The following is a 72,089-nucleotide window of genomic DNA, read 5'->3' as shown; positions in this document are numbered from 1 at the left end:
GCCTATGTTTGTAGACAACCAATTCTAGTAATGTACCAATGTTGGACCGTCAACACGTAAAAAGTTAGATAAACTTTTTTTCGTTCAATCTCAGTTCTTTCTAGTTCAATCTCAGTTCTCTCAACAAGTTTTCGTTAGTGATCTTTGACGCTCCTTGAACCATATTTTCATTTTTTCTTTTTTTCGTTTGCAGCAAAGTAGAGCAATTATCACGACAGCAGAGTCTATCGTGCAACACTGCTAACAACAATATTATTGTGCTATTGTGAAAACTTTCAAGACCAAGTACACTAGAAACTCCGCAACCACCTCTTACTATAGCAACGGTGAACCATCCATTTCCATGTGAGAAAGTATCGTTTATATCCAAGCTAAAATTAAGAGAACATCCAAGAAACACACAAGGTCCATCGACGAGGGCATGGGCTGCAACACTCTTCACTGGAATGCGATTTTTCTTGTCTCCTGATGTTGTTGTAAGTTCAATGTTTTCTATGGTTTTGTAGACTTGTGCAGGTACGGCGATACCTCCTGTAGGGCATGCTGGCGGCGTTCAATGCAGTTGCCTGTGCAGCAGCAAGAGACAGACTGAGCGTAGCGCGAGAGAGCAGTCTCGTGAGAAGTGACCGTCCAGCGGACACTTTATATTTTTCTGGTTATGCATCACCCCGGTTCCCCCAACTCCTGAAGATAGACGTTGACTGTGGATATTGTATCACAGACACAGTCCCTTTGACTGTTCAGAGATGTCACTAAACCCGCCTGAAGATGTAAACAACCATACATGAGCAGCGCCTATTAGACGGAGGGAGTCCGACAGCCGATCAGTTCCTGACATCCCACCAGGAAGGAGGTACACAGCTTGTGTTGTCGGTAGTTCAACCATGCCTAGACGGTCAATACTGCGGCTCTATCGCGTCTACGTTGGTATTTTGTGCCAGGAAGGTCTCTCAACAAAGGGAGTGTCGAAGCGTCTCGGAGTGAACCAAAGCGATGTTATTCGAACATGGAGGAGATACAGAGACAGGAACTGTCGATGTCATGCCTCGCTCTGGCCGCCCAAGGGCTACTACTGCAGTGGATGACCGCTACCTACGGATTATGGCTCGGAGGAACCCTGACAGCAACGACACCATGTTCAGTAATGCATTTCGTGCAGCCACAGGACGTCGTGTTACTACTCAAACGGTGCGCAATAGGCTGCATGATGCGCAAATTCGTTCCCGACGTCCATGGCGAGGTCAATCTTTGCAACCATGACACCATGCAGCGCGGTACAGATGGGCCCAACAACATGCCGAATGGACCGCTCAGGATTGGCATCACATTCTCTTCGCCGAAGAGTGTCGCATATGCCTTCAACCAGACAATCGTCGGAGACGTGTTGGGAGGCAACCCGGTCAGGCTGAACGCCTTCGACACACTGTCTAGCGAGTGCAGCAAGGTGGAAGTTCCCTGCTGTTTTGGGGTGTCATTAGGTGGGGCCGACGTGCGCCGCTGGTGGTCATGGAAGGCACCGTAACGGCTGTACGATACGTGAATGCTATCCTCCGACCGATAGTACAACCATATCGGCAGCATATTGGCGAGGCATTCGTCTTCATGGACGACAATTCGCGCCCCCATCCTGCACATCTTGTAAATGACTTCCTTCAGGATAACGACATCGCTCGACTAGAGTGTCAGCAAGTTCTCCAGACATGAACCCTATCGAACATGGCTGGGTAGATTGAAAAGGGCTGTTTATAGAATACGTGACCCACCAACCACTCTGAGGGATCTACGGCGAATCATCATTGAGGAGTGGTACAACCTGGACCAACAGTGCCTTGATGAACTTATGGATAGTATGTGGATAGTATGCCACGACGAATACAGGCATGCATCAATGCAAGAGGACGTGCTATTGGGTATTAGAGGTACCGGTGTGTACAGCAATCTGGACCACTGCCTCTGAAGGTCTCGCTGTATGGTGGTACAACGCGCTATGTGTGGTTTTCATGAGCAATGAAAATGGCGGTAATGATGTTTATGTTGATCTCTAATCCAATTTTCTGTACATGTTCCGGAACTCTTGGAACCGAGGTGATGCAAAACATTTTTTGATGTGTGTATTAAGAATCTTTCCATACTTGGGTCACTACGCCAGTATATTAATTATTGTTAAGTGGTGCTACTTATGATTCAGTTACTGCGTTAACATGCAACACGTCTTCCGGAAGATGAAAACCGAATATCGGAAACGTTTACGTGCTAAAGTCTGAAGCGGATTTGCTAGCCCAGTTAAATATGGCGCCTGGCAAACAGTTGCTCCTGTTTCTGATTTAATCAGCAGAATCGCTATTTCTCTTCACTTAATATTAGGTAGACAGCTTAACGTTCAATTTAATAACACAGGATTGGTCTATATGATTGACCCATTTTCAGAACTTCGTATTTATTCATGAACAAATCCCAAATGAACAAGCTTTATACCAATGAAAAGAGAAAGTTTCAAAGTTTTTGCTCATATATCAAGTTAATAATTTGTAATTAATTAGATTTTAATAATTATTTAGTTCCTTTGCGCACACTCCTAGTCTGTTTAAATTGCTTAAACCAACGGCTAATGCTTGGTGGTTGAATACCGAATTTGGTACGAAATGCCCGCTGCACTGCAATTAGCGACTCACTTTTCGCAAACTCAAGAACGCAGAAAACCTTATGCTCCACAGTCGCCAACCCACTCACAATTGTCAGTGAAACGGAATGACGGCCCTATTGCTGCTCGAACTCTACCGGCCGCTTCAGAAACCACCACCACCCACCCACCGCCGCCTGCCAAAAACTTTGAAACTTCATCTTTTCATTGTTATAAGGCTTGTTCATTTTGGATTTGTACTTCAATACATACGGATTTTTGGAAATGGGTCCATCATTTCGAATAACCCTGTATTTCTGCTTCTCCTTCTCTCAACAATAAGTCAGTCCGTCCATATTAGCAGAATATTTTGAAAACAAAAAGTGACCTGAGAACCCAAGAGCATTTAGAAAACGGTTGAGCGTTTACTTTGGAGCAAAAATCGGTTTGGAAGTCGAAAACCGACAGCTAGAAACGGATTTCCAGAATCGATTTTGGAGTGTTTACATGACCAACCAGAAACGGTATTGTGAAATTGGTTTATAAAATCCGGTTTTGGGAGCCGCATGTAAACATAGTGATTAATAAAAAAGGAAAAAAAATCTTATCGCCTGCAATTTGTGATTACCATTTCCTTAAAGTCGTCCATGATTTACTCAAAAAAAAAAAAAAAAGAAAAGAACACGGCTTGCTGTTTCAGCCACATTCGTGAGCATCCCTAGATAAAATAACGTTATGCACTTCTGCAGTTCACCGCATTTTTCAGGCGTGGGACTTCGGTGTAGCCATTCCTTAGTTCACTTCTTCTTTAGAACGATAGTTATATGTTCATCAACTGCTCCGATTTTGTCCTTAGAAATACAGTTTACAGTCGCTCCAGAAGTGAAGTTTAGAACACATACCGCTTGCATTCTCTGGCCGATCTATGTGAAGCAAACATATGTTGCAGATCGACCGGAAATCATTTATTATAAGGTAAGTGTACAGATGAATTACAACGAGGGTTAAAAAACTATTTTTAATGTACTTTCCTCACACGAATCAGAAACGTGATTCAAAATTGTTAAGGCTTTCGTGGCCACTTGTTGACAAACTGCCTATTGGCTTCTGTCTCAAAGCTTCACCCTCCATTGCCGGCGGTGAACTGGAGGCGAGCTCGCGGCCGCAGACTATATGTACCTGGCGCGCCAACGTCCGAGGGCTTCTCCGCGGTCATTTCCGGTGCGGTTCTCCTCTTGCTACCTGCGACGGTCGTTCGCTGCAGTACGGGAAGCCAGGATCCGTTTACCTTAAGGTTTTCCTTTTTCTTGTTGAAACCGTTCGCGTGTTTTTGGATTTCTACAGCTTCTCTAAACAAGCGCGTGTGATAGTGCTTCTCTACAGCCAGAACTTCCGTGTCGGCGAATTTTATTACGTGGTCGGTCTCATTCAGTGCGTGCACTGCCACGGCCGATTTCTCCACCTGCCCCAACCTGCAATGTCGCTTATGCTCTTTGATCCTGGTGTTAACTGATCGTCCAGTCATTCCGACATAAACTTTTCCGCATGTGCATGGTATACGGTATATTCCCGACATTGCAAGTGGGTCAGTTTTGATGTTGTTTCGTTATTTACGAAAGTGCCACTCGGTGACGCTCTGGAGCACATCGGTTCCATGTTCCCGCAAGACATCAAAAAGCTCTTCCATGCATGTCTCACCACGAGCTATTTCACGTGGAATGGCGATTTCTACGAACAGCTGGAAGGCGTCGCCATGGGTAGTCCTCTCAGTCCAGTGGTGGCCTACTTCTTCATGGAACAATTCGAAGCACAGGCACTGGACTCGGCGACTTGCAAACCTAAGGTGTGGTACAGGTACGTCGATGATACTTTCGTGGTGTGGAGCCATGGTGAAGAACAGCTCGGTGAATTCCTGAGGCGCTTGAACAGCCTCCATGCCAACATAACATTTACCATGGAAGTGGAAAAGGACAAGAAACTGCCATTTCTAGATGTGCTGGTCACAAGGGACGGCGAAAACCTGGGACACAGCGTGTATCGAAAACCGACACACACGGACCGATACCTGCACAAACTGTCAAACCACCACCCGAGCCAGGAAAGAGGCATGATTAGTACGCTCGCAACGAGAGCAGGACGAATATGTGAGCCTCAACACCTCAAACGAGAAATGCAACACCTGGAAACTGTTCTGAGGAGCAATGGGTACTCCACAAATTACATTAGAAGTGTAACAGAGCCAAACACTCGGCGAAGTAAGGAACCAGAAAAAGAAATGTCGGGTACGGCCTTCCTGCCATACATTCCCAGAGTGACGGACAGAATCGGCGTATATTGTGCAAACACGGCGTAAAGACGATTTTCAAACCGACAAGGATGATCAAAGAGTGTCTTAGATCGGCGAAGGAGAAAAGAGACCCACTTGCAATGTCGGGAATATACCGTATACCATGCACATGCGGAAAAGTTTATGTCGGAATGACTGGACGATCAATTAACACCAGGATCAAAGAGCATAAGCGACATTGCAGGTTGGGGCAGGCGGAGAAATCGGCCGTGGCAGAGCACGCACTGAATGAGACCGACCACGTAATAAAATTCGCCGACACGGAAGTTCTGGCTGTAGAGAAGCACTATCACACGCGCTTGTTCAGAGAAGCTGTAGAAATCCAAAAACACGCGAACAGTTTCAACAAGAAAGAGGAAAACCTTAAGGTAAACGGATCCTGGCTTCCTGTACTGCAGCGAACGACCGTCGCAGGTAGCAAGAGGAGAACCGCACCGGAAATGACCGCGGAGAAGCCCTCGGACGTTGGCGCGCCAGGTACATATAGTCTGCGGCCGCAAACTCCCGGCAAGGACGCCCAGCAACGACGTATACGAAATAGTTAACGTGGAACCACTCCAGACACGACTGACAAAACTGCGCGCGAACTACGGACAACGAATACTAACACAAAGACCTGACATGGAAAACCTAATTACAAGAAGACCTCGTACTCAACGACTCCCCAAACACAAGTATATCTGCCCAGCGCGTACGGTAGCACAAAACACATCACACCACTTCCCAGACCTAGCCCCAACTATGGAACCGCTGACAACCCATACCACTACCCCTCCCCACCTAGACGTCAGACAATAAAACACAGACAGACATACACCCTCTCTCCCTCGTTCTCTCTCTCTCTATCTCCCTCTCCCTCACTCTCTCTCTCCCTCTCTCTCTCTCTCTCTCACACACACACACGCACACACAAACACACACACACAATCAACAAAACGACAACACTCGCACAATTAAGCAAGCCGGCACACTCTTCAACTACTCAATCCTGTTCTGCCACTGAAAAGAAAAAATATGTAAATAGAAAATAGCAATAATTGTACAATGCAAGTAGCAATAGTAACATCATTATACACTACTCACAGACTAACATCCAAAACCTCTAATCATATGCTCTCTTCACCTCTGCTCCACAACCGAACACAGACGTAATTTCGGAAATATTACACACAAATCACACACAGAAACACTACACACTCCAAAGTAAATAACCACAATTATATATCACCATATGTCAATGTTTATACCTCAAACCTCAACAAATAACAATGCTTAAATCTCTCTCTCTTACTGTCACAACCCCAAATCACTCCCTTAACCTTTCCCCTTCCATATTCTATTATTATAAACATGTTAATTCTAGTACTATATACATTAAGAACTAAAACATAAACTTGCAAATCATATCTTGTTGTTAAAGCCTTCTACTATACTCCTTGTTAAACCAAAATATAACCTGTTAATTTTATTATAACCTTGTTAATTATATAAACTTGTTAATCATGTAATAGTAAATGTTAATTGTTAATGATCACGACAAAGTGCAAAAAATTGTAAAGCACCTTTCTGCAAGCACTTTAAATTGTACAAAAAAAAGAAAACAAAATTGTAAACCTCGCCTAAGGCTAAAAAGTGCAATGCAAGCACTAGAATAGCCCGCCCTCCCCCCTAAGGGAAGGGAATGAAATGTGCTAAAAAAAAAAAAAAAAAAAAAAAAAAGAGCTCGCCTCCAGTTCACCGCCGGCAATGGAGGGTGAAGCTTTGACAATGCCAGCCACTCGTGCTGGCGAAACGTCAGAAAAATCATTAGATGAACGTCGGCCGAAGAACCCGAGACAGAAGCCAATAGGCAGTTTGTCAGAAACGTGATTAATCAGAAAGTAATTTACTATACATTACATTTCTCCTCTTCCAGCTTATATGGTCCAGGGATTAACTAGGACTAATGACATATCTGAAAAAAATATGTGGCCTGACTGACTGTGAGCTGCATTTCAAAGATATCATTTTCTCTGAAAAGGAGAAAGTAACCCGAAGCGTAAAAATGTGAAGTTAATCTAACAAGGAAGTTTTATGAGTGTGATACCGTATCTTATTGTAAATAATTGATGGTTTCATTAATATATAAACAGCCGACGACAGAATTAATTCATAAAATATACTTCTTCCTTGTTAGAATTACTGTCGCTGATGATTTCTTATGACGAGGCTCAGTAAGCTTTCGTGTTAAACTGTCTCTGGCCCGGAAGCGTAAGCAACTGATCTAATTTATTTAGGTAGCATAATAATCCTTGACAGGGCAGTGATGTGCAGCGATTAATGATAACTTTCCTTGAAAGTATCTTTGTACTTTTAACGGAGAAGGGAATGCCGCATTTGCGTCGATATGCTACGAGTTGGTCTCTGGCAGTAAGTAGTAGTTTGTAGACACTAAAACGGATTCAATAGGCCCTTGTTTCGACTTTTCACGTACTACTTATGTCCCTTAGTTCAGAGATAGACACTTTCAAAAACGTAAAAATGAAATAAAAGATGGATCAAGGATATACAACAATGCTTCTGGAGCAGGTTTAAACTTCTACAAAAAATAAAGCACTATTACGGTGCTGGTGTGCTGTCAATGCAATTCATTCTGTTATAGTAACGTAAACATAATCTCTGTTTAATTTTAGTTACTTTTAGCCAACCAGTACCTCTTTCAAGATTCAAGATTCGAATATTTTGCAGGAAAAGCGTTGTTTGGGTAATGTGTAAATGCTTAGCTTTGATGGAAGTAGAAAGTGCAGGACTGTTAAAGGTACGTCACATTGATAAGTTCTCTTTTGGATAGTCAGCATATTACATGATTACGACTGCAACAACGTGTCTGGATCAAAATTATTACTTTATGATAAGAAATCTTATTGTGCATTGTAACAGTTCTATATTACAATGTTTCTTTGTTCCGTTCAGACGTAATGAGTTACAGATTGTCTCGAAAACATTTTTCCCTTGTGTTTAGACCGACATAGAAAATGTTTTTGACAGAACCGATGTTCGGTGGCGTTCTCTGGCAAATGAAAAAAAAAATCAAATGTTTCAGTATCATGCTTCTACTGTTTCATTAAAGGCGCTATAAACGCATCAATTTATCGGCCGATCAACCGAACGATCAATTTCGTGGCAGCTTAGTCACTGACAGATGAACTGCACTCAGCGGCTATAGTGCTGCCGTATACCCATCACTGGTCGCTAATAGTTTCCCCTACGATCGTCGGGTTATGTTCTACGACATGCCACTTAGTACTTGGTATTACACTGATACAAAAATTGTGATTTGCCAAAGCCGTTTAAGAACTAACAAGGCCAATAAAAAAAGAGATATCTGTAGACAAAAAATGGCTAATGTAAAGGAAGGAATTCACTTACGCTCTGTTACTTAAAGAGCTGGGAGCCGATGATTTTTATTAATATTTAATAATAGATCAGTCATGCTTTTCTGGAGCTGCTAACGTGAGCAAACCATACTTGACGAAAAGCAATACACCCGCGAGAGAAGCTGTAAGTTTCAAGGAGAGACTGTTAACTACATGTCTAGCCACTGGCAGAAAAGTACCTCGAATTCAGTCAGTTGTATCCCCATAATTATTATCTCAAATGATCCTTGAAACCTGCAATGTGATTTATTGCCTTAAGAAATACGTCATGGTAAAGCAGAACAAATAAAAGGCATGAAGTTCGTGAAAACTTTATGAATTTGTTCATTTAAGTAGCATTAAAGATGTCCCCTATAAGTTTAAGAAACTAATTTCAGATTAGAAGAAGAAAAACCATAAATGGTGGTGATGCACATCAGTATATATTATAGAAGTGGAAATATGGCCCACATCTCCTTCTAAACCACTGGATCGATTTCAACCAAACTTGGTACAAATATTACTTACTGTCTGGAAAAACCACTGTGGGGATGAGGCTGAAAAAGAAGCGAAGCTCACAACGCGCAAACAGCTAGACTATATTCATCCAGTATTTAAGAACCTAGTAACTTACAACAAACTTTACACATAATTTTAAGTCTTTATGGGACTTTTTCTCGCTGACAGTCCTGACCTCCCTCCCCCCCCCCCCCCCACACACACACGCACAAAAAATTATGAAAGGAAAAAAGTTTATCGCTTACCACATTTTTGCATTCACGCAGTAAAACTGCCTCTTCAGGTATGACCTTTTAATGTATTACTTTATTACTACTAACTCTATTTGCAACACATTATGCAGCCAGTATTCGCACATACCATTAAATATACTTGCAAAAATATACCATTGTGTGACGCATATTTAAGGAGGTACGACGTCACAAACAATGAAATACGTGAAAATTTGCCACATCAGCAATGACTTCTTTACTACTAACTCTGTTCACAACGCACTTTGCAGACAGTAACCACAGATACCATTGGATGTCTCCGCAAAATATTGACGTTGTACGATACATAGTTCCGTTGATATGACGTGATAAACATTGAGGTGTTTGAAAACGAAACTGCAACGCGAGATTCGTTAGAGATGTAGGTGAAATATGTGTATAAATACGTGAGAAATATTTTAAATCTATGTGACATGTGCGTGCGTGGGCAAAGCCGAGTGTAAAAAGCTCCTCCTAACCCCCTGAATAGATTTCAACCAAACGAAAGAGATACTGTGCGGGTAAGAACCTTTCACCTCGTTGATCACTGGTTCACAACCTTTCTTGGACCATTACCCCTGAGTGCAATCAAACATTAGCTAGTACCCCAGCCCTCTCCCCCCCCCCCCCTGCCCTCCCCCATATTATCACCAACTTTCCCACCTGACTAAGCTGTGGGAAGAAAGACTTTTCTTGGAATACTTTTATTTTTAAAATGATGAATGATATTTTGTGTGTCCGTCCGTTTCTCTCTCTCTCTCTCTCTCTCTCTCTCTCTCTCTCTCTGTGTGTGTGTGTGTGTGTGTGTGTGTGTGTGTGTGTGTGTGTGTGTGCTAGAATGAATGATGAAGGAATTCGTAGTGCATCGTAAGTACAACTCCTTCTCAGGTAAGGAAGCTAACTATCCACAGTGAGGGTAGACAATTGTTACAAAATCGTTGCTCCTCTCCATTGCGGCATTTGCTTGACCTGAACACTGCAACACCATTTAAAGTCAAACAGGTACAGATGAGTGTACTATGCTTACTGTCTGTAAATCACTTGATTGCTGGACTCCTTATTTCTGAACTGGCAGAAATTGGATGATTTCGCCGGCCGCGGTGGCCGAGCGGTTCTAGGCGCTTCTGTCCAGAACCGCGCGACTGCTACGGTCGCAGGTTCGAATCCTGCCTCGTGCATGGATGTGTGTGATGTCCTTGGGTTAGTTACTTGTAAGTAGTTCTAAGTTCTAGGGGACTGATGACCTCAGATGTTAAGTCCCATAGTGCTCATAGCCATTTGAACCATTTTGTTGGATGATTTCAGTGTGTTAATGCTTTGTGTCTAACGATCCTAACAATAATAATGGTAATAGTATAGTATAGTATAGTAATAGTATAGTAGCTCTTACGTAGTTACTGCTGTGTCGTGCTGTCAATTAATTCATTTATCTGTCTCGATGCAAGTAATGAAGCAATTTCTAGACTACTGCAGTTACTATCTGCAACTTCAAGAAGAAATTCTCTTGAGATATTTAGCATATGTTACGTATATGTCTCACTTTCGTCATCAGTGATGCATGGGACAAAGCACAGCATATGTATGTTGGGGTGTGGACTCTGTGAGGAACCTGTAACTTTCACCGCATTAATGCTGCTAACTGAGAAAAGTAATTATTGACGATTTGTATAATCAGTGTTAGAGTCTTACAAAATTGTGATAATAGTAACGATCATTTGAAAATAATTTAGTTTCGTAACTGAAACAGAATCGAATCGCTTAGTTTTTACCCCTCAGAAAATTTCATTTTATCCCTCAGTGGGTAATTACGCCCAGGTTCGGAACCATTGTATTAGATTAAAGAGTGAATGAAGAAGAGACGAATATTTAACGCTCTCCCCACTTACTGCAACCCCCTCACAGTGCGCCAAGTTACTGTTCGTGAGTAGTAACCTCACTGCACAGGGGTGATAATGTGGAGAGGAAAGGTGGGAGGAGGGGATCGACGGACAGAAAGGCAGGAGGAGGAGACGGATAGGGGAGAAGGAGATGGACAGAGAAAGGAGGAGGAGACAGACAGAGAAAAACAGGAAGAGTAGATGGACAGAGATATGGGGAATGATGGACAGGCAGAGGGGGGAGCAGGAGATGGACACACAGAGGGGGAGAAGGAGATGGAGAGAGAGAGGGAGGAGGAGGAGATGAACAAACAGTGAGGAGGAGATAGAGGCGAGAGTCTGAAATTGACATAGAACGTGGTGGACGAAATGGACACAGGGGGAAAGAACGTATGGACGGAGGGGGAAGGAGCAGATAAACGAAAAGAGGGGGAAGAGCAGATGGACGGAGAGAGTGGCATTAGGAGATGGACAGAGAGTCGGGGACGGAGATGGTGGACAGAGAAACGGGGTCGAGGAGATGGACAGAGCGAGGAAGGAGCATATGGACTAACAGAATTGTAATAATATATACCCCGGCCCCGCCGAGTACTCAGCTACTCATGTAATAAATACAGCACTGAAGAAGTGATGTGTACAGTTTGTCGGGCGGTCGGACGTTAAATTGGTGCGTGTGTAGGATCCTTTAGTCCTCACCTCTTTACTGTTAAAGAGGTCCTACGCTTTGCTCTTCAAAGTAATAGCCGTGGTAATAGGCTGCATTTGTGTAACACTTCTAACAATGAAGCAAATACACTGTATGATCAAAAGTGTCTGGACACCTGACTGAAAATGGCTTACAACTTCGTGGCGCCCTCCATCGGTAATGCTGGAATTCAAAAAGGAGTTGGCCCACCCTTAGCCTTGATGACAGCTTCCACTCTCGAAAGGCAGGTTCTGGAAGGTTTCTTGGAGAATAGCGTCCCATTCTACATGGAGTGTTGTACTGAGGAAAGGTATTGATGTCGGTCAGTGACGTCTGGCACGAAGTCGGCGTTCCAAAACTTCCCAAAGGTGTTTTATAGGATTCAGGTTAGGAGTTTGTGCAGGCCAGTCCACTACAGGGATTTTATTGTCGTGTAACCACTCCGCCACAGGCCGTGCATTATGAACAGGTGCTCGATCGTGGTGAAAGATGCAATCGCCATCCCCGAAATGCTCTTCAACATTGGGAAGCAGGAAGGTGCTTAAAACATTAATGTAGGCCTGTGCTGTGATAGAGCCACGGAAAACAACAAGAGGGTGCAATCCCCCTCCACGAAAAACTCTACCACACCATAACACCACCGCCTCCGAATTTTACTGTTGGCACTACACACGCTGGCAGATGATGTTCACCGGGCATTCGCCATACCCACACCCTGCCATCGGATCGCCACATTGTGCACCGTGATTAGTCACTCACACAACGTTTTTCCACTGTTCAATCGTCCAATGTTTACGCTCCTTACACCAAGCGAGGCGTCGTTTCGTATTTACCGGCGTGATGTGTGGCTTATGAGCAGCCGCTCGACCATGAAATCCAAGTTCTCTCACCTCCCGTCTAATTGTCATAATACTTGCAGGGGATCCTGATGCAGTCTGGAATTCCTGTGTGATGGTCTGGATAGATGTCTGCCTATTACATATTACGACCCTCTCCAACTGTCGGCGGTCTCTGTCAGTCAACAGACGAGGTGGGCCTGTGCGCTTTTCTGCTGTACGTGTCCCTTCAGATTTCCACTACACTATCACATCGGAAACAGTGGACGTGGGGATATTATTTAGGAGTGCGGAAATCTCGCGTACAGACGTATGACACAAGTGACTCCCAATCACCTGACCACGTTCGAAGTCCGTGAGTTCCTCGGAGCGGCCCATTCTGCTCTCTCACAATGTCTAATGACGACTGAGATCGCTGATATGGAATACCTGGCAGTAGGTGGCAACACAATGCACCTAATATGAAAAACGTATGTTTTTGGGGGTGTCCAGATACTTTTGATCACATAGTGTATATTTTATGAATAAAAGTTCGACGACTGTCATTATTTCTGTTTTTATGTTTTATTTTCGACACGTGTCAGAAATGAAACCTAAACATCTAATCTGGCGGTATTTCGGATTTGGCTTTTATTTCCTATGCTTATCAGAAATTAAATCTAAAAACCGATATAGAGACAGATTAGATTTCAGATTTATTGGAAATGAAACCTAAAGACCGAAGTCGACGGACTTTTATTCGTGAAAATACATAAATCTTTTAATGTCTCTGTGTGCCACGCGAAACGATTATGTATTCGTTAAAAATGAAACAAGTGCTTCGTTTCTTGTGTCTGTATTGTTATATTCCTCGCACGACGTGTCCCACAAACATCTGCAGTCTTTATTCTTCTCCAAAGATCCTGCATCCAAATTTTGTCTGCATCGCATTCTGTCATGTTAGCCATATTTGATCAGCGTTTAATCCAGTGCGCAGTGACAGAAGAGGACTTTTGTTGGGCGGTTGGCACGGCAGCTTTACACACGGCAAAATTTCTTGGGTGAAATGGTGAGGGGTGTCCGCGACAAGAAAAATCGGTCGGTCGGCCAGTCAACAAGCGTACACACGTACAATTTGTCAGTCGGTCGGCAGATAAATTGGTGCATGTGTAGGGCCCATTAGTTCTCACACACCTGTACCTGGTTATGAAGTAAAACCATAAAATAGGAATATCTAAGGAGTGAGCATAGTGAGTGCACTGCACATGTCGCCAACATCAAAACGCATTTGTCACACGACCTCAGTATAAAGCTGATTGTTTACTTGTTGCGCTAAGAACGGAACTTGGATATTACACTGACCTGCCCTTTTTTATACACATTTATTTATTAGTAACAGCAACAGTGAATATTTGTGGCAGCCACAAATTCAGATCGAAATATAATGAGGGAGAAAAATTACTTTTCGCAAAAAATGGCTTTGAGCACTATGGGACTTAACTTCTGAGGTCATCAGTCCCCTAGAACTTAGAACTACTTAAACCTAACTAACCTAAGGACATCACACACATCCATGCCCGAGGCAGGATTCGAACCTGCGACCGTAGCGGTCGCGCGGTTCCAGACTGTAGCGCCTAGAACCGCTTGGCCACTCCGGCCGGCTTACTTCTCACAGATAAGTACCAAAAGATGTAAGTAAACTAATCATACTAGCAATAGGCGCTTTATGTGTTGGAAAATATCGAGACACACTGTAATGAATAGTTATATCTTATTTCTCATTTATGTGACTGTCCGGCTACATACGTATTCATAAGACAGTTGCTAGTTTTACAGTTTTTAAAGTTTTACCGTTTTGTAAGTGGTGGGCGTGAAATGACGTTTTGCGAAACATAACTAAATGCATTCTCTGAGTACTACCTCGAACAGATTGTTCAGAATGGGGATATATTGTACCATATAGTAATAAATAGACCTGACCTATCTGAGGAAGTCCACAGAGAAACTTGAATAAGTGTCCATAAGGCAGTTATATGATCAAAAACGTACAAAGAGGTTGAAGGATTTATATTTTCAGCAAATTTGATAAAAATGTGGTACTGTCGTATCTCGATATGGAACTCAAAACATCAGTTGTGGAGAGGGGGTAGTACAACTGCAGCTGAGATTTAGAAGAATAGTTGATCATGAACTTGATAGATAATGTACGAACAGTTTGTCAAGGAAGGGACCTCCACCGTATACAGTCACTGTAAAGAAACTTGTAAAGAAATACAGACTACTGCATAATAGGTATAAAACAAAGCAGAGGGCTAAAGCTATGAAGAAGCTGAATGATTTTAAAAAAATGGTTCAAATGGCTCTGAGCACTATGGGACTTAACATCTGTGGTCATCAGTCCCCTAGAACTTTGAACTATTTAAACCTAACTAACCTAAGGACATCACACACATCCATGACCAAGGCATGATTCGAACCTGCGACCGTAGAGGTCACGCGGTTCCAGACTGAAGCGCCTAGAACCGCTCGGCCACAGCGGCCGGCAAGCTGAATGAAACGCGATTTAGCTATCAGGAAGGCAATGTATTAAGCCTTCAACGATTTCCATAGCAGATTGGATTGGATTAGATTGGATGGGGGAAGAGACCAAACAGCGAGGTCATCGGTCTCATCGGATTAGGGAAGGACGGGGAAGGAAGTCGGCCGTGCCCTTTCAAAGGAACCATCCCGACATTTGCCTGGAGTGATTTAGAGAAATCACGGAAAGCCTAAATCAGGATGGCCGAACGTGCGATTGAACCGTCGTCCTCCCGAATGCGAGTCCAGTGTGCTAACCACTGCGCCACCTCGCTCGGTTCCATAGCAGAATATTACCGAAAGATTTCTCATCAACATGAAACCCAAAGAAATTCTGGTCATATGTAAAGACTGTTAGTGGTGCAAAAGTTAGTGCGCACACTCTCATGGACGAGACAGCAGCTACAGCTGAGGGTCGCAAAGCAAGATCAGAAACGCTGAACTCGGTTTTCAAATGTACGTTACAAATAAAATGCAAGGGTGCTGTCCCAATCTAGTTCTCGCATCACAGCAAAGATGATTGATAAGTATACACACACTCATGGACCCAAACATGAACTGCAGCTGAGAGTAACAAAGCAAAGGCAGAAGCATTGAACTCGGTTTTCAAATGACCGTTTACAAATAAGATCCATGGATACTCTTCCAATTTAATTCTCGCATCACTGCAAAGATTATCGATATAGTTAATGGTATCAGCGGTGCAGAGGAAGAACTGAACTCGCTAAAACTGAACTAGGACAAGGACTCGATGAAATCCCTGTCAGATTCTGTAGCGAATCTGCGGCTGACTAACTCGCACTCTTCTTAGATGACATCTTGAAAGCCATGGATCAAAGCAATCAGGTAGATCAGTATTTCGCGATTTCCGAAAATCATTTGACTCAGTACCTATCTACGTTTATTGTTATCAAATGTACGATCGTTTGGAGCATCAAGCGAAATTCGTGACTGGATTGAGAGTTGTTTGGTAGGGATGACGGAGCATGTTATGTTGGGTGGAGAGTCGTTGATAGATGTGGAGATAACTTCAGGTGTGCCCAAGGGAACTGTGTTGAGACCCTTGCTGTTAATGTTGTGTGTTCATGACCGTACAGACAACATTAATAGTAACTTCAGTGTTTTCGCAGTTGATACAGTTATCTATAATTCAGTACTGTGTGAAAAAAATGCAGTCAGACATTGGACCCAAACATGAACTGCAGCTGAGAGTAACAAAGCAAAGACAGAAGCACTGAACTCGGTTTTCAAATGACCGTTTGTAAATAAAATCCATGAATACTCTTCCAATTTAATCTCGCATCACTGCAAAGATTATCGATATAGTTAATGGTATCAGCGGTGTTTAGGAAGAACTGAACTCGCTAAATCGTGGTCGTGGGGTAGCGTTCTCGCTTCCCACGCCCGGGTTCCCGGGTTCGATTCCCGACGGGGTCAGGGATTTTCTCTGCCTCGTGATGACTGGGTTTTGTGTGATGTCCTTAGGTTAGTTAGGTTTAAGTAGTTCTAAGTTCTAGGGGACTGATGACCATAGCTGTTAAGTCCCATAGTGCTCAGAGCCATTTGAACCATTTTTGAACTCGCTAAAACTGAACTAGGACAAGGACCCGTTGAAATATCTGTCAGATTCTGTACCGAATCTGCGGCTGACTAACTCGCACTCGTCTTAGATGACATCTTGAAAGACATGGATCAAAGCACTCGGGTAGATCAGTTTTTCTCGATTTCCGAAAATCATTTGACTCAGTACCATATCTACGTTTATTGTTATCAAAAGTGCTATCGTTTTGGGCATCAAACGAAATTTGTGACTGGATTGAGGATTGTTTGGTAGGGAGTACGCAGCATGTTATGTTGGGTGGAGAGTCGTTGATAGATGTGGACATAACTTCAGGTGTGCCCCAGGGAACTGTGTTGGGACCCTTGCTGTTCATGTTGTGTGTTAATGACGTTGCAGACAACATTAATAGTAACCTCAGTGTTTTCGCAGTTGATACAGTTATCTATAATTCTGTACTGTGTGAAAAAAAAATGAACTCAGATCTCGATAAGGTTTTAAGCTGGTACAAAAATTAGAATCTTGGTTTAAATGTTCAGAAATATAAATCGTGCACTTTACAAAACATAAAAACGTAGGTATAACATAACTACATTATCGACGAGTCAAAGAGGAATCGGTCACCTTATAAAAATACCTGGGTGTAACACTTCGTAGGGACATGGAATGAAACAATCACATAGGATCAGTGGTGGGTAAAGCAGGTAACAGACTTAGTTTTTTTGGAAGAATACTTGGGAAATGCAATCAGTCTACAAAGGAGGTGGCTAACTAATGACTCGTGCAATCCATCCTATAATTTTGCTCAAGTGTGTGGCAGTCGCATCAGATAGGACTAACAGGGGAAATTGAACGTATACAGCGAAGGCCTGCACAAGTTGTCAAAAGCTTGTTTGACTCGTGGGAGAGTGTCACGGATATGCTGTAGACATCCCCCCCCCCCTCCCGCGTGATCTAAGAGGCGCCTAGCCACGGTTCGACCCCCTCCCCTCCCGCCCCCCCCCCCCCTCCCGTCGTCGGAGGTTCGAGTCCTCCCTCGAGCATGGGTGTGTGTGGAAGCCTAGGAAGAGATGACCTCAGCAGTTTGGTCCCATAGGAACTTACCACAAATTTCCAAATAGACACAAACTTTCCTGAGAAACCTTGCGTACGAAGTTTCAGAAACCGGTTTTACGTATGCTTGTAGGAATGTAGTACAAATTGGTTCAAATGGCTCTGAGCACTATGGGACTCAACTGCTGAGGTCATTAGTCCCCTAGAACTTAGAACTAATTAAACCTAACTAACCTAAGGACATCACAAACATCCATGCCCGAGGCAGGATTCAAACCTGCGACCGTAGCGGTCTTGCGGTTCCAGGATGGATTTAACCGCACGGCCACTTCGGCCGCCTGAATGTAGTACACACCCTACGTATCGATCACCTAGGGATCGTGTGAACAAGATCAGATTAAATACAGAGCACACAGAGGCATTTGAACGGTCATTTCTCCTGCAGTTCGTACTTACATGGAACGGAGAGAAATCCAAATTACTGGAACGCTAGGAAGTATCCTCTGCCATTCTCTTCATAGTGGTTTACAAAGAACGAATGTAGCTTTAGATGTAGGTGCAGATTTAGATATATTCGGTAGCATGTAAGTGTGCTGCCATACAGTCCGTTGAATTTGCACACATTTCGTGCTGTTTTCACCGGCAGTTAAGATTTACACTCCTGGAAATGGAAAAAAGAACACATTGACACCGGTGTGTCAGACCCACCATACTTGCTCCGGACACTGCGAGAGGGCTGTACAAGCAATGATCACACGCACGGCACAGCGGACACACCAGGAACCGCGGTGTTGGCCGTCGAATGGCGCTAGCTGCGCAGCATTTGTGCACCGCCGCCGTCAGTGTCAGCCAGTTTGCCGTGGCATACGGAGCTCCATCGCAGTCTTTAACACTGGTAGCATGCCGCGACAGCGTGGACGTGAACCGTATGTGCAGTTGACGGACTTTGAGCGAGGGCGTATTGTGGGCATGCGGGAGGTCGGGTGGACGTACCGCCGAATTGCTCAACACGTGGGGCGTGAGGTCTCCACAGTACATCGATGTTGTCGCCAGTGGTCGGCGGAAGGTGCACGTGCCCGTCGACCTGGGACCGGACCGCAGCGACGCACGGATGCACGCCAAGACCGTAGGATCCTACGCAGTGCCGTAGGGGACCGCACCGTCACTTCCCAGCAAATTAGGGACACTGTTACTCCGTCTCCATGAAGTTGGGCTACGGTCCCGCACACCGTTAGGCCGTCTTCCGCTCACGCCCCAACATCGTGCAGCCCGCCTCCAGTGGTGTCGCGACAGGCGTGAATGGAGGGACGAATGCAGACGTGTCGTCTTCAGCGATGAGAGTCGCTTCTGCCTTGGTGCCAATGATGGTCGTATGCGTGTTTGGCGCCGTGCAGGTGAGCGCCACAATCAGGACTGCATACGACCGAGGCACACAGGGCCAACACCCGGCATCATGGTGTGGGGAGCGATCTCCTACACTGGCCGTACACCACTGGTGATCGTCGAGGGGACACTGAATAGTGCACGGTACATCCAAACCGTCATCGAACCCATCGTTCTACCATTCCTAGACCAGCAAGGGAACTTGCTGTTCCAACAGGACAATGCACGTCCGCATGTATCCCGTGCCACCCAACGTGCTCTAGAAGGTGTAAGTCAACTACCCTGGCCAGCAATATCTCCGGATCTGTCCCCCATTGAGCATGTTTGGGACTGGATGAAGCGTCGTCTCACGCGGTCTGCACGTCCAGCACGAACGCTGGTCCAACTGAGGCGCCAGGTGGAAATGGCATGGCAAGCCGTTCCACAGGACTACATCCAGCATCTCTACGATCGTCTCCATGGGAGAATAGCAGCCTGCATTGCTGCGAAAGGTGGATATACACTGTACTAGTGCCGACATTGAGCATGCTCTGTTGCCTGTGTCTATGTGCCTGTGGTTCTGTCAGTGTGATCATGTGATGTATCTGACCCCAGGAATGTGTCAATAAAGTTTCCCCTTCCTGGGACAACGAATTCACGGTGTTCTTATTTCAATTTCCAGGAGTGTATGTGTAATAGTCTGAGTCATTTCCTGCAGGTTATGCTGATCTCCAAACAATTCTGCTCATTTTAAAAAGAACAGCTCAACAAAAGATATTTAGTCTCAAAGAAAACAGGTGTTGACAGATGTGAAAATGAGCGAACTATAAGTTTAATAAGTCACGGCTGCAAAATACTAACACGAATTCTTTACAGACGAATGGAAAAACTGGTAGAAGCCAACCTTGGGGAAGATCAGTTTGGATTCCGTAGAAATGTTGGAACACGTGGGGCATTACTGACCGTACGACTTATCTTAGAAGCTAGATTAAGGAAAGGCAAACTTACGTTTCTAGCATTTGTAGACTTAGAGAAAGCTTTTGACAATGTTGACTGGAACACTCTCTTTCAAATTCTGAAGGTGACAGGGGTAAAATACAGGGAGCGAAAGGCTATTTACAATTTGTACAGAAACCAGACTCCAGTTTTAACAGTTGAGGAGCACAAAATGGAAGCAGTGGTTGGGAAGGGAGTGAGACAGGGTTGTAGCCTATCCCCGATGTTATTCAATCTGTATATTGAGCAAGCAGTAAAGGAAACAAAAGAAAAATTCGGAGTAGGTATTAAAATCCGTGGAGAAGAAATAAAAACTTTGAGGTTCGCCGATGATATTGTAATTTGTCAGAGACAGCAAAGGACCTGGAAGAGCAGCTGAAAGGAATGAACAGTGTCTTGAAAGGAAGATATAAGATGAACGTCGACAAAAGCAAAACGAGGATAATCGAATGTAGTCGAATTAAATCGGGTGATGCTGCGGGAATTGGATTAGGAAATGAGACGCTTAAAGTAGTAAATGAGTTTTGGTGTTTGGGGAGCAAAGTAACTGATGATGGTCGAAGTAGAGAGGATATAAAATGTAGACTGGCAATGGCAAGGAAAGCGTTTCTGAAGAAGAGAAATTTGTTAACATTTAGTACAGTTTTAAGTGTCAGGAAGTCGTTTCTGAAAGTATTTGTATGGAGTGTAGCCATGTATGGAAGTGAAACATGGACGATAAATAGTTTAGACAAGAAGAGAATAGAAGCTTTCGAAATATGGTGCTACAGAAGAATGCTGAAGATTAGATGGGTAGATCACATAACTAATGAGGAGGTACTGAATAGAATTGGAGAGAAGAGAAATTTGTGGCACAGCTTGACTAGAAATAGGGATCGATTGGTAGGACATATTCTGAGGCATCAGGGGATCACCAACTTAGTATTGGAGGGCAGCGTGGAGGGTAAAAATCATAGAGACCAAGAGATGAATACACTAAACAGATTCAGAAGGATGTAGGTTGCAGTAGGTACTGGGAGATGAAGAACCATGCACAGGATAGAGTAGCATGGAGAGCTGCATCAAACCAGTCTCTGGACTGAAGACCACCACCACACCATCTATGTTTGTATGGAAAAAAATTAAACAGCAATCGGGGTAAATAAACAGGTTCAAATGTCGAAATCGAAAGAGGCGGCCCGCCATGAAGTTTGTGAACTGTATTTAAAGAAGGTGAAGTAAACCAAAGTACTTCTAGGCAGCGTATTTCAGACGAACGTCTGTCATTTTCCGCCTGGTTAACTGGTAATATCTCCGGGAAGAGGTACTCGATAGGTCTCGCCGACGTTCCACGATGCGTAAAACTTGTACGTGGTGCTTTCACTTGTGGGTGAGTCGTAATTTTCGCTATTCCTCTTTATCAATGGGCTTTTACAAGAGGACTTCTTTGTAGTTGATGAAACGTTGGCGCTTGGAATCGGGGAGAGGCGGGGGATATATTTAAGGAGTTACTTGACAGTATTTTGAGTGTTGATTCTGCAACGTTTTCTGACGAACGATAGCCTTCATATACCCACACAAACCCGTTGAAAAACATGACAGAGTACATTTAGTGACAATTGCAGTACTGCTGGAAAAGAAAACTGATAACTCGTAGGCAACGATCAGTTTGGTTTTAGGAAACGTAAAGTCACTAGAGGGGCAGTTGTGAAGTCACGCTTCATAATGGAAGTAAGATTTTAGTGACTGAGGAAATCATCGTAGTATTTGTCGCCTTACAAAAAGCATTGGACACTGTAACTGGTGCCTGATGTTCGAAATATCCCCCCAAAAAAGGTATAAGCTATGAGGAAACACGGGTACAGTACAACCTGCGAGAAAATGCTCCTGTCCGAGCACAAAAACGGCGAATATGATCCTGTTTAAAAGGTTCTGACTGAAAATTGGGATACCAGCTGCCTCAGTCCACCTTCCTTAGCACTTTTAACATCTTCCTAAACGTTTTGGCATGCGAACATATTCGCGCTCTTCTTAATATGCAACTCACCTCTCATTCCCCAAGCTTCCTTAAGTATCAGTCGCTCACACCCACTAGTCCATCGCTGGAAATTTCTCATGCCCATCCACTCCAACTTGTCCATTCTCACTCACTCACTTAGCCCAACTCATTGTCATTATCTCTTTGTGTCTCTCTATCATTGTCTCCTGTATCACAGCCACAGTCTCCTTCGTTATGTGCTACTACTACTATCTCCTCTTCCTGTCACTGCATCCCTCTTGCTCTCTCTTACTGTCAGTGTCCCATTCATTGCTTCCCACTGCTGCTGTCTCTTCTCACCGTCACTATCTCTCTCTTCCTTCTTCTCATTGTCATAGACTGTCTCTCATTATCACTGGCTCTCACCCACTTCCTCTTTCTCCGTCTGTTTATTGCTGTCGCCCTGGCACAGTCTCCTTCAATCTTTTGCCATCACTGTTCTGTCACTGCCAACTATGTACGAGGGTGGTTTGAAAAGTTCTCGGAATCACTACGAGAGGACATCACTAACGCAACGAGTCGTTCGCGTGATATTAATTGGACTGTTGCCTGCAAACACATCAGTGCTCTTGGAAGAGAGCTGTGTCGGTTACGTGGCTCTGTTGTTACCGCATAGTGATTTGCGAGGATAGAAAAAATCGAGATTCGAGCATTGATTATGTACGTCGTGAAGAAAGGTATGAAAGCAAAGGACATTCATGCTGATTTCCAGAATACACTGGGGGATTCTGCTCCTTCATATTCAACTGTTGCCAAGTGAACAAATGAATTTAAATTTGGTAGGGAGAGCTTACATGATGATCCGCGCAGTGATCGGCCAGGAAGGTAACTACTCCAGAAAACATTGCAAAAGTGCACAAAATGGTCATGAAAGTGTGTGAAATTGCTCAAACTTGCCAGATGTCACCTGAAAGGGTACATCACATTTTAACTGAAGAATTAGAAACGAAAAAATTATCTGCAAGATGGATGCCGCGGCAAGACAATGCGCACCCGCACTCATGTGCCGTCGCCATGGCAAAATTACACGAACTAAGGTATGAATTATTGCCACATCCGCCATATTAACCTGATATGGCTCCGTCAGGCTTCCATCTCTTCCCAAAACTGAAGATTCACTTCAAACGAAGAATTGATAGCCGGAGTTGACAACTACTTTGCAGGCCTAGAGGAAACTCATTTTCGAGATGGGATCAAGGCACAGGAACATCGTTGGACCAAGTGCATTAATCTACAAGGAGACTACACCGAAAAATAAAAAAAAGTTTTCAGTGATGTAACTACTTTTTTTCTACTCCGTTCCGAGAACTTTACAAACCACCCGCGTACCACCGCCACTGTGTCTGTCTCTTTCCCTCACACTACCATTGTCTCCTTCTCTCTTTCTATGCCACAACCAATGTCTAGTATCTTCTGTCTCTTTCCGACTGCCACTGTCTTCTATTCCTCAACATTAGAAATGCGAATTTGTTCACATGCCAAAATTTTTGGAAAATTTTTTAAACATGCTTAGGAAAGTAGAACGAGGCAGCTGGTACCCCACTTTTCGGTCAAAATCTATTAAACAGGAGCATATTTGACTTTTTGTGCTCGGATAGGAGCATTTTTCCCAGAACCATTCCGATAATAACGGAGACACTTTACAGCATTTTAGGCTCGATTTTGTTACGAAAAAATGGTAAAAAAAGCCTTCTTTGTGGTTTTCTAAGGAACTACCCATGAACTAATACGGATTTTTTTGATCTGAAAGATTTCGCTTTAGATAAATGCCTAGAGAATACATGTTTAAAATTTGAGGAATTTTCTGTGGTTATTTATTATTTACATTTCTCCTCTTACTGGATTTTACGTGCGCATTTTACGTGTAGAAGTAGGGTAACTCTCACCTCTGTACCTTGGAAACGGATAAAAATATCAAGAAAATTTTCAAGGTTGTTCGAGAACAGGATCTTAGAAATATATCGTAAAAATATTAGACATTTGCTGTGCATAGCCGTCTTGGAATTCCCGGCTCGGTTTTGGTACGAAAAAATGGTAAAAAATAATTTTTGGAGTTTTCTAAGGAATCGCCGAATGGTGCCTCCATAAGCCTCTTGAGGCCCACCGTAGACCACATATGCAAAAAGGACCAACCGATTTGCTCCTTTGCCTAATCAGGAGGAAGTGTGTAATATTCATACTTTGACCCCATATTGTAGGATAGTGACACTAAAACGATCCTTCTGTTGGGTACACAAATGGTCCCTAGCCCAAGGGCTGTCCAAAACACTTGATCCTACCTTTCTGTCACCATCAGAACCCGAGGTATGAGCCCTGGAAGAATACCGTTGTTATGCGCGGCATTTTGGAATATATTAGGTAGTACATGCCGTCCCATGGGTACCAACATGCATAAGAAACAAAAAAGAATAATCAGAATGGAAGACCAAAACGAAGTACTCCGATTAAAAATGTCGTAAAAAATGGATGCAGTCTATCTCCCCTGCTATTCAATACAAAATGATGAAGTTCTCCGCAGAATGCAGAGGGTAGGAATACCCGGAAAAAACTGACAAGAAGAAGGGACAGGATAATACGACATGTGTTAAGGCATCTAAGACCAACTTTCATGGTAATAGAGGAAGCTGTAGAGGGTAAAAATAAAGTAGGATATTAGGTGCAAGTGCTGCTCTGAGGTGAAGAGGTTGGCACAGGAGAGGAAGTCGTAACGGCTGCATCAAACCATTCAGATGACTGATGTAAAAAAAAAAAATTCATAAAATAGAAAATTTTGGTGCTTGTCAACGTACCAGCAAATTTTCCAAGTCCTCGCCTATATATTCAGAGCAAAATGTACGCTGCAGGTTCGCTTTTAGCTTAAATAAGTCCTTTTTACGTTTTGGTGACTGTTGTTTTTGTACTCTTCAGTCTGAAGACTGGTTTGATGCAGCTCTTCATGCTAGTCTATCCTGTGCAAGCTTCTTCATCTCCGAACCACTGCTTCTACTTGCATCCTTCTGAATCTGCTTACTATAGTCTTCTCTTAGTCTCCCTCCACAATTTTTATCCACCATACTTCCATCCAATACTACCTTAGTGATCTCTTCATGTCTCAGAATGTGCCCTACCAATCGATCACCATACTTCCATCCAATACTACCTTAGTGATCTCTTCATGTCTCAGAATGTGCCCTACCAATCGATCAATTCTTTCAGTCAAGTTGTGCTACAAATTTCTTTTCTCCCCAGTTATATTCAGCTCCTCCTCGTTATTTATGTGATCTACCCACCTAATCTTCTGTAGCACCACCCGTCAAAAGGTTCTATTCTCTTCCTGTATAAACTTTTTATCGTCCATATTTCACTTCGATGCGTGGCTACACTCCATACAAATACTTTCAGAAAAGACTACCTAACACTTAAATCTATATTCGATGTTAACAAATTTCCCTTTTTCAGAAACGTTTTCCTTGACTTGCCAGTTTACATTTTATATCCTCTATACTTGGACCATCATCAGTTATTCTTCCGCCCAAATAACAAAACGCGTCTACTACTTTAAGTGTCTACTACTCTAAGCGTCGACTACATTCCATTATCCTTATGTTGATTTTCATCTTATATCCTCATTTCAAGACACTATTCCGTTCAAGTGCTTTTCCAAGTCCGTTGCTGTCTCTGACAGAATTACGTCATCGGCAAATCTCAAACTTTTTTTTTCTTCTCCCTGAACTTTGATTCTTAAAACAAATTGTTCATTTGTTTCCTTTACTGATTGCTCAATTTCCAGATTGAATAACACTGCGAATAGGCTACAACCTTGTCTCACTCCCTTCTCAACCACTGCTTCCCTTTCAAGCCCTTCGACCCTTATAACCGCCATCTGGTTTCTTTACAAGTTGAAAATAGATTTTCGCTACCTGTGTGTTACCCCTATTACCTTCAGAATTTCAGAAAGAGTGTTCCAGTCAACATTGTCAAAAGCGTTCTCCAAGTCTACAAAAGCTATCAACGTAGGTTTGCCTTTCCTTAGCCTTTCTTCTAAGATAAGTCGTACAGTCAGTATTACCTCGCGTGTTCCTACATTTCTCCAAAAATTAAATTGATTTACCGGAGGTCGGCTTCTACCAGTTTTTCTTTTTTTCTATAAATAATTCGTGTTAGTATTTTGTAATCTTGACTTATTAAATTGACAGTTCGGTAATATTCACAACTGTTAGCACTTAACTTTTTTGTAATTGGAAGTATTAAATTCTTTTTGAAGTCAAAGGGTATTTCGCCTGTCTCATACATTTGCATACATTTTATCATGGCTGGCTCTCCCAAGACTATCAGTAGTTCCGACGAAATGTCGTCTACTCCCTGGGCCGAACTAGAACAGTAATTTACGATGTCCTATCAGAGTAAGAGAAAGATAAAATATGTCTTTGAAAACGGGTTTACTAGAACTTGAGATTGTGGCACAATGCCTTCATTAAAATTAGAGATCGCTGTATCGAGCACCTGTCAAGGCAATGCAACAACACAGAGTTAGCACCCACATGCATAGTGTGAATCATGGTTGACCTGCTCTCGGTTATTTAATCAGTTTGAGGTTAATAAAAATAAAACTTGCCTTGCACAAACCTTCCCGTTTTAATCGCTCCAACACTTTAAATACGCGGGTACACACCAAGAAGAGGAACCAGCCAAACACTCAGTTCTGCAACGAAATATCAAACAACCTACACGGGACGGAAAGCGGCGATCTAATTTCGGCACAGACCTGCCTTCAGATAATGCGTCCTTTATCTCCAGACGCACAGCTTCGACCTGTTAAGCCAACCTGCCTTTACCTATGGTACAAGAGAGATGGAAGATTGGGTTTTCGTCCCGTCGACATCGAGGTCATTACAGACACAGCGGAAGCTCGGACTGTGCCCCTTCAAAGGAATCATACTGGCATTTGCCTGGAGCGATTTACGGAAATCACGGAAAACCTAAATCTGTATGGCCGGACGGGGGCTTGAACCGTCGTCCTCTCGAAAGCGAGGCCATTGTGCTAACCACTGCGCCACCTCGTTCAGTATCTATGGAACAGCTGCGGTTGTGCTGCGCTCCCGTCTGTGCACGTAAATAAATCTTGCAGAACTACAATAAGACTCGTAAAAGGGATGGTATACCATGAAAGAAACAACAAACCAATCTGGTAAGATCAACTACGTTACCGAGGCCCTTTGTCCTCCAGTTAATTTGGTGTACACATTCTCCAGCGTTTATGCAAAGTACACAGTAGCACTCATCAGAATTAGGAAACTTGCAATACTGAAACCAATACCGATTGATAAAACAATTCCGTCCTGCTGAATTTAGTTACTCGCACATAAAAGTACCGGCAATAAGGGATACTAATTATTCTAAACCCCCGCCCCCAATCTCATCCACATGGCCATCTTCGACAATCTATAGCAACACTGGGCCAATATAAACTGAATTATTAGCCTCGCCCCATTTACCAATCGTTTGTTTTGTGATGACGTTTGATGCGTCATAAGATTTGTTCAGTTAAACTACCATATAAGTCTCTAGATACCGTCACTATCAAAAATGTGTTTTAAAACACCAATTAAAATAACTGTCTACATGATTGTAGATATTCAGATTTATTTAACATGAAGTGAACAATCACAAAGCGTATGGCGTAATTAAGATGGAGTGATATAGGTCGAACCTCAGCCAAGTCTTATGCGTTCTCCCCTGCACAATGGTCTGTCGATCCTACTTATAACTAAATCGGTTCCTTCAGTGGGAACTCTTTAGGAACACTCCCTGAAATAATTTTCGCTTCATTCTTTTTCTTATAAAATGCCTTTTTCTGATGGACTATTATTCTTTTCTGAGTCGTCCATCCTGAGTGAAAGCAAAGAAGAATTACATGATATACTGAATGGAATGAACAATTTAATGAGCACAGAATATGGATTGAGAATAAATCGAAGAAAGACGAAAGTGATGAGAAGTAGCAGAAATGAGAACAGAGAGAAACTTAACATCAGGATTGATGGTCACGAAGTAGATGAAGTTAAGGAATTCTGCTACCTAAGCAGCAAAATAACCAATGACAGACAGAGCAAGGAGGATATAAAAAGCAGACTAGCACTAGCAAAAAGGGCATTCCTGGCCAAGAGAAGTCTACCAGCATCAAATACAGGCCTTAATTTGAAGAAGAAATTTGTGAGAATATGCGTATGGAGCACAGCACTGTATGGCAGTGAAACAGGGACTGTGGGAAAACCGGAACAGAAGAGAATCGAAGCATTTGAGATGTGGAGCTACAGACGAATCTTGAAAATTAAATGGACTGATAGGGCAAGGAATAAGGAGGTTCTGCGCAGGATTGGAGAGGAAAGGAATGTATGGAAAACACTGGAGAAGGAACAGGATGATAGGTAATCTGTTAAGACATCAGGGAATGACACCATTGTACTAGAGGGAGCTGCAGAGAGCAAAAATTGTAGAGGAAGACAGAGATTGGAATACATGCAGCAAATAGTTGAGGACGTATGTTGCAAATGCTATTCTGAGGTGAAGAGGTTGGCACAGGAGAAGAATGTGTGCGGGCCACATCAAACTAGTCAGAAGACTGATGACTCAAAAAAAAGGCAATTCCTTGGACTCGTCCATATGCTGGTTGCAAGAGGTGTCTGCCATCGGAAGTTGCGTCTTACTTTTAGTTTGCGACTTTTCGTAACCTGACGCCAGTCGCCTGAGTCTTCCAATAAACGCGCTTTGAAGCCTGCTGTGATAACACGGCCTCCTTGGCCGCACTGCTGCAATGCCAAGGCGACAATGATAGCTTCCTGTGTTTAATTAAATTAGATGCTGTTTTTACTAAACTTACTCCAATAAAATTCTTTGTAGATGTACAGGCTGTACATAAAGTCCGGGAACACTTTCAATTATTTATTCCACAAGAACTAAACATTGTACAGATGTCATACATATTGCATTTTGAAGAGAAACTTTGAAAGTTATTTTTTTTTTTTTTTTTTTTTTTACAAACATGCGATATGCGAACCATGAGCGACCCAGCAGACGTTAATACGGTAATCAGATCTGTGCCATACCTGTCCAAGCATGGCATCGTCGACTGTGGCACTCGCTTCCCGTATTCTCTCCGGAGCTCTGCTACATCGCATGGTAGAGGCGGTACATACACCAGATCTTTACTGTGTCCCCACACAAAAAAGTCACACAGAGTGAGATCTGGTGATCGGAGAGTCCATTTCATGAAACAGCTGGTCCCCTTCTGTAGCACAGCCGATCCATCGATGCGGGAGCTCCGTGTTCAGGTACCCACAAACTTCACGATGAAAATGGGGTGGAGTTCCATCCTGCTGAAAGATGAACGGAGAGTGTGATTGCATTTGAGGCATCAGCCATTGCTGCAACATGTCCAGTGACAGTGCTCTCGGCGAAGAGGAATGACCCATACAGTTTTCGACATGGCAAGGCACAAAAAAACATTTACCTTTGGGGAATCACGCACAAATTCAATGCATTCGTGTGGATGCTTTTTACCCCAGATTCGACAATTATGCCTGTTCAGTTTCCCATTAGCGTGAAAAGTGGCTTTGTGCTAAAAATTAAGCGATCAAAAATGCCGTCCCCATCCTCATTCAAATGTTGCAACTGTGAACAAAACTCAAAATGCTTGTCTTTGTAGTCGTCATTGAGCTTCTGCACTAGCTCCAATTTGAATGGTTTCAGAGGCAGCTTCTGTCACAGGACTCCCACACTATCAATGGAACCATTTCGAGTTACATGATGCACGACGCATTGATTTCTTTGGACTCCTAATAAATGTCTCTGGTACGTGCTCCACATTCACTTCACTCACACTGGGATGTCCGCTTCTCTTTACCGGGCACAAGCAACCGGTCATAACGTATTTGTTGTGCCAGTGCTAAATGGCCTTCTTTGTTGGTGGCTTCTTACCATACTTGTTTCTAAACATCCATTGAACAGCTGTAGCACGCTTGTTTTTGTCGAACTCCAACACACAGAAAGCTCGCTCCGCACCTTAACACGCCATGTTTGCGACTAGCGCTGACTATAGGCAAATAACGAAACTATGCTGTGGTGGTATGCATGAAAAACAAAACTTACAGGGTTTCTCTTCAGAATGACATATGTATGATATCTGTACAATGTTTGGTTCTTGTGCAATAAATATTTGAAAGTGTTCCTGGACTTTATGTACACCCTGTACATATAATTGAACTTGATTAGCTATTTCCTTTATTATTTTAATTTATTAACTTATTAACTAGGAGTGTGATGGGGATGCACAGTGGGCCACTGCCAAATCCCATCCTGCCCCATTGTTTTTAAAACCTCCATGAGTTTTGAATAACAATATAATAAACTCTTCTTTCTGCTATTTCTCCACCACGTAGGTGCAGTATATTTCATTTTTACCCAATTTCTCCAAACAAAATATTTCGCTATATTTGACAGCCTTTGATTCTGACTTTCATTTTCTTTCCATGGCATACCAATTTTTTAGAAGTCACTCCCATACTTAACACTAGTGATTTTAAGAAAAACAATCGCTGATACTTAATAATACCAGCTCCTTGCCATATAAAATTTATGTAATCTAAATTTAATTCTAACACATCAAATTACTTTAAGGCCATACATTTATATGATGTATGTAATGTTCCACATTTGCTTTGTTGCACTACCTAGCACCTTACATCCTACTTCACCACACAGTTTCACATGCTAGTGATGGTGTGATTATTGAAAAAAACGGGGTGGGAGGGAGGGGGGGGGAGAGTTACTCTAATTCTTCCCCTAGGCATAGGACATAGGCAGATACTGCTGCATACAGCATCTGCAGTGACATCGCCTTCTTCCTCATGAATGCTGCCATCTGCTCCAGTCCCTGCTCTTGCTATCTTTTTCACCTGAGAATTACTTCACAGATCTTAGGATATTGGTCTTACAATGGCACCTGAAAGCCACCAATTGCCTTACCACATAACAAAGTTCGTTTTCGACTTACACCCAGTTTCGATTGTTACATCACTTTTTCCAAACATTTTGAAATACCGTTACTCAAGATTGGGGAAACGCCGGTATCTTACCATTATTACTCATCATAGTTTACTCTGATCAAGGACTACCACTCATGACTCAATAGACTTTTTCTGCCCATTACTGAACTTTCCTATTTTTTGTAGACAGAATATCACACTTTCTTGATTGCATTCGCTACATTTACTTAATCACTAGATCTTTATGTGTGTATACCATATTGTCCACCTTTTCTGGGGCTTATGGCTGTTTAGTCTTTATTTCAGTTTGACAGACTTAGAATTATGCACATTGAAAACTTAACTCTACTCTGGCGCTTGATGTACCTTAGTCCATAATTTAGCAAAAAAGTGACATTGCTCATCTCTTCCATATCACATTATTCTGGTACCCCACGCTTCTCAATTTCTGTTTACTTATCCTACTAAATAATATTCACAGATTACTCAATTGTTTGTGAAACAAATCACTCATCTGCTTGACACAAAGCCCTCGCCCTTGTACATATTATATATTTTATACTGTTACCTTAGTTCCAAGCTACATTTCCTCTACAGTTAGTCCATTTTAACCTCTTAACTTAAACTACAGAAATTCGTACATAAATATCTTGGAGTGTTGCTTCCAATATCCTGGTTTACCCAGAGTTATGCCTCATTTTCATCTCCCTCGCCCCGTTATTTTCTCTATGTTTCAAAACTTTATTCACATTGATCTGCCTTTGGGATTTTACATATCTCTTGCTACCCTCACAATATTCTATATCCACCTTTTTGCTTCCTTAGCTTTTTCTCTTGCGATTTCAATAACTTCTCTAACAAAGACTTCAGGAAAAACTCTCTGAAGCCTTTATACACATTTGCAATACCACAAACTACGGATTAAACATGAGAGAAAGAGAATAGAGCAGGAAAAGAAGAATTTTGTCTACCCAGCTTGCGTACACATGGTCACTTCACTGTAAAGTTTCCTCTAGCAGAAACCTGCTATGTTTTCTTCTGCTCCTGGTTTCCTTTCTGGAAGATAGTGCCTACGTTCTCTTTCTGCTGCCCTGTGAAAGTCTAAAACCATATAAACTTAATACTTCATTCATCTGTTCCATTATTGATTTCAGCCCTGCTCTGAAGTTCAGAGGGTCCATTAGCTGGCATCCACTAACTGGATCCTCTAACTGCAAAAATGGTATCACTACCACCTTCGCCTCAACACACACGTTTATGTAACATAATTACAGCATTTGTGTCACAGAAATACAAATTCATAAAATCTACAACTACAATCATGTTAACAGTGAATTTCGAAATGATCAGAAATGTGTGCTCTATGACAACATCCTAGAATTACACAGGTAGTGCCTCCCCATCGGATTGCTTTGGAGACCTATCTTGTAGCACCAAAACTTTTAACACTGGAGGTTGGTAGTCCTTTCCATTTTGCTTCACAAGCCTGTATAATATTCTTGCAAAATCACTGAACTTTAAGAATCACTCTCCAAACCGCCAGATTTACCTTGGGTGGAAAGTGTACCAGCCCTTCTTCATATAATATGTCTTTAATTACGGCTTTTCCATCAAACTCGGGCCTGTCTATCTAATTTTTCATCTTTAATCTTCCTACAAGGAGATATTTAAACTTTCTAGGCTTTCTGCCAGTAAGTGATGATGATTTTCATATTCTGCATTGTCATCAAAGTGATTCTTACTCTGTCACCTGTTGTATGAGTCTAGCGTGCAGCCCTGGCTGTGCTAAGATGCACTGGCCTTTCACCATCGTATGTACACTGCTGTATGTTCTGTTGCGAGCAATAATCACCTGTGCAAGCGTTTGACTCTTTCTAGGAATTGTACATAATCATTGTAATTATTGCATGGCGCTGCACCTCATTCCCTCCCAATATGCAACAAAAAACGTATGTTCCATACCCGCAGGAAACGGTTCAGCAACCTTAAAGTGCTTGAATCATTTCCAGCTGTACTCATAGGATCTTTTCATTGTGCCACAATCTGGTTCATGCTTGTTGCTACTCCAGAAATCTACCAGCAACTTTTGTCCTGTAATCCGTTCATCATAAGAATAAACCTGTTGCAAACATTGCACTATGTAATATTTCGCGTTTTCTTGAACCTCGTTGGATTTCCGTTTCACGTGGGACTGCTGCCAAGCTGTCTCGAGTACTGTCAAGTACGATAATAAGGGTGCGTTTTGTGTTGTGCGTTACGCGCACATCGCCTTAGCGATAATACAGGTCAAAAACTTTGCCTGAGCATTTAACTTGGACAACACTGGTCAGCTGGTACAGCTAGCCTGCAGTGACGTGGCCAGCTGCAGTTCACATGTAAAAACAGACGAGCACAGGAGTAATACTTCTTCGAACGTCATTTGATTTTGAAGCAGAATGAAATAATGAACTGCAGATCTCCCACTATACTGTCCTTAGACGACTAGATGAAACCCTCAACATGTTATCGTTTTTAGCTAACGTACTATTGACTTAACCATAGGGTAATTTTTTCTGCATAAGCTGTGTGTAACGAAACAGAGTACTGAAGGATTTCACCGTATAGTTAAATATTGAAGCCACTTAGCTCCTTTCTTAACCGAACCCGATAAATACATTTCAGTTCTGGAAGTTTCAGCTGCCAAGTTGATAGCGAGCCTATCAACAACAGAATCCACGAAGCCAACCAGGCGCAGCATATTCTTTTCTTCTTTTATGAAGAGCCGCTCTATATCCCGCCAGCGTTCGACAGTGGCATGTGAAAAAGCTGCATCCATTAGTTCCAGTACGTCTTGCAGCTTAACAATCTAGTTACTTCTCGGACCAAATCCTGCAGCTTGGCTCCAGATCAGTTCTGAGGGTTCATATTGTAATGGTACAATAGCAAATGTAAAAATGCACCATTTGTATGTTGTGTTCGATGCTGTGAAAATGATTGTTTTTCACGTTTCTACGAGACCTCTGTGGTATAAAACGATGGACATAGTCCTAATAAAAAGGATTTGGTCTTTCATTCTTGCCTTAAAAAATTAAACTTATATTTTCTTAATTCAAACAACTTTTATGAACAGTCTTTCATAAAACATCAATAACTAAGAATTTGTATTTGAAATGGAAACAGGAATTTCGCGCCCAATATGTAATTAGAAACAAGAAGACGTGCATTATTCATTAAAAAAATGATGATGATTTTTTATAATTATGAGATGTAGTTATTTCAAATTGAACGAGGAAAAAATCTTATTGTGGAGATTTGAAACAACGTACGAATAACCGCATTTTGTTCACATTCCATTACACTACAGACTACGCCAAATGTTCAGTGAGGATTTCAACTATCGACTGTATTTATATACACTACTGGGAAAACTTCAAAGCCGATTATAAATATATGAAAAACATTAAGAACAGCCTATTTCTCGGCACTTTTTAACCGTGTTCCACACGCGTGATTCACTACGGTACAGAAAGCAGCCTCAGCCATTTTCATACTGCGCATTAACAGCGCGACGATCAGAGCACAACGCTGCAGAGGCTGTGACTGTACACGATTTTTGAAAAAAAAAAAAAAAAAAACTATGTAGCTAAAGCGTGATTAATAAAAACGTTGATGACTGTTAATACACTTGAATTTGTTAGAGTTTCATTCAACGTAACTTAGTAATAAGATATCTAATACATAAGTAGGACCCACTTCAAGAGCGTAACAACACCAGTGTACGTGTGCTACGGCTTCTGACCAATCATCACATTTGTGTTTGTTTACATCATGTTCATTCTTATGATGAACGGATTATAGAACTCCTGTAAATCTTTACAGTCTTTGGCCACATCATTCGCCCACCGAGCAGCATCACCCCTGGGATGTCCTTCTACAAAAGAAATTCGTTCTGGAGCAGACCAGGATATCGATAACACATCCCATAATTATTCCTGTGTGAAAAGTTCCGGATGATCATTTCTGAGCGGATTTAAATAACTAAAATGCCGACAATAAAGAAGCTTCTGCTGAAATAACAAAAGAATGCTGTTACACAATTCTCGACAACTTACATATCTCCTTGTCAGTTTTATCCAGTTTCTCGTCAACTAATGTATTATGCTCCAATTGCTCTGTGTGGAATGAGCCATGTGCTATTCCCTCAGCGCCCAGCATGCGATCCTTCTCGGTTATGTGTTTCTGAAACTTCGGTACTTTGATCAAGCATTAATCACTGGCATTACTTAATTGTTGGATCACTGCCTGCTCATGATCTGAATTCTTTTGCTCAAATTGCTGAGTGAATGTGCAATCTTTTCACTATCTTCAATTCAAATTCCTTAGCTCATGCCTTGCCATTTTTGGGCACCTCATTAAGATCTTTTGGAACCATCTTCTTCAATTTTGCATCAACCTGCTGCTCTAATTGTACTCATCCATGTCACACTTTACCTCCAATTTTAGCTGCATCATGAAAACTGACCACTTCATTACACTTACTTATTTCTGTTTGCATCTCTGTCTTGAGATTACCTAACATTTCAATTAGTGACAACAGTAAAACATTTTGGCAATTCAATTTATAATTTTCAGTGGTTCCACTTTCACTGGTTCTAATGACAATGTACTTGGTGATTCTAACCCCCTTTCCTCTTCATACAAAGCTCTTGTCGAATCCATATCAGGACTGACAACTTCTATGTTGCTTAGCTCCCTCTTAATTCTATTCATGTCAGTTACACGTGCTATTTTACCTTGTGAAGTAGTATCTACTGTGCCTTAAATCCTACATACTCGGTTGGCAACTATACCACATCATTCCATGCCATTTAATGGCTAATGAACCATTTTGAAACATGGTTGTCCTTCTCTCGGCTGTTTAATGAATATGGGCTATAAATCTGGGGTTAATAAAAATAAAACCTTCCCGAATAATTTGCTCCCAGTTCTGCAAAGTAATATTGAACAACCTGCATGTGACCATAAGTGACAATCTAGCAGGGTTTGCACGTCTTAATTTCGACACAGAACTATCTTCAGATACTACGTGCTTTAAGTCCAGCCACACAATCTCGACATATTAAACTTACCAGTCCTTATCTGTGATGCAGTTGCGGTAATGCTGTGCTCTCATCTAGGCACTTAAATGAATCTTGCATAACTACAATAATATTCAGAAAGGGATTGCTACCATTAAAGAAAGAACAAACCAATCTGGTAAAATCAGCTATATTATTGAGGCTCTTCGCTCTCCAATTAAGGTGATGTACAGAACATACAGGATTTGTGCAAAGTAGACAATAGCACAAATCAGAATTCAGGGACCTTGCGAAACTCAAATTAATCCAACTGTTATAACAATTCCGACCTACCGAACTAAACTATTTGCACATAATATTACCATTACTTTGCTGCTGTGCTATGCAGGACTTAAAACATGAACCAGCAGGATCACAAAAGATATCTACACATATTAGTTAGTTTTTCAATCGTTTTATTTTGTCTCGAATGAACACGCTTATTCGTAGATAAGATGAGCCACTAAACCTCGTAAACAGACCTTTCTCTTTTTTCTTCTTCTTCATTTCCTTTTTCTGTTTCCTTAGCGATCGGCATGGTGTTATGGATGTTGGCAATGTTAGCGACAGCTGTGGCTGGCTGCCCTTCTTAACACCACCGCTTTCCAGGGACCAAATTTGTATACCACATCTGTCTGCATCTAGAGTAAACCTCATGTTCAGGTGTGAGGGTTTTCTAAAAGTTAGCATAGCATGTATCTGAGCTAGACGTGGGACCAGCCCTATCCAAAAACCACGTCCAGGCTGGGCAGCCGACAAGTCCTTGTCGTCAATCCATGAGGTGTATTCGATACAGGGCAGGCTCGCCTACCCGAATCCCCGAAGTGGCGCATTAACGTGTTCGTCCATCCATATGGGTAAACCTCGTAAACAGATGTTAATAACATAAAACGTTGATAGGTCTTTCATTCAAGCATACTAGGTACATTATTTCAGATCAAATAGTTGCTTTGCTGATGGGTAATCCGTGGACAGATACTCTCGTTTTGTCAGTTACTACAGATTTTCTCCTATACCAATCTTGTTATTCAATGATAATTTTAAAAGTAAGTAATCGTAATCCAAACTCATGCTTCTCCGAAAATTTCCTTGACATCAGCTTGTATTACTCTTCTTGTGGCTTGAGCTCTATCGCTGGAATCACAAACGATGGCGGTCGAGTTTAGGCTTATCCTGTGCACCTAAGTCACATATTCTCCAACAGCCAATGGGCATTCAGGAGTATTCTGAGCGCTCTGCTGTGAAGGTCGTACCTACTGGAAGCATTAAATGTGAGTGTAGCGAATTATATAGTAAAGTCTTATTCCATCTGTTGCGAGTTTCCATAGCGATGGTGGTGGTAAGTGACAAATTCTACACAAGCAAGTAATATACGCTTTCATGAAGCGCGAAGCAAGAGTATGCGCGTACCGCAATGTCTCTAGGACCCGACAACAATGCAATCCTCGTCCTCAATGTTATTCAATCTGGACATTGAGCAAGTGGTAAAGAAAACAAAAGAAAAATTTGGAGTAGGAATTAAAGTCCAAAAAGAAGAAATAAAAACTTTGACATTTGCCAATGACATTGTAATTCTCTCTGAGTACAGCAGAGGACCTGGAGAAGCAGTTGAACAGAATGGACAGTGTCTTGAAAGGAAGATATAAGATGAACACCAACAAAAGCAAAAGAAGGATAATGGAATGTAGTCGAATTAAGTCAGGTGATGACGAGGGAATTAGATTAGGAAACGAGATCAGACACTTAAAGTAGTCGATGACTTCTGCTGTTTGGACAGCAAAATAGTTGATCATGGCCAAAGTAGAGAGGATATAAAATGTAGACTGGCAATGGCAAGGAAAGTGTTTCTGAAAAAGTTAAATTTGTTAAGTGTCACGAAGTCGTTTCTGAAAGTAAATAAAACAGTTTAGAGAAGAATAGATCCAAAGCTTTTGGAATGGGATGCTACAGAAGAATTCTGAAGATTAGACAGGTACATCAAGTAACTAATGAGGAGGTACCGAATACAATTGGGAGAAGATGAATTTGTGGTACAACTTGCCCAGAAGAAGGGATTGGTTGGTAGGACATGTCCTGAGGCATCAAGGGGTCGCCAGTTTAGTATTGGAGGGAAATGTGGAGGGTAAAAATTGTAGAGGGACACCAAGAGATGAATACATTAAGCAAATTCAGAAGGATGTAGGCTGCAGTAGTTAGTCGAAGATGAAGAGGCTAGCACAGGATAGAGTAGCATGGAGAGCTGCATCAAACCAGGATTTGGACTGAAGACCACAACATCAACAACAACTACACCATCAAATTTGCAACATAGTAAATTTCGAACATAAATATCTACCGTTAAAACACAAAGGTCTACATTTACATCATAAATGAAATACAGAATCAAATGTTTCGATTCCTATTTGCAAAATGACGCGCACCTGACATCTGTCGATTACAGTGCCATCTACCACGAATGGGAAACAGTGGTTTGAGTAATCTGTATGTATTTTTTGGTGTAGAAGCCAAATATTCAATAAAAATCGGAAGTTCCCAATTTAAAACACAAAGTTGACCCCACCCACGCAGAAGGGGCGGTTAGGAGGTGACAAGTTGCAGCACGGGCAGACGTTCCCTTTTCTGATATCAACTTTTCACCTAGAACATTTTTTTCATACTATGCGTCATTTTCGAGATATTTAGTTGTCTCAAGTTAAAATAAACATCCTGTATATGCTTCTGTATCCAGCTATTCGGACATAGAGAGATGTGATCGGGTTCGTGCTGTCCCACCAGCTGCACACAGATCATTGAAAGGTCTTACAAGTTTTTTCATTCTTATGTAATGAAATCGTGTTAGTATTTTGCAGCCATGACTTATTAGACTAATAGTTCGGTGATATTCACACTTGTCAGCTCCTGATTTCTTTGGAAGTGGAAGTACTATATTATTTTTTAAAATCTGGGAGTATTTCGACAGTTTGATTCATCTTGCTCACCAGATGGAAGAATTTTGTCATGCCTGTCTTTCCCGAGGCTATCAGTAGACAGAATGTTATCTACTACCAGGGCTTTGTTTCGACTTATGTTTTTTCGGTGCTCTGTCGAATTCTTCTCGCAGTATCATATCTCGCCTTTCATCTTCATCTATGTCCTCAGCCATGTCTATAATACTGCCCTCAAGTACTGCTCTCTTGTATAGACTCTTTATGTACTCATATTCTTTCCACATTACAGCTTTCTCTTCTTTACTTAGGACTGGGTTTCCATATGAGCTCTTGGTAGTCACTCTTTTCTCCAATGGCCTCTTTAATTTTGCTGTAGGCTATTTCTATCTTTCACCTAGTGATTCATGCTTCCAAATCATTATATTTGTCCACTAGCCATTCCTGCCTAGCCATTTTGCCCTTCCTGTCAACTCATTTTTAGACACTTGTATTCCCTTTTGCCTGTTTCATTTACTGCATTTTTATATTTTCTCCTTTCATGAGTTTCAATATCTCTCGTCTTTTTATCTGTTTGATCCTCTGCTGCCTTCACTATTTGATCTTTCAAAATTACCAGTTTATAACCAATAAATTGTGGCCAGAGTCCACATCTGCCTCTGGAAACGTCTTACAATTTAAAATCTGGCTCCAAAATCTCTATCTTACCATTATATAATCAATCCCAAATCTTCCAGTGTCCCCAGGTCCTTTCCACATGTACACTCTTCTATCATTATTCTTAAACCAAGTGTTAGCGATGATGAAAGTATGCTCTGCGCAAAATTCTATCAGATGGCTTCCCCTTTCATTCCTTTCCCCCAGTCCATGTTCACCTACTTCTTTTCCTTCTCTTCCTTTCCCTACTATCGAATTCCAGTCCCCCTTAACTATTAAATTTTCTCCTCCCTTAACTACCTAAACAATTCCTTTTATCCTTTGTCTAAGATGACAAAAATCCTGGCTCAATTTGCAAAAATTCTTGTTACAAGTCAGAAAGTTACCAATGTAGGATTCCTTTTATGGTGTTACCCTATCTGTGAATAATGAAACAGTATAGATAACATATAACCGCAATTTACTCAGAAAATACACCTTGACAGAGACACCAGTAACATGAGCTAATTACAAAATACATCAAAAAGGTAAAATATCACTTTGCACCATACTGCACAATGCACTTTGATCAGTCAGTCTCATGGTATCCACACATCCTTATTGGTCCAGGTACCGTAATCATTTAGTTCATTTTGCTGTAGGATAAGTCAGTGTATAACAAAATATAATACTATAATACTGTATGATTCAAATGTACATTAATTACACTATTTTTACATTAAATTATAATATTCTAGCATATATGGGACATCTGTTGTACAGATAGACTGATACTTGTATTACAGTAACATTTATGTGGTGGAGCATTAATGTACTTAAGGACTACTAACATGTATATAACATATCACTGAGGCACAGGCACATCTATTTAGTGTACTTCCTGAAGAAACTTGTGCAGACATCCTGCATTGGGTTTTCCGTGGTATTCCAAATTTTCTACGACGAATGCCACACTGACTGATTCCATTGATTAGATCATGGACAATTTCCTGCCCTATCCTCACCGAATCCTATCATATTTTGTTTGTGTTCTCTATGTGTATATAATTTTTTTTATCATCTATGGCATGTCCGATACTGTTGCACTGAATTGTCCAAGAACGAATAAGTAAATAAAAATAATAACAATACATCCACAACAATTAAAGACATACAAACTGTAATGAGAAACTGGAAACATCTTTGCCTGTGATCTAAACTGCGCTGTTATAAAGTAGATAATTTCCTAAACAGGTGAATGGCACAGACTCAAGCATTAATTGATTCCAGAGAGTTAGATCAAGATTAATGTACATGCCACGTAATTTTCCTCTTCGTGTCAAATAAATTACGTCAGTTAAATTTGATTTGGAATCACGCTGAAGACAACTCGCACTCCACAGCTAATTTTTTCTCTTCCTGTTTTGCTCTACAAGTCCTGTTTTAAAAGTCTGGGATTATTAGTGCTTCTTGGTTCAACGACATCTCTTATGAAATCTGTAAATTTATTCAGTGATTTACCAGAGCTGAGTATGCAGACAGTTTAGCTCAACACCACCATCACTTAGCTATTTAACGCAATGATAGCGTGTACGATATCAAAAAATTGCTGATCATGATCCTTCACAGATATTAATATACAATTGCAGATGATTAGTCTGGGACTTTATCGGAAACGTGTGAATCGCTGCAATACGGGCGATACGAGTAGTGCTGCGCTATAATATCACTGGTTCGCGGGGTTGGGTTTGTTTGGCGTGTGCTGTGTTGTGCGTGTCGCGTGATAAATGTACGAAGGTAACAGTAGGCTTTAATTCATGTTTCTTTTATTGAGTGGAGACGGTAAACAGATCTTGTTTACTTTTTCAGATGCCAGAACTAATTGAGGTATCGAGTAATCGTTGTTTCGGCGGGTATCAGAAAGTATTTTCTCATGAGAGGTAAGACGTCGTTTTATTTAAGCGAGTGGCATCCGTAATATTCATCTTGTTTGATCACTGTGACTTTATGTGATAGTTCCGAGCTGCGATGTCAAATGAACTTTGCGGTTTACCTACCACCGCAGTCGGAAGAACGTAGCCTGCCAGTCATATATTGGTTATCTGGTCTGACCTGTACGGAGCAGAACTTCATTCAGAAGGCCGGTGCTCAGAGATACGCAGCTGCACATGGAGTAATAATAGTTTGTCCAGACACTAGCCCTAGTAAGCTGCCTTCCAGATCTGCACAACGTGTTTTATGTAAATTAATTGTTGACTGACACACAATATTTTATTACAGGGGGCGTGAATTTGCCCGGAGAAGGTGACAGTTGGGATTTTGGTAGTGGAGCTGGATTTTATGTTGACTCCGTGACGGATCCATGGCAAAAACACTACCGAATGTATTCTTATGTCACAAAGGAACTCCCAGATATAATAAATACTAACTTCCCTGTGCTTGCAGATAAAGTATCTATAATGGGTCACAGGTAATAAACATAATGACTTTTATATGTATCTCAGAAGAGGACTCGCATATATCATACATGCCCTGTGCTTGAAAAACACCATTAAATAATTGGACACAGACAGTAAAGAGAGAGAGAGAGAGAGAGAGAGAGAGAGAGAGAGAGAGAAAGTGTGTGTGTGTGTGTGTGTGTGTGTGTGTGTGTAGGACTAAATGTAGTTGTTGAGTTCCATTGGACAGTATGCCTTTTGATGTAAGCCTTGGAAATAATGGTTTTTGATTGCTTTATTACTAAATCTGCATCATTTACCAGTCATGACTGGATGGATGGATTCAAGATTACGTACATAGGCATTTTTATAATTTTTTATGTGAAAATGAGGAAAGTTTTCACTATGAAGACATATGTAACAGATGAAAACATTATTTCGTCTAATCACTTTAGTCACTTCTGAACAATTCCTCAATACAGGTGGAGAACATGTGCAGCATTTTTTTCTTTGGCAAAAAATGGTGGCGTCATCAGCAAATTGTAAATGGTTGTTACAGCATATATCACTGACATAAATAAGAAACAGTAGAGGTCTAGTGATAGATCCCTGGGGTCTGCCATGCTCCAATTTTCATTCTTGGGAGAATGCTCCATAGGCTGATACCATCTGTCTTCTGTTTTCAGGATCAGATTCAAGCAACTTCCTGGCAGATTAAAACTGTCTGTCAGACCAAGACTCGTACTCAGGACCTTTGCCTTTCGCGGGCAACTGCTCTACCAGTTCTGAGCCACCCAAGCATGAATCATTCCCCGTCCTTGCAACTTCAGTTCTGCCAGTACCTCATCTCCTACCTTCCAAACTTCACAGAAGCTCTCCTGCGAAACTTGAAGAACTAAAACTCCTAGAAGAAAAGATATTGCGGAGACATGGCTTTGCCACGGCCTGGGGGATGTTTTCAGAATGAAATTTTCACTCTGTAGTGTGAAGTGTGCACTGATACGAAACTTCCTGGTGCCCGCGAAAGGCGAAGCTCCCGAGTTCTAGTCTCAGTCCGGCACACAGTTTTAATGTGCCAGGAAGTTTCATATCGGTGCACACTTCACTGCAGAGTGAAAATTTCATTCTGGAAACACCCCCACGGTGTGGAACAGCCATGTCTCCGCAATATCCTTTCTTCCAGGAGTGCTAGTTCTGCAAGTTTCGCAGGAGAACTTTTGTGAAGTTTGGAATGTAGGAGATGAGGTAATGGTGGAATTGAAGCTGCGAGGACAGGGCGTGAGTCGTGCTTGGGTACCTCAGTCGGTAGAGCACTTGCCCACGAAAGGCAAAGGTCCCGAGTTCAAGTCTCGGTCTGGCACACAGTTTTAATCTGGCAGGAGATTTCATATCAGTTCACACTCTGCTGCAGAGTGAAAATTTCATTTCGGATCAGAGTAAAGAGTTGCCAGAACACCACTTCCAGCACTATAACAACACTTGCGAGATGCAGTCAGATGTCTTGCTGAGGTGACAGAGTTTGAGTGCCACAGTTTCTCTGTCCTCGAACCACTGTGATTACGTCCAATGCTGTATAGTTGACTTCTATTTGTGAAAGCCATGCTGTGTGTCCAGGAAAAGTTTATTGTCCTCAAAGTAACTTGATATCTGCCCCATAACTAGCTAAAATTGGGATTTTGAAATTGATCTAAAACTGGACATTTCACATTGTTCACTTTTTTTGTAGAATATTGCAACTGTAAGATCTAAGCCTGATTCTGGAATATTACCCATAGTACTTGTCTGTGACCTAACAGAAACCTGAATGAAGACATCAGGACTGGAATTTAAGGCAGAAGTAAATTTCTGCCTGTGCACATTTACCAGATTTCAAAATGTTTGCAATAACGTACCCAACAATGCTGTAATACCAAAAATAAATATGTCAGTCATTGTTATCAGCTAAGAGGTTTCATTTCAGTCCACCAGTCTTAAAGCCAACATTGCTGTTTGACTCATTCATACTAGATGACAAAATGCTATGTGTTGCGTTTTCTACAGCTCGAAGTTCTTTTCAAGCGTTTTAAAATGCATTTTGGCAGGATCTGGCTGTAGGAGTGTGTGGGGAGAGTCGGAAAATACACCATATTATATAAACTAGTTTTGTCCAGCAGTGAGCATTAATCATTTTCAGAAGTTGCTCCTCAAATCAAGATGTATCGTAAGGGTTTCAGTAAGAGAGTAGGCTTTAGTAAATGTCTCTCTTTTAAATATAAATTGTCGAGTTCCATTTCTTGTGCAACCCATAATTCCAGTGTGATATGTACTGAGAGAAGTATGCATCTTGGTTAATGGTGCAGTCAGTTGGCTCTCTGTCAGAAGCTTTATGCTTTGTTTCATATCGTTTGTGTATTAGTCAGTTTCTTTACAGCTGATGTATGGTATGGAGGGTTGCTGTCATCATGAGTAATCTTAGGTACAGATCCTTACTGTGCTTGGTCTACTATGTTTAAACTCTAGCATGTTCAAACCAGAACTAACATTTTCAAGTTCTCCAGTCAGACATGATACTACCGCCTCTTTATCTAGTTAATTTTAATACGGACATCATGAAAGAGGTCAGGTCTGTTTTTGCTATTAGCTGTAATATTTTTCCATCATGAGTAGGCTTCTGAACTATCTCTTGTAGTTAGTTTTCATATAATGCATTTAGTATTATTCTACATTTATCAGCTGTATGGCACAAGACAAGATAGTCACAGCTTAGCTTGTCACAGAACCTTTGAAGTCTCTGGCTCAGATCATCCACTTGGCTCAGAGGCAGGGTCTGTAATCTGTTCTGAGGACAGTGCTGCAGATCGTGAACTGTGTTGAAATTCTGTGAGCAGAGTTAGTCTTCACAACCTTCTTTGCTAGTCACTGAAATGAAAAAAGTTTGACCTCGGATACGGACAGTTTGTTTTACTGTGTTCAAAATGCACAGTCTTCACACACTCAACACTCAGAATATTATTATCAAAAAGGGTACCTTGAGGCATGTAGGAATATATCAACGTTTTAAGAAACACCTTATAACAGAGAAAAGCAACCCAAGAGAAAGATATTTGAAGTATAAAAAAATCAAACAGTGGAAAATCCAGGATGGAATAATGACAATATTACGAAAAAGGTGGATTGATAATCACCATATAGAGGAGATATTGAGTCATAGAGAGGCACAATAGAAAAGCTACTAAACACGTGAGCTTTCATCCAGAAAGCCTTCAAGAAAATAGACAAAACATGCCCCCCCCCCCCCCCCCCCACACACACACACACCACACACACACATATACTCGCGCAAATGCAGCTCACACACACATGACCATTCTCTCTGGCTGTGGAGACCAGATTGTGAGCAACTGTGCATGTTGGGAGAAGCAATCTGGGCAGTGTGGGTGAGGAGGAGGCAGGGAAGGGAAGTGAGAGCAAGAGACAGGTGGGAGACAGTGAAGTGCTGTTTGTGGGCTCATTTCATTTAAAATCACCCAAAATAAAGAAATCTCGATGCCATCATGTCACAGATATTTGTGAAAATTTGGTGTAAGAAATTACATAAATAGAAAGTGATAAAATAATTTTTTTCGGTTTTTTGGGAGCAAAACTGTAGTCAGGGGCCATTTTGAAATGTCTAGCATTTTCTCCATCTGGTGTCAGTACGAAAGGTAGGTTGAAAGTTTTTAACTACTACAACTCCCTTATTTATAAATCAATTTTATTCAATTTGGTGTCATTAGAAAGATAAAAAGGACCAACTGTATCACTAAACTATAAAAATGCTGCAACTGTGCATATAAATATGTGCAAATCTGTAATAAAATCATTTTTCAAATTTTTTTTTAAAAAACTTCATGAATTTTTTTCGTCAAAAAGTTTCACCATTGTAATTTTGTCTCAAAGAATTCCTATTGTCATACATTTCAGTATAAAAAAATCAGAAGGGTTTTTGTCCTGTTTAATCATTTAAAACAGAAAGAACATAAATAATAATATACACATTTCATTTTGTGACTCTTACCTAGTGATCACAAATGATGATCAGTTCTCATAAAACACATTCATAAAATTCTAAAAAGCATTCATTCTTTCAAACAAGTTTTCAATGGACAATAGTACGTCTGATTCAAAAGTATATAAATTACCAGTACTTGTGCTTGCACTAGGAGCAGGCAAAGTCATTAAAATGTTTTCATAAGATACCTAGCAAACATCAGTGTGAAGTGGCCGTGAATAACTTGAGGAAGGGCCGCTTGGACTCATAAACTTGACTTTTGCATCTGTGTTCTTCACTTATCTCTAGAATTTTTCCAAGCCACCACAGCTGCGACAAATCTTTCTTCTTTAATTGTGTTAGAGGCAGTTTTTTGAATTCTGAGATGATGAAAACACGCTCTATCAGCAATTTGTTTTCATTCAGTGGTTTGAAAAAATGATTCACTCTTGTCCCAGGAATGGTAGAACAAGTCTCATATCCCTTTTGTAACATGTTTGTGGACTTTGTTATCTCCTCTGTTATAACATAAAAGGTTTCTATTCCTGGAACATGAGTTTTCGCAAATGTAAACATCTTTTGGGCTTAAAATGTGACTGTCATATGGACACTGTAAACTTGCTCTTGTTGTTAAACATTTAATAGTACGACCAACTCCATCACATGCAATTGTGCCATGACTAGTGGCAAAAAAATTCCATTCTGCAGTTACTCCATAATCTTGCTTGTGATGGCACAAATTTAAAAAATTCTTAAATTTTTTATATTGTGCAGAACTGCCATCACTGAAGTACATAACATGCTGGATGTGTGGTGTTCCAATACATAAGTGCGAGCACATAGAATGTGTTTGTATCGTGCTGCAAACAGTCACTTATACAACAAAATGACATTGACGTAATGCAATCATCTGTTTTAAAGTACACCACAAAACGATGAAGGGTGACTTGAATGTTCTGCCACTGAAATTCTTGTGCAGCATCCTGAAGCAAACAGGTATAGTTCTCTGCAAAATCCACTATGGGGCCATTCCGTGCCAAGTGGTCTAATATCGAGAAATGTTCCCACATGACCATCATGGATTTTGATGAAATTTTGTATGAACATTCACACGTGTTCTCAGTGAACACTGGTAAAGCTTCAGTTTCAGAAATTCAATACTTGCAGAGATATAGTCACTTGTTTGAAACCACAGCACAGCTTCCAATAGTGCATCCTTGAATTTTCAGCAACTTTGAGATGAGAAATCTATGTAAGTATTTGCATGAAAGAAACAAAACTTGGCCTTCTTATACAACTTTTAGAGCTCTTTAAAGTAAAATATTAAGAAAAGGATTTCTGAGCAATTTTCATATAGGTTGAAGCCAATTTGGGCGAAAAAATAGCTGTTTAAAAAAAATGCTAACTTTAGTTTTTTATATCTCCAAAAGTAATTGTGGGGTGTACATGAAACTTTGCACACCATAACTCACCAACACAAGGTCTTAGAATGAAAATTTCATTCTCCTATTGCTTTCCATTATTTCACAAATCTAGGGTGAAGTTGACAATTTTTCAAAAAGTGCTAAAACGGGTATTTTAGTCAAATATTTCAAAAAAGTGTTTTCTCCAAACTCTTCTAAACTATGGTCATCAGAAAGGGCATATTCTAAACTATCTAGAAAAGTGGATTTGGTTTTGCAATGCAAGCATATAAGGCTCTAAAAAGTAGCATCATTGGAAGTTTGAACACATTTTTCTGGCACTCAAATTATACCTGAAACCTTTTATTATGCCTAATAAATGTTTATTAGTGCCTTGAATATTTGAAATAAAAAGATCTGGTAAATAGGAAATGAGACTGTCAGAAAAACGTGAAAACTATGAGAAGTAGCCCTTCTGCTTCTATCGTTAAGTGTTCATCTGCATAAAACTCTTCTCATTTGGAGAAAAATAAAAAAGATCATAAAGAATTCAATGAATAATAGGTTCATATTTTTTGTACTTCTCAAAATTGTAAATATTTACAAATGGAAAGTGAAGACCTAATTTTTGGATTCAATTGTATAAAACATTTTTCCAAAAAAGAATCGGTTTGCTTGAATCATCCATCAAGTGATGCAAATTTTCCAATCAATATTGCAGAGATTTTAATACCTATGTGTTGTAATCTTTGAATTTTTATTTTAAAGTTATTAGGGAAACATGTGAAATTGGTTGGTTAAACATCTAAGAGTTTTAGTTTTGTATTTAATCACACTTAAATGGAGCCTACTACCTTGGTAAATACATAACCACTAGTTTCAAAGAGAAAATTCACAAGATTCACTGTTTATAGAAAATATAATGGCAACAATTACTTTAACAATCAGATTGTTTCATTATTGTGAGCCTTGTTTGAACAATCAGTATATCAGTGGTGTGTTTGCAGCATAGTGAGTGGATTCTCTTGACTGAGTGTGGCTTGTTAAGTGATTCGTAAGACCATCAAAGTCTGTAATCTAATTTACAAAAAATTGTTTTGATTGTGTCTTTTATAGCATATATCTGTTATTAGATTTTTTCATTGGTATTATACATTGTGTATAATTTCATTCAGTAGCAATTTGTCTTAAATTTAAGCAGATTATAATTTGCACATAGAGGCCAAATACATTATTTAGTTACTGATTAGAGATGGATGCAGAAGGGAACAGCATACCTTCCTGCTCAATTGGGCAAGGAGATAGTGGAACAAAGTGTCATGTCACTTTCTTTGCCAAAAAAGCTGCTTTAAAATGGTTTGCGGATTTTAGTGATGAGGAAAGAGAGTTGTTGGTCCGATGTTCTGAAGCAAAGCTGGACAATACCTCTGAGGTTTGCCTACACCATGAAGCCGTGTTATTGACACAATATGAGAGGTTCCACAAAAAAATGCTTCAATCCCTTCGGGAAGGTGAATCATAATGTTAAGGCAGGAATTCGCACTCTTGATACTGAAATAGCTAATAAGGCTTCTGATATGTTGAAGAAGCAGCTTGTTAATAACATAAAGCCAGGCCAGAAAATTTGTCCGGCTTGCAGGACTACCTTAAATAAACGCTTGGACGAAGCTGTACCAGCCTCATCATCACATTCTGATGAGGACTTTACACCAAAAGAAGAATTAAATAGTAGCTTATTATTGTCTATCGGTATTTCACCCATGAAGAGAACAGTAAGCTACAGAGATAAGCCCCAATATGTGAAGAAGAAAATTCAAAAGGCTCAAAATGTGATTGAAAACAGAATTGTAAATGTAATGGGAGTAAACCGACAAATTGAAGATGCTAGTGAAATTAAGGAATGTGGAAACTGTGCCGACTATGCACATTTGCTGACTGAACTGAAGGCCAAGATGCAGAATGCAATTCATAAAGAACAGATGCAAATTTTAACCTTGGCATCTGTAAGTTGGACAGTCAGACAAACAGCAGCTCAGTTTGGCGTGTCCGAAAGAATGGTGAATGCTCGGAAGCTGAAGGCAGAGAAGGGCATTTTGTCACTTCCCGAAAATAGGCAAAGCAGGAAATTACCAGCAGAAGTTGCTAGTAGAGTGCGAAATTTTTTTGAAGATGATGAGTATAGTAGGGTGTGCCCTGGAAAAAAAGATAGTATTTCAGTTAGACTTTGATAGAAAGACATAAATGCAGAAAAGATTGTTACTTTGCAATTTACGGGAAATGTCTGTTATCTATAAGAATATAAATGGTCCAGAAATAGGGTTCTCAAAGTTTTGTGAACTTAGACCCAAATGGTGTGTAACAGTAGGATCAGCTGGAATGCATGCAGTTTGTGTCTGTGCAATTCACCAAAATGTTAAGCTTATGCTTAGCGGAGCTGGTATACATGAAAATTATAAGGAGATTCTCAGCAAGGCAGTTTGAACTCTAAACAGTGCATGCTACATCGCTGTGAAAGGTGTCCTGGGCCCAAACCTATAGCATCTGAAATTGCCAGCTACTTCCTAGATCATGAGCCACAGGAAGTTATTGTGTTTAAGCAATGGGTACATACCGATCGGGCCACACTGGACACGAAGCAAATGGTAGTGGATCATTACATTGCCAAGCATCAAAGCTTGCATCTTAAATGCCTTAAATGTCATCTGAAAGACGAAGAACTTGTTGTCCTAATGGATTTTGCAGAAAATTATTCTTTTATCATTCAGGATGCTGTGCAAGGCTTCCACTGGGACAATAGTCAAGCAACAATTCATCCATTTGTTATCTACTTTCGTCAAAATGAGAAAGTAGAATCTTCAAGTTTTTGCATTATCAGTGATTGTTTGCGGCATGACACTATTACAGTTCATGTTTTTATCAAGGAGCTCATCAAATATATAAAAGCACAGTTTGCACAGATATCCCACATTCATTATTTCAGTGATGGCTCCAGTGCTCAATATAAAAATTTCAAGAATTTCCTAGATTTGTGCTATCATAAGAGTGATTTTGGAATGACAGCCGAATGGAATTTTTTTGCTACTAGTCACAGGAAATCGCCTTGTGATGGGATTGGAGGTACAACAAAGCGATTAGCAGCAAGAGCAAGTTTGCAATGGCCACTTAATGGACAAATTCTTACTCCCCTAGATCTGTTTCACTTATGCTCTGAAAACATTAATGGAATTAAATTTGTTTTTGTCAGTAAAGATGAAATTGAAAAAAAATATTGTGTCACAAGAAGAAAGGTTTAAACTTGGACAAACTGTTGCAGGCACTAGAGAAAATCATCACTTTTTACCTATTAATGAAACAACAATTCAGGTCAGCAGAGTTTCAAACCATTGTTCATCTTTTCTAGCTAAAATGGGTCACAGTAATGAAGGAGGCATATTAATGTCTGCTCTCCAACCAGGACAATATGTTGCATGCATATATGAAAACGTCTGGTGGATTGGGAACATCTGAGAGACCTCCACAGAGCAAAGGGATGCATTAATAAACTATATGCATCCACATGATCCAGCAAATTCATTTTATTGGCCAACAAGAAGTGACAGGTGCTGGGTTCCGGAACACCACATTATTGCGGTTATTCCAGTTCCATCAGTAAATTCGTCTGGCCGTCAATACACCATTCCTCTTGATATTCATCAGAAAATTAATGTAGCATATCAAAAATTGAAATATGTTAGAGGAAACAATCTAAGGAATCCAAGACTGCCTCCTAATTTTACACAGGGCACTTATATAATTTTACTATCAGGCTTGGGAACCTGTGTAAAGAAACGCTTATCAGGCTTGGGATCCTGTGGTAAAGGAAACCCACCCCTGGCTGTTGTTGCTAAGCTATCGGGCGTGGCCCCTATGGCAATGGGAATGTTGGTTTTCTCAGGTGAAATGAAACTAGCAGTGGTTAAGCCACGGTGGACCATAGCAATCCATCAGTAAGCTGGTGTTGTTCATTAAACAGGCAACTAATAATTAGATTATTATGCAAATAAATTTTACGATTTACATTCATTCTTAATAATAATTGTGTGTGTGTGTGTGTGTGTGTGTGTGTGTGTGTGTGTGTGTGTGTGTGTGTGTGTGTGAGAGAGAGAGAGAGAGAGAGAGAGAGAGAGAGAGAGAGAGAGTGGGAGGCAGGGGGGGGGGGGTGACAATTAAGAAATAAATTGTTTCTATTTTTATTCTTTTGCTATTCGGACTTAAGCTAGGTCCTATTCATCAGGACTTCTAATTTCACTTATCCCAGACATTAATAAACATGTATAAGGCAAAATAAAAGATTTCAGGTATAATTTGAGTGCCAGAAAACGTGTTCAAACTTCTAGTGCGCCTCTTTGGTGATGCTACTTTTTTGGGCCTTATATGCTTGCATTGCAAATCCAAATCCACTTTTCTAGATAGTTTAGAATACGCTCTTTCTAATGACCATAGTTTAGAAGAGTTTGGAGAAAACACTTTTTTGAAAAATTTGACTAAAAATACCCATTTTTAGCACTTTTTGAAAAATCTTCAACTTTAATCTAGATTTGTGAAATAATGGAAAGCAATAGGAGAATGAAATTTTATATTCTAAGATCTTGTGTTGGTGAGTTATGGTGTGCAAAGTTTCATGTACATCCCACAATTACTTTTGGAGATATAAAAAACTAAAATTCGCATTTTTTTTTAAACAGCTATTTTTTCGCCCAACTTTGCTTCAAATTATCTTTATGAAAATTGCTCAGAAATCCTTTTCTTAATATTTTACTTTAAAGAGCTCTAAAAGTTGTATAAGAGGGCCAAGTTTTGTTTCTTTCATGCAAATACTTAAAGAAATATCTCATCTCAAAGTTGCTGAAAATTCAAGTACGCACTATAGAAAGCTGTGCTATGGTCTTAAACAAGTGACTGTATCTCCGAAAGTATTGAATTTCTGAAACTGAAACTTTACCAGTGTTCATTGAGAACATGTGTGAATGTTCATACAAAATTTCATGAAAATCCATGAGGGTCATGTGGGAGCCTCTAGACCACTTGGCATGGAATGACCCTATGATGATGCATGTAGTATCGGGGAGGGTTTCTTTGCTTGATTTGAAGTGGTGACTCTGAGATTTTGATACATAATGATGTTGTGTTAAGTTTTGAAGTTTTTGCATGAGATACTCAACAAATTCATCAGTCGTCTTCATTAGTGTCTCCAGTGTAGTCGATCAGTTTGCATCCATTGTTTGAATGCAACATTTTCACAATCTTGTAAGGACTCCAGCTTCATTAAAAAATTGTGCAGTTCATATTCATCAGGACACCGAGAACAGCAATGTAGCATGCACTCCTCGTTTGCCAGATTGCACGCAAGTTTCTGTAGAAGTTCAGTATACGGTTCTTTCACATGTGCAGCATGCATTAAGTTTTACATTTTGGTGATACGTGCATACACATACGTTATGCATTCCATGACTGTTTACAGTAACACATTCTTTTGGCCTAAGTTCACAAAATTTAGTTGCCTAAACTAATCTCTGAAAGCTAAGTATACATCTTTAAGATTATGTTAAATTAGTGTTTTTGTCTTATACAATCTTTTGCCGTTTTCTGAAGGGACAGACAGACGGTCTTTTTTATTAGCAGAAATGCGACTTATATCATGTTCACAGTAAAAATTGTGGACATGTTTTTCCACATCCTTACCTATTCAGTTTCCCACTTTATAACTCCCTTTTGACAAAATACCATCTTCTTTTAGCAATACCCTCGATTTCTTTACCATGTATTCGGTAGTGTTAAGAAACATATGCATTTTTTCTGTACTCCATGAAGCTGGTGCTAAGGTAAGTATTTGTAGTTTTTCTTCAACAGAACTTCTGCTGAATTTCTGTTTAAGTTTTTGCATTAAAATATTACAATCTGTACATTCAGCACTGCCAGTTTCTTCAGACACATTTTTCACTCGAGCATGTAGCACCTCTGATACTGTTTGCTGGAATTTTAAAGCTAAGTGACAAGACTTGGATCGAATGTCTTCTAGATGCCTGTCTTGTGCTCTCTTGGTAACCTTAAATGGTGAAATTTCAAGTAATTCACAACTTTCATTAAGTTTTTGAAGAGCTGTAGAAGGCTCTGGTGTATATTCTTGATCTTCAACTTCACATTCATCCATTCCTGGAAGGTTATCCCCCGTAGGAGATAAAATGTCCTTACGGCATGTTATGCACAGCTTGGTACCTGGGATAAGTCCAAGGGTTTTAAATTTCCTTGCCATGGTTAAAGAAATAGGTTTCAAAGATTTCTTAGCAGTCATTTTACCATGCATCTTAAAAGAGTCACAGCAAATTCTTTGTCATCATATGTTCCCAAATAGAGCCTTTTGTGAGAAGAACAAACACTCTCAATATTTTCGCAGGTGCTTCTTAGCTTCAATAATTCAATATTAGCTTGATTCAGGCTTGACATATCTAGTAAATCAAACTCTTCACTGCTACGACTTTTCTTATGACATAAAACCTAAAGAACATTTGCTTTCCATTGTGATTTTTAATCAACTGTGTATGTTGCAAAAAAGAACTGGATGGTTTGAAACTTTTTCTTGTTCTCTAATTACCAGACAGAATGGCTACTTACGTAAGAAGCACAAAATCAAGATGACTAAAGTCCTTCAGATATATAAAGTGCACAGACACACAAAAACCTAACACACACACAGCCTGTGTTGCATATGAGTGTTGCTGCTAGACTGAATTTTTCATTGTTGTTTCATGTATTGTTGATTAGCTATTTGAAGCAATTAATTATTACAGCATTATTGAAAAAGTATAAGATCTAACAATAGAGGACAAACACCCTTCTGATTTTTTTATGTTGAAAAGTATGACAGTAGGAATTATTTGAAACAAAAATTCAGATGGTGAAACTTGTGATTCTGCTGAAAAAAAAAATCCTTAAATTTGGAAAAAAATTGGTGACAAAATAACATTAATTACAAATTTTCAAGCATTTGTTGCTTTGACACAGCACTTTAATATTTTTTATATTATAGCTCTATTCTTTTACTTTCCAATGACACCAAATTGAATAAAATTGATTCATAAATAAAAAAGTTATAGTGGTTACAAACTTACAAGACACTTCGTTTCTCAATGCCAGTTGGTAGAAGAGGCCCACATTTCAAAATGGTCTCCTAATTACAATTTTGGTCAAAAAAGTCCAGAAGAAACATTTTAACCCTAATTCATTATGTACATTCTTACACAAAATTTTCAGAAAAGTCTGTGACATAAGGGCAACGGCCACTGGGTGATTTCACATGAAATTACCCATACAGGAACAAGTCCGAGAGAGTTTACGACAGCTAGGCGCAGTCGGGAGGTTATATATATATGGGAGGGGGGGGGGGGGGCCTCTGGAAAAGGAGAGACGTGAAAAGACTGTGTAGTGCTGAAGTGGGAACAGAGAAGGGATTGGTGAGTGCAGGACAATGACTAACAAAGATTGAGGCTAGGAGGGTTATGTGAAGGTAAGATATATTACAGGGAGAGTTCCCATCTGCACAGTTCAGAAAAGCTAGTGTTGGTAGGAAGGATCCAGATGGTGCAAATTGTGAAGCAGTCATTAAAATGAAGAACATAATTTTTAGCACTGTGCTCAGCAACTGGGTGGTCCACCTGTTTCTTGGCCAAGATTTGTTGGTGGCCATTCATGCGGACAGTCAGATTGTTGCTTGTCATGCCCTTGTAGTAACCCACAAGCTCAGCTGCAACCACTGTGCTTTGTTCTATGTGGACGTGATAACCAACAGGCTGTCTGTCCATTTGAATAGCCACCGACAAACTGTAGCCAAGAAACAGCTGGGCCTCCCAGCTGCTGAGCACGCTGCCCAACACAATGCATTTTGTTTTAATGATTGCTTAACAGCCTATGCCATCTGGATCCTTCCTACCAACACCAGCTTTTCTGATTTCCACAGGTGAGAACTCTCCCTGCAATGTATCCTATATTCACATAATCCTCCTGGCCTCAACCTATGTTAGTCATTGTCATTCACCCACCTACCCCCTTTACTGTTCCACTCCAGCACTACAGAGCCTCCTATTCCACAAATGCACCCACAATCGTTTTACCCTTTGTGTGTGTGTGTGTGTGTGTGTGTGTGTGTGTAGGCTGTATATTCCAAAAGAAGGTCTTTTGGCCCAAAGCTTATGTGCTTTGTAGTCTTTTTGTTGTGCCTGTCTGTGAATCAAGATCTCTGCTCTATGGTGAGTAGCAACTATCCACTTCATAATATTGTCATATTATGAAAAGCATAGATTGCTAATCACCATCTAGCGGAGATGCTGAGGCACAGGCACAACAAAAAGACTGTCAAACAAAGCCTTCAGCTTCAGCCAAACAGGCCTTCATCAGAATTATATAACAAACACACTCGTACATGCATGTGTGTGTGCAAATGCAACTGTTGTCATATTTGAAGTACAGGTAGTTATCTTTTTGGTGATTGAAATTCACATGTATTCAGAGAAGTGATATGATGTACTAGAGAAGTCTACTTACGAAAATAGATTAATGGGTCAGAGTATCAGCGACTCAAAAGAATAACACTGCGGCTACGTACCCTGTAACTGTTCACAAGAGCAGAAAAAGAGGAAAACTATTGAATAAGAAAGAACTTATATTTTGTGAATGACTATATATTAACACATGTTCATTTATTGCCATGTTGATTTTGTGTTGAGGAGAGCAGAAAAATGTGGAAAACTACTAACATAGTGCTTGTATATTGAGAATGATGATGTATTAACACCAATTCTTTTATTGTCATGTTGAGCTTAGGTTGGAATGAACAATACAAACAAATCACTGATGGATTTAACTTAAAATTATCCAGTGTTACATTATTATCCATGTGGGGCTATGATATTGTGTATTATGGAGGTTTTTACTGTTATCTTTAATACTTTTAGTTGAAGATTAGCCATCAGATACTAATTAATCTAGTGTGCTTTGTGTCTGCTGTCAGTTTTGATGCTGAACAATTTTTATTTATTGTGGGAACGTTTGGACCACTCACAGTAGTGTAACTTTTTTCTTAACAGTCTGATCACATAAATCATCAAAGAATTGTAATAGTGTTGTCTGTTTTGTGAAGAGCAAAAGTCGAAGATATACAAAATGTGTTCACACTTCTGGTAATGGAGATTGTGTTACCTGCATATTCTCCTGTATTAACTTTAGCCAAAGCATAACAAGCCTTTACAGTAAAGATAATGCAGGCTTTATATCTATGTTGAGCTATAAGAAGGAATGTAATTTAAAATATTTTGAAATCATCTACAGTAGCTTTGATACAAAGTCTTGCAGCTGACTAATATTCCCTGACAAAAAATAAAGTTTCTATATCTTTTTTCTTCAGTTAAAACTGAACTGTGGTTAGTCACTAATAAGTGCGATGGCCATGAGCTCTAGTAAAGCAAAGCTTGCTGTCACATAAAACAAAACTGGGAATTGTAGGAGAAACTTTTTGGGGGGAATAAAATAATCATCCGACATTTTGTTCAATATATTCTGTACATAATTTACATGACATACTCATTTTTACTTTGCAGCATGGGTGGTCATGGGGCACTGATTTGTGCCCTGAAGAATCCTGGTAAATACCGCTCTGTATCTGCATTTGCACCCATTTGCAACCCAATAAATTGTCCCTGGGGAAAGAAAGCATTTACCGGCTATTTGGGAGTGGGTAACATTCTTGAGTGGCAAAGATGGGATGCAACTGAGCTAGTCAAAAACTATGATGGACCACCCCTTGACATTCTAATTGACCAGGTCAGTACATGTAGATATTTTTGTCTGTTATTTTGGCATGTGTAAATTTGGAAACCTTATTTTGCTATTTGTTGGCAGTAGTAGCAATTAACTATTTCTGTTTTGTTTTGGTAGGGTGTGGAGGACCAGTTCCTGAAAGAAAAACAGCTGCTACCTGAAAATTTTGTTGCTGCTTGTCAGGAATCACACACACCTGTAGTGCTCCAAATGTGTGATGGTTATGATCATAGTTATTACTTCATTGCTTCTTTCATTGGTAGACACATTGAATTCCATATGAAACACCTCAATGCAACATCCACTCTTCTGTGATCATGATTTGTTATAAATACATTGTCCTGCTTGGCAAGCTCAATTGGGAAACTTACACCAAGTATATCATACTTGTTTTGCAGCATGTTGTGTGTGTGTATTATTTGGGCTGTATACTGGTGATTGCAACAAGTACAAGTACTATTTTCTTTTCATACTGCTCCTTTTCTTCCGTTATCAACCTGCATCCAATCTCCACTCATCTTCCCACAGTACGTCAGTCTAAATTGAGGGCTGACCTCAGTAGTTATTGACAGTAGAAATAGCTTTTCATTTACTAAATAAGTGCTGTGTCTTCCTCCCTGGTTTCCATTGTTAATGTTTTCCCATTTATTTTGTACAGTGATTTGCATTGCTCTGCCTAAGAGATCCCAAATACAGGATTTCTGATTCAATACTAGTGAGCAATGAGTGTCGTCAGTAACTATTTTGTTGTACTGCATTTATGGTCTTGAGGGGCATTTATAGTCGAACAATAAACACTGTAAGGTTAGGCTGTTACAACAAAATTCTTCTTACTGTATGAAATAGTGTGTTCAAATGACATTTGTGTAAGAGAAGAAAGTTTTCCTCTTCCATTTGTATATTTTGTGGTAAAAACAATAGAGATTTAACTGCATATGACAATGATGATGTTCAAGAAGAGAACCTATCTCTTTTATAAGACTATTTTATGTGCTACATGTATAAACTGTTAACAACAGTATGTAGAGTTACAGAGTTTTGTTACAGTCTGAAATAGTTGCTTTGTTTATGGTAAATAAAATGTTTCTGGCATATAAATGGTTCATAATTGTACCCTATATAAGTCTTAAATTTCATACAGGTACCTGAACACCAAAGTAGAAGTTAGAATTGGTATTTGTATTTAGACATCCTGAATACATAGCCTGATACACACTATATTGCTACTATTGGTAAATTATACCACTTGTGAAAGTGAAAAAATGTGTTAATAGCAATTTTATTCCTACAGTTAAGCTGAACACATGTTGGTGTTTACACTTTTATTGTCGATGATGATTACCTGTCATAGCACAGAATATTCTGTAGACCTTAGAGATCAAAGTATAAATATCAACTTCTGAACTGAACAGGTAAAAAATATTCTTAATAAACAATGCACAAAATCTACAGCGTAGGCCTACATAAAATATCGCTTTCCATTGGCTACTTCCTGCAAGTCCTAAAGTATGAGTGGCACGTTATTATCTGCCTTTTAATTCCTAATGTCACATATTTGCTGGATTCAGAAGTCAGTCAACATTTGCTGTAGAGTTGCAGAGTAAACTCATGGCCATTGCATCAGCAAGACAGGTGATAAAACCCAGATTTCATTAATTAGTGATAAACTTGCAAAAAGAAAGCAGAAAAGATTGACCACAGTCATGCTGTACAAAACTACCAAATGGTAATCAGTGTCTTGTACATGGCACACCTTTTTTTACAGTTGAACTGTAGTTGTTGAGAGAGAGGGGGAGGATGGGTGGGATGGAGGGGAGGGGGGGTTGTTTCAAGTAGGTTCAATGCACCCAAGGCATGAAATGTTGGATGAAGTGCAATGGAGAACATTAAGCACACTAAAAATTTGTAGATGGTATTGTCTTACTCTGTCTTATTACTGTACTTCAGACTGACTACACTGTGGGGGACAGACTAGCAACAGTTCACAGCTGCAAATGAATCATTTGAAGCTCTGATGAAAGAAGGTAAAGGGCTGTGATGTGTGTCCATCACCAGTGTGTGTGTGTGTGTGTGTGTGTGTGTGTGTTTTGTAGTACATTAAATTAATGCGGCTACAGTATCAGACCAAATAGTATATTCTTGGCACATCCTCTATCGCCACAATATCTACTGTTGCATTGCAGCCATACATTTTTTAGTACATGTCATATTTTCTCAAGTACTTCGTTTCTTTTGTAATCTTAACATGTGTTATGCAGCAAAAGCTGCTGTTCATGGCAAATTTTCCAACTCTCTTATTCCAAACAACATTTTCCATCACTTCATAAATGTACTATGCAGGACATCCAACAATCAGTTGGGAAAATTACAGCTTGGTTAGTAGTGATAAGATATCCTGTGAAACAGTACTAAATGACTTCTCTGAAAACTATATAGAACAGATAGCTAGGAACCCCACTCATGATAAAAATATACTGGATCTAATGACAACAAACAAAACTGACGTCTTTACGGATGTCCACATCGAAACTGGTATCAGTGACCAAGACACACATGTGGCAACAATGATTACCATCGAACATTTGAAACCCAACTTGCACTTCCTCATTTGACATACTGAAAGCTTTGGATCAAGGCAACCAGGTAGATGAAGTATTTCTTGATTTTCAAATAGCATTTGACTCAGTACTGCATCTAAGCTTATTGTCAAAAGTTCGATCCTTTGGGACATAAAGTGAAATTTGTGACTGGATTGAGAAATTTTTGGTAGGGAGGACACAGCATGAGGAGTCATCATCAAATGAAGTAACTTCAGGTGTGCCCCAGGGAAGTGTGTTGGAACCCTTGTTGTTCCTGTTGTATATTAATGGCCTAGCAGACAGTGTTATTTTACTTTTAAGGCTTCTTGCAGATGATGCAGTTATCCATAATGAAGTACTATCTGGGAGATAACTTCAAAAATATTCAGTCAGATCTTGATAACGTGGTAAAGAGATTGACTACCTGCTCTAAATGTTCAAAAATGTAACACTTTGCAAAATGAAAAGAACCTAGTATCCTATGACTATAATATCAATGAGTCACTGTTGAAATTGGACAACTCATACAAATATCTGGGTGTAACACTTCGTAGGAATATGAAGTGGAATGATCATATAGGTTCAGTTGCGTGTAAAGCAGGCGATAGACTTCAGTTTATTGGTAGAATACTGGGGAAATGCAAACAATCCACAAAGGAAATCACTCGTGTGACCGGTTCTAGAATATTGCTCAAGTGTGTGTGGGGCCCATACCAGGTAGAACTAACAATGGATATTGAATGTATATAGAGGACAGGTTGAATGGTCACCGGTTTGTTTAATCTGTGAGAGAGTGTTACAGAGATACTGAAGGAACTGAACTGGAAGGCTCTTGTAGATAGATGTAGACAATCCCAAGATAGTATGTTAACAAAATTTCACGAACCGGCTTTAAATGATTACGAATATATTACAACCCCCTACGTATTGCTCACCTTGGGAACATGCAGATAAGATTATAATAATAACTGCACGCACAAAGGCATTCAATTACTCATTCTTCCTGCACTCCATATGTGAATGTAACGGGAAGAACTCCTAATTAATTGGTACCTCATGATGGTTTGCAGAGTACAGATGTAGATATATACTGCTCTTCAGTTTCTCCTTTCTTGAGAGGTAAATCAAAGTTTCTTTTGCTTCTGATGATACAAAACACTATTCCCAACTCACTGTTCTAACCACCACAGTGGAAAGCGGGTGTAGTCCCCACTGATAAGACTTTACACACTGCACAGTGTCTGAGACTTTGAACATAATTTAAGTGTCACACATGCATATGTGTCGATAGTTCTCTCTTGCCACCCTCATGTAGCCATTGTTTTACTTTGCATGCAATTGTTGCTAATTCACTTTGTACTTTACACAGCAAACACAAGCATATCATGCTAAGTGTGAAAAGAATTTGGTGGTACAGTTCTGTTAGCATATAACCTCAACAGGTAAAATTTAGAGTGAATCGTGCTGCTTATGGACAGCTTGTAATGCATGAAGGGGCTCATATACTGGAAGAATTTTGAAATGTAAGAACAAGTGTTCATAATTATGAATCTGTAGTCAATAATAAACACATTCAGAAAGTTACTGGAAAATTTAACTGTTTTGTACAAAGTCATCAATGGAAATTAAAAGCATGGAAGTTCATTAACAAAAATATTAAAAAGATGTTGTTTTAAGATGTGATTAATAAAATTTCTCCATCTATGTGGTTATGTACAGCGAAATGTGGTTACTGTGAATAGATGATGATTGGTTTGTAGGGTGCTCAACTGCGCAGTTATCAGCGCCTGTGCAAATTCCCAACCTTTGCTCAGTCCAATCTCGCCACTTTCATGAATGATGATGAAATGATGAGAACAACACAAACTCATCTCAAGGCAGGTGAAAATCCCTGACCCCACTGGGAATCGAACCCAGGACCACTTGCTTGGGAAGCAAGAACATGACCATGAGCTGCGGACGTTACTGTGAATAGGTTATCATAGGTATATGTCCCGTTAGATCCGTATTAGTATCTTCTTATGACAGTGAAGTGAAACAATAGTCCCTAGTTACAGGTAGTAACTAACAACCAAACCTACGTCAGTCAATTGGATCGGTACCAAATGTTGTATTTCAATAGAGTATAACTAGGACTCCAATAAAGGTTGTGCTATGTGCTGTCGTCCAGGAGAGCTCACATACATGGCAAGGAATAAGTAACACCTGACCTACGGACCACAAGAAAAACTTAACTGTGAGCACCTGGGGTGTAGAGCTCCTCAGTACAGTTGGGTGCTCCCTGGGCAACGTTGCACATTAGCAGTGGCTGATTCTTCCACCACTGGTCAACACAGAAGTAGTGATCTTCCTTAAGGGTCTTTTTTAAGACCACTTGTTACAATCTTGATAAATATTTAGGGATTTTTGTGTGCCAAAGAGTCCTTACTGGCTGAGTTATGTGCGCAATATAAATGTGACATCCTTTTAGTACAAGAGACTCACCGAGGCTACAATAGCCATCAGCCCAGAATTGCAGGCAGCAACTTGTTCTGGAACGGCCCCATGATAAATATGGTAGTGCCTTGGTGATTACAACTGCCGAAGCACATGATGGGGATACCCAAATTGAGAAACTAATCATGAAAAACCTGAGACCCGGCAGAGTCGCATGATCTTCAGCTAATTCATGATCCAAAGCTGCCGGCATCCTTCAACAGTGGTCGGTGGAGGAGAGGCTACAACCCTGATAATATATTCATGTCATCAAAAGTTACTGGGAGCTGTGTCAAGATGATGGGTACGCCCATCCCATCCACGCAACATAGACCTGTAATCTGCAAAGTGAATGCCATGGTAATGCCAGAGGAGGTGCCTTTCATATGAAGATTTAATTTCCAGATGGCCGACTGGGAAAGATTCACCAACTAGCTCAACACAGAGATTGCCGATTCCGCCGCAACCTGAGATGTACAATGCACTTGTCAAATGTGTCCTGACAGTATCAAGAAGGACCATCCCAAGAGGCTGTAAAACAAGTTACATACCAGGACTGACTGATGACAGCAAACAGCTAATGAACCGCTACACAGACCTTTTCAAGGTAGACCCACTTGCTGATGACACTTTCTAGGTTGGTGAGGAATTGCTGCAAACTATCTCAGCAAATCGTAAAGCTAAGTGGACCTCGTTGGTAGAGAACCTTGACAGGAAATTAAATAGTAGGCGGGCTTGGAATCTTTTGAAAAACCTGAGCGGTGACCCAATGAAATCTAGAAACGTCACCGCAATAACAGCAGACTACTAATGAATGGGAAGACTAAAGGTTGGAGTACACGGGAGCAACTGGAACAAACCCCAGGGTGTGAGAACCATAACCTCCGAGAACCATTCACCTTGGATGAACCAGACTCTGCCATCTCCACCCTGAAACTGAACAAAGCTGCTGGCATCGATGACATCAAAGTGGAACAGATCAAGAAGTTCGGCTTACCACTCTGCAATGGCTGCTTAAAATGTTTAATGAAAGTGTATCAAGGTTATAAATTCCAAGGCTCTGGAGGAAAGCTTGTGTGGTTGCACTACTTAAGCCTGGTAAGGAGCCAAACGATCCTAAAACCTTTCGCCCAGTAACACTGTTATGCCACTGTTTCAACATCTTTGAGCATCTTATCCTTAACCAAATTAGAGGCATCCTCGAAGAATCATTCATCCCTCAACAAGCTGGCTTTCGACCTGGAAAGTCATGCTGCAGTCAGATACTGAACTTCACTCAACACATCGAAGATGGTTTTGAACAGGGTAAGATAACAGGAGTTGCCTTTGTTGACCTAACAGCTGCATACGACACTATCAACCGCAGGAAGTTGCTGAGGAAAATTTACCAACTCGCCAAGGATTACCAACTAACATCCCTTATTGGTACTCTCCTGCAGAACAGAAGATTTCAAGTCTCTCTCCATGGTAAGAAGAGCAGATGGTGCATACAAAAGAATGGCTTACCTCAAGGCAGTGCGCTCATCCCTGTGCTCTTCAATGTTTACACTAATGACCAGCCCATAATGGAATATTCCAGCCTTTTCATCTTTGCTGACGATACTGCAGTGGCTGTTCAAGGAAAGACTGAAGAAGTAGAGGAAAAGTTGGCTTCTGCACTAGATAACGCTTGGCTCCTACTACAAAGCCAATTGCCTAAAGCCAAATCCCAACAAGACTCAGGTGTGCGCATTTCACTTGAAGAACAATGCAGCTCAGCGGGAACTGGACGTTACATGGCAAGGCAAACGACTGGAGCATTGCTCAACACCAGTATATCTAGGTGTTACCCTTGACCGAACTCTGTCCTTCAAGAAACATTGCTATAACACCAGGCTGAAAGTTAGTTCATGGAATAACATGTTGAGGAAGCTCGCATCCACCACCTGGGGAGCAAGTCCTCTTGTCCTGAGAATTTCGGCTCTTGCTTTGTGTGTGTCTGCCGCACAGTATGCTCCGCCTGTGTGGAGTGCATCCACTCTCACCAAAAAGATTGATATTGCAATCAATGAGACCGTCTGAATCTTGTCAGGATGTATGAAGCCAACTCCAGTCGATAAAATCTACCCGATTGTTGGAATAGCTCCCCCTACTATTAGAAGGTGTGTTGCTTCTGATGTAGAGAGGACTAAGCAAACTTACGATCCCTGACACCCACTGCATGATCATCAGGCTGTAGTCCGTTGACTGAAGTCAAGAAAGAGTGTCATCGCCAGGACTCAGCCACTAGAGGGAACACCAGAGTCTAACTGCATCACCAGGTGGAACAGCAAGCTGCCACCTGATATCCCTGTAAAGGAAGAGCTAGCTCCAAGAAATGACTTGCCCTACCCAATTTGGAGATCGCTCAATCGTCTTAGGCTGGGCGTTCCTCTTTGCAAGACCAACATGTGAAAATGGGGCATTCTTCCAGCTGATGGAGATGCATCCTGCGAGTGCGGAACAAAACGAGACCCATCCCACCTGCTAATTTGTCCTCAACTTGAACAACCCTGCACAACACAGGACCTGATAGAGGGAAACAACAAGGCCAGAATTGCTACCTTCTGGAAATGCTGACCGGACATAGAAATAAATGAATGAATGAATGGGGAAGTCGGTACAGTGCTAGTTAGTAGTACCAAGGGTCCTGGGTTCAAGAGCTAGTCGTGCCAGTTTTTGTACTGCAGCAAATGTGAAAATATTATTTGGGACAACATGTTAATGACACGTAAAAGGACTGTAATTAGGAGTTTATAGCAATGTTCTATTAGCTGTCTGCTTTCACTTCATTTATTTGAAAGTAACAAATCCATAGAGAATGTTTGCAGTTTCAAGAACAATCAATCATTCATAAGAATAAAGAAGCAAATGAGTCACATGTGTGGAGGCATTAATATTATTATTAAGTGCATAACGTTGAGGAATCGAAACAACCACCACCACCACCATACAAGCAAAGTGTTGTTCATTCAGAAATAAAGATTTCAAGATAGTGGTTGATTAAAAGTGTGTGAAGCTCCTTTGCATACCAAGCACATTTGATGAATCCCATATTTGCACATCCAACCTGTATGTAGACTGCAGAATGGAAGCACATGTCTGAAGCAGAACTCTTTCAAAGGGTTTGGGTTCATAAATAAGTTTGTGTATTGTATATTAAACTGGGGACCTAGAAACGACGGACAGATTTCATCCTGCCTTGGCCCTCAGTGGCTCACAAACCCCATAACAGGCCACAGCAGTTCACCCACTTCACCGCCACCCCACACCAAATCCAGGGTTATTGTGCGGTTCGGCCCCCAATGGACCACCCCTCCCCCTCCAGTAAAACCTCATACCAGACAAGTGTAACCTCAAATGTTTGCGTGGTAGAGTAATTATGGTGTACGCGTACATGGAGACAATGTTTGCGCAGGCCGACATAGTGTAACTGAGGCGGAATAAGGGGAACCAGCCCACATTCACCTGAACAGTTCTTTGGTCACTTTGCTGAAGAAGTGAGAGCAGATGATTAAATATGATGCTATGTCCATGGCCTGTGTATATATGTGTCTCTTGAAGGGCTACACACAGCTGTGGAGCAAGTCTGCCTGTCTGTGAAAGCAGTGGAATAATTGTGTACACATGGATTATCATGTGAACGGATTCTACAGTCCCTACAATTTCTGTAGAACATCTAGCTGCAGAAGCCCACAGACATCTTGTTGAATCAACTTTTGTCAGCGTCGGAGATATTTGCATCTGTGTAGGCCATCAGTGCACAAGTTGCATTTTACCTGTCCTACAACATTTCTGTTTTAGTGGGTTTTCACCATAACAAAATATTTGATTTTATGGCATATAGTATTGTTTTTACGCTTCCAGCACAAGACCCAACTGTTGCCTGTGTCAAAGTTTGGGAAATTTACTGTCTTGCTTTGGTTTTGTCCACAATTCGATGTCTACATCATGAACACACCGACCCTTCAGGTGACACTGTTTGAAGGTCTCCATCAAATGCATTGTAATATGTTTGTACTTCTTTCACAGACATTAACTCCCCACTTTCCAACCACTGTTCCCATTGATACAACATACATCATGCAGGACTTCTAGCGTGAAATCTGTTTTTTGTTGCAGACATCGTGAAATGTGTGAATGTTTGCGTTGACTTTGGATGATTTTTGACATTAAGCCAATATTTGAGCTTTTTTTTCTCATTTCTGGAGTAAAGCACTTCCCTTTTCTCCTCTCATAGAATTTCATCATTTCCATCACTTGAGGACCTTCTGGTGCCGTATCAAAGATATTTGACCTTTTTTTGCACTTGTGTCACAAATGAATGATTCTGCTCCATCTGGTGCATGCATGTTGATATCTAATGGTGACATTCGACACCGTCCACTGGTCAGTGATGTCCAGTAGGCATACTGCATGCTTTCTCTCATCTTAATTCATTTCTGTTGTTGTAGGTACACAACTGTCGCTATACAACAATTTGACAAGAATATCGGTAACATTCCATGGATTCATATTTCAAAACATCACTGTCAGCTGCAGCAGTACTAGTAGTGTGCAGACTGTACAGAAAGTTGAAAAAGAGAGAGCGGGCGTATAATCCCCTTCCCTCAAAAACATTTCTCTCCTTCATACCTCCTCTGTGTTACCACACATGAGGTGTCACTGATCTTGTTTATACTTAGACTGCAGTACACCCAAGGTGCCTATTTGCTTCCACTGCCCTGAGTGGAATGCATAAGTTCTAATAAAAGTACACAACCTGCACAGAAAACAGCATGTAAGTAATGAATCCGCAATATTGAGGCTGTAAGAAACTCTTTGTGAGGAGCTGTTATTTTAGAAATAATTAACTTTCCACTCAGTTTGTTTATACAGGATCCACTCACTTTTTATTAGCAGAACATGAGAAACTGCACAATTAAATTCCACTTTAGAGTCATGAATGATTTCTATTTTTCAACAAATTAATGAACGGCATATTTCTGTAATTAGTATTACACTGTTCCCAACTATATGTCCAAATAATCATAAATTGTTGATAAAGTTTTCACTACCACTGTCTGCGGCAGACAAGGCTTGCCAACCAGCTCTATATCTTTACAAACCATGGATTACTAATGAAATCTTGACTCATACTGACCGCGGCAGACAACATGTCTGTCCTCCGACACTTGCCAGCCTTGTTTTTACAAACTAGACATTACAAATGAAGTCTTAACTGATACCACAGAGGACAACACGTCCGTCCTCTGAGACTGCCGAACCAGCTCTGATCTTATAGCCGAACCACTTCACCCGCCATACAAGTTATGTGCAATCTGGAGATCACTGAAGTGCTTCATCTGCCTTTTTGTTTTGCAGTTGTTTATTACTCTGCTGCTTATTAATACTTGTGAAATAATGGAATGATAGCATGCTATTGAGGGATGCTTTAAATATGACATGCAAGTAAATATGATGTGTAGTTTGTTTAATATTAATAACAGATTACTGTTTTGGCGTGCAACTTCTGAATGCAGCAGCCAATCACGGAAAAGGACCACAATTTAGGTGGTCTTTCTCACGGTACCCATACTGAACAAACAATCTGTCATCAGTACCTAATGCCACATTATGTTACCTTGCCACAGCTGCCTTCTCAACTGCTCTAAAAAGAGCTTCTTGTAGCCGAATATGATGGCTGCAAAGCCAGAAATATTACAACTGGACAACAATTTCAGACCCAATTGTTCATGTGTGCACAGACATGAGACTAACCACAACATACACATCTGGTGGATGGCAGTGCTGCCATTAGCATTCAATTATTATTATTATTCTGTTCTTTTTGGTGTTACTATTAATACTTCTGCACATATTGTTTCTTTATTCTTCTGTTCGGATGATTTGCTTATTTTATAAAACTACAAATGTACTCTATAGGTTTGCTACTTTCAAATAAATGAAGCAGAAGTAGATTGTGATTAAAACATTACTATAAACTTCGAACAATCCTTTTACGTCAGGAATATGTTGGTCCACACAACACTTTCACATGTACTACAGTACGAAAACTAGCATTACCAGGGCTTGAACTTGGGATGCTTGGTCCAACAAACTGCTCTACTGACTTTCCCATATGAGCTCTACAAGACAGAGGCTCACAGTTACGCTTTTCCAGTGCTCCACAGGTCAGGTGTTACTTATTAATTACTGTTTGTGCATATTTCTTGGACATATAGCACAAATTGTATCAAAGGTTTGGTTAATACTCTGTCAATATACAATGTTTGGTACCAATATGACTGACATATGGAGGTTTGGATGTAATTTCTCATTTCCCAATTGGTATGTCGCCTCAATGTCATTCATGAGCAGTTTTACATTACGGAAGATTTATGCTCGCCCTTTCATGTTCCCTTGATGCAGTGGACCTGCTCTGCAGTACCACTTCTTGTACCATGTCACTTTGTCTCCAGTTGCAGGGGTTTGAGGGCTATAAAAGATTTTATATCTATGCCAACTCACTACGAAACTATGTAACTGCCTTCTTTAGGCACTGCTTCTGTATTTGGTTGCTCTCTTATTTAACATATACAACAGTAGGTGACAAATCTCTTGTTCAGAACAACATATCTGAAGTTAATCTCAGAACAGCACATAAGAGAATGACATTTCTCCATGGATTCCTATCATTTTGTGGGTGTTTACTTTGTCAGCAGAGGTGCTTGCTGTGTGCCTTCCAAAACACAAACAAGTTGCGACACCAAAGTATAAGTGTCACCTCCAGAACAAGTAGAGACTCTCGACAGCATCGTGCCTCGTTGATGTACTCGTGCTTCTCACATCGTCTACACGCAAACCAAATCTGAAGCTTGCACAGTGGAGATTCTCTACATGCTAACGACCTAAATTCATGAGGAAGAGGTGGAACAAGCTGTTACACCACAGCAGTGCCAAACATCTGCCAGCAATTTGTTCTGTTTTGCTTTGCCACCTGGCTCTTTTATCTTCATACAAATATATCTACTCTTCAGCTTCTTCTGATATTGATGATCAAACAGTACAAACAGCTTCAGTAACATTTCTGTGTGCAATGGTTTCATTGTGCTCCTTTTTGAGCATCTGGTATGAAAATGAGTGATGATGAAATTCCTGACATCACAGGTATAACTTATAACTCTTCTTTGTAGAAGAAATGTTAGCTTTGATTAAATTTAAAGAAACAGCATTTGTTTTTCTTGGATACCTGTTGTTACTGGTCTCAAGTTTTCAGTACAAAGCATGCATTACTAAATGAACAAGGTGGAGTGAACTCTCCACTTCTTGTGGCTGTTACAATACAGAGAAACCCACTTTCACAGTCTGATGTCATCTGAATTTATTAGTGAAGCAACACAACATTGAAAAATAGAATGCACTAACTGTTCTTGAAATTTTTCAATCGTGTGTTTCAAATTATTTTATATTGTCCAACTACATTGATCAGCAAGCACATTATGACCACCTACCTAGCTGGTATGGCCACCTTCGGCACAGATAACAGCGGTGACGCATTGTGCAGGGAAGCAATTAGGCATTGGTAGATTGGGAGCTGGCAACACATCTGCACACACAACTCATCTAATTCCAGGGAGGGGGCAATGAGGTCTGGTGCCACTTTCAATTGCATATCAGATGTGTTCGATCGGGTTCAGATCTGGTGACTTGAGGGGCCAGCATGTCAATTGGAACTTGCCATTGTGTTCCTCAAACCACTACATTACACTCCTGGCCTTGTGACGTGGTGCATTATCTTATTGAAAAATGCCACTGGGAAACATGATCATCATGAAGGGGTGTACATGGTCTACAAACAGTGTACGATACTCCTTGGTCATCATGGGGCATTGCACGAGCTCCACTGGACCCATGGATGCCCATGTGAATATTCCCCAGAGCATAATGGAGCCACCACCAGCTTTTCTCTATCCCACCGTACAGGTTTCAAGGAGCTTTTTCCATGGAAGATGAAGGATTTACAACCTCCCATTGGCATGATGAAGATGATATTGGGATTCATCACACCATGCAATGCTCTGTCACTGTGCCAATGTACATCGTTACGAGTGTTCAGCGCACTGAGTGTTCAGATACCCTTCTGCTGTGCGCCCAGCATTAAAATCTGTGTTAGTTCCATCACAATTCACCAACTGTCCGGTTTTACCAGTCTGCCCAACCTAAGACATCCAACATGTATAATGAGGGGTGCCCCCCACCCCACCCCAACCCAATCCACACTGTCTGGACATGGCTTCACCTTGGTTTCATCACGTGTTGAAGACCCTCACTCAGCACTCCTCAAACACCTAAGTTCCGCAGTTTCTGAAATGCTCATGCCGAGCCTATGGGCCATTACAATCTGCCCTTAGTCAAACTCAAAATACACTGCGTGATCAAAAGTATTCGGACACCTGGCTGAAAATGACTTACAAGTTCATGGCGCCCTCCATCGGTAATGCTGGAATTTAATCTGGTGTTGGCCCACCCTTAGCATTGATTATGACTTCCACCCTCGCACACATATGTTCTATCAGGTGCTGGAAGGTTTCATGTGGAATGGCGGCCCATTCTTCATGGAGGGCTGCACTGAGGGGAGGTATCGATGTCGGTCGGTGAGGCCAGGCATGGAGCCAGTGTTCCAAAACATGCCAAACGTGTTCTGTACGATTCAGGTCAGGACTCTGTGCAGGCCAGTCAATTACAGGGATGTTATTGTCGTGTAACCTCTCCGCCACAGGCTGTGCATTATGAACAGGTGCTCGATTGTGTTGAAAGATGCAATCACCATCCTTGAATTGCTCTTTAACAGTGGGAAGCAAGAAGGCGCTTAAAACATCAATGTAGGCCTGCGTTGTGATAGTGCCACACAAAACAACAAGGGGTGCAAGCCCCTCCATGAAAAACACGACCACACCATAACACCACTGCCTCCAAATTTTACTGTTGGCACTACACATGCCGGCAGATGATGTTCACTGGGCATTCGCCATACCCACACCCTGCCGTCGGATCGCTACATTGTGTACCATGATTTGTCACGATTTGTCACTCCAAACAATGTTTTTCCACTGTTTACGCTCCTTACACCAAGCGAGGTGTCGTTTGGCATTTACTGGCACGATGTGTGGCTTATGAGCAGCCGCTCGGCCATGAAATCCAAGTTCTCTCACCTCTTGCCTAACTGTCATAGTACTTGCAGTGGATCCTGATGCAGTCTGGAATTCCTGTATGATGTTCTGGATAGATTTCTGCCTATTACACATTACGACCCTCTTCAATTGTCGGCAGTCTCTGTCAGTCAACATACACAGTCGGCCTGTACGCTTTTTGCTGTACATGTCCCTTCCTGTTTCCACTTCACTATCACATCAGAAACAGTTGACCAAGGGATATTTAGGAGTGTGGAAATCTCGTGTGCAGACATATGACACAAGTGACACCCAGTCACCTGACTACGTTCCGTGGCGCACCCCATTCTGCTCTCTCACGATGCCTAATAACTACTGAGGTCACTGATATGGAGTACCTGCCAGTAGGTGGCAG

At 40.8% G+C, this 72,089-nt stretch overlaps 1 protein-coding gene across 2 annotated transcripts; it reads left to right on the top strand.

Moving 5' to 3' along the window:
* Window positions 1–41,427: 41,427 nt before the first annotated feature.
* LOC126161687 (S-formylglutathione hydrolase) lies at window positions 41,428–58,548 on the top strand. 2 transcript variants are annotated; one of them, XM_049917701.1, is made up of 6 exons: window positions 41,428–41,540; window positions 41,621–41,691; window positions 41,768–41,955; window positions 42,032–42,221; window positions 57,231–57,453; window positions 57,568–58,548. In XM_049917701.1, the coding sequence occupies exons 2-6, from the start codon at window positions 41,621–41,623 to the stop codon at window positions 57,763–57,765; spliced, it is 870 nt and encodes a 289-aa protein (XP_049773658.1). In that variant the 5' UTR covers window positions 41,428–41,540; the 3' UTR covers window positions 57,766–58,548. The 2 variants fall into 2 exon arrangements, with proteins under 2 accessions (XP_049773658.1, XP_049773659.1); XM_049917702.1 differs by having other exon boundaries at window positions 41,465–41,548.
* Window positions 58,549–72,089: the final 13,541 nt, after the last annotated feature.

Source organism: Schistocerca cancellata, chromosome 2 (genome assembly GCF_023864275.1).
Source record: "Schistocerca cancellata isolate TAMUIC-IGC-003103 chromosome 2, iqSchCanc2.1, whole genome shotgun sequence".
NCBI lineage: Eukaryota > Metazoa > Arthropoda > Insecta > Orthoptera > Acrididae > Schistocerca > Schistocerca cancellata.
The sequence above is the reverse complement of the archived record's forward strand: the minus strand, read 5'-3'. Positions and strand labels throughout refer to the sequence as shown.

Bases quoted from the DNA above. Each gene is read 5' to 3' on its own strand.
- LOC126161687 (XM_049917701.1), top strand. From the start codon at position 41,621: ATGCCAGAACTAATTGAGGTATCGAGTAATCGTTGTTTCGGCGGGTAT. The intron at 41,956-42,031 runs GTAAGCTGCCTT...ATTTTATTACAG, and splicing joins TTGTCCAGACACTAGCCCTA to GGGGCGTGAATTTGCCCGGA. The intron at 57,454-57,567 runs GTCAGTACATGT...TTGTTTTGGTAG, and splicing joins TTGACATTCTAATTGACCAG to GGTGTGGAGGACCAGTTCCT.